Here is a 72089-nt window from a genome sequence, read left to right on the forward strand (position 1 = left end):
CTACGAGGCTAAAGGTGGGTAATCCTTTTTTTAATTCTCTCATTGTAAATTCACTTCTTTGAGTCTGACGGTAAATATAGCGTACCAAACATAATCTAACCGAGTGAAAAATATTACGACCCCAAAATTACATAGTTATTAAAAATGTGTTTGCCTGAATCCCTGGTATTGCTGTTGTCCCTGGCCGTTAGGTCGTTTGCCTTCAGAGGCGAAAAAATATGTAAATCATTTCTCTGCCAACTCTTAATGCACCACTACTACCACTGTGCTGGCCGCCAAGCGCGGCATCACTACCGCATAAAATAAAAAAGGACGTACGGTATTATAGTCGTTCATAGTTATCTCATTTATTTCCGAAATATTAACATCATCCCTTGGCGCGATGCGATGGATTGCGATCCCTAGATGGCAATTTCCTAAGCGCGGCACCCTAACCGCAAATCGTTAACCACAGGCCTGCAACGTGAAAGCCACAAGTAATGTTTTTGTTATTATTAATCTATAAATTATATATACCTACATAAATTATGAAATTAACTGACAATAGTTCTGCCTGCAATTAACGACTGCGATTTAAGGTGATGATGTATAAATTAAAAAATATGTAGACCTGCACTTTTTTTAATTTTCCATACATACAAGTTTATTTTGTGGCATTAAGACGTGTGAAATTAAAATGACTTTTGATTGATATTTTTCTTTGGACCATACGTCTTTTTATTTTACATGTACGGTTTGAGTAACATATTATAAAGATTTTTTTCAAGAATTTGAGTATGTGATTTTCAATTAATATCGTAATGAAAAAATTACCCTGTATGGACGTAGATAACAAAATTCACACACATTCTTTCCTGACGATCCTGGAAATTAAGTTCAGAATATTAGAAATTTTGAAATCTAAATCATTACATAAAGAAAATAGCCGAAAGCCACCGAAAGTAACAAAAATATGAATATAATATGTATCTAATATAATCTACGTCGGTTTACGATTTTTTGGTTTATGGGTAATTAACGTACTAAGATATGCAACTTTAGTGTCCGGTTTATGTCTATATGTTCAAAAATTTTTAAAATTAAAAAATCTATGCACGATTATGAAGGACTAAATTAATTAATTAAGTAGAACCTGCCGCAGCTTTGTAAGAGTAGCACTAACTATCTATAGCCAGATGGCTTCAGGTGGTCCGATTGCTACCAAACTTCAGCCAGTGTAACAATTGGACATAATAAGACAACATATTATCATGTCTCAGGGTGGTGAGCGCAGTGGAATACCAAACAATATTTTGTAATTCAAGGTATTGGATGGTGTTTCTACTGTTTATGGGCGATCGTATCGCTTACCATCAGGCGAACGGGAAGGTCGTCTCATCATCCAAGCAATAATAAAAAAAAATCTTCACATGATCACATGCTGGGTTAAACGAACGATTGCGTAAAAATTTCTAATATCGCTCCAGCCGTGTTGGAGCTTAAGAAACATATAAACACACATTTTGTACACAATTTGCACTAATTGAATAGTCACGTGTGACATCCTAATAAATTCTACAACTTTAGCATGAAGACTAAGAATTAGACTAATGTCTATTAATATCCAAACATCTTCTCATATTGCTAATACAATACTATGATATGCTCACGACTCCGCCCTTATGAAAAAAACCGGTATAAAAGTTCCGGAATATATAATTATAGGGAATATAGCCCAGAAAAGTTTGTGGGCTATATTAAAGTACCTAGTCGATTCGTTAATCTCGAGCATGTCTATTCAAGTGTCATATTTTATTCAAATCCGTTTAGCATTTTCTGTTTATCTTCGTAAAAACATCCAAACTTCTAAATATCCACACCAATTAACGCATTTACAATAATATACTAGAAAAAATCTGTGTTTCAAAAATACTCATTGGTCTATAAAGACACTGCAAAATTTTATATAGTTTGAAATCATATACAGATTACACAATAAAAATAGCTTAACATTAATGCATGCTGTTTTATTTTCTGCTAGTTTTAACTCGGGGCTGCGCCTCCGCATTGTTTGTTTCGTGGAAAGTAGTGTTTGAAAATATAGAATCGCAGACAGTTTCGAAGACAGGCGCGTTCAACAATCAATATAATCATTTTTTATAAAATATTATATATTTAAAATATCGATAGACTTCGTAAGTAAGAAAACAAATAAAAATACTATACATGCTACTGCTGCTTTACATAAATTTGTATGTTAATGTTATCTAGTGTTACTATATCAACCAAATTCAATGGATTACGTTTGGAAACGAATTCTTATTCCTATATTGTTTTAAATATATTGCGTGTGTAAAATAAAACTAACGGATACTGCGTTTATTTTATACCTGAGAGCATAGGCGCCGAAGTCCGTACATTAAAATTATAAACTATGCTCAAAAACCACCATATAGAGAGCACCTTGTGATGGTCATGTGGATTTATATAGATATATTCCAAAGCAAAGCATATTACAGAATAATACATATACATAAAACATTATTAAACTGTGTTATAAATCGATGGAAGTCTTCGGAACGGTCCACGTGACCATCGCAGTGTTAAGTAACTGACGCCTTCCTTGTCAGATCGTTCCGGCGAGTCGCGTTCCGTGGAAAGCGGCCAACTTATCCCTTGAAACACCTAAGTATAGAAGGGCGTTACTCTGGCGATTGTCAAGGGTTGCAGCGTCCCTTGTGTTGAAGGTTTTATATATAATATCAATTTAGCAGGCTGATACTGCAGTGTAGAGATAAAAAAGTTTTCATGGATTTTGAGCTACTAAATCTTACAAGAATTAGGATTATAATATAAATAATATTTACACATTAATCTTGGATGGTGTTTCAAAAACAAAACGTTTATAAATACTGATTTATTATTCAAAAACGGAATTTAGATGATACATAATAAAGTTCACCAACACGATGAATTTGTAAATATAATCGAAGTTTTAAGCTTATAAATATCTATTTAACGAATCTTCTAAGGTCAGAACAGAGATTAATTCTTTAAAACCAGTCGCACATAAAACTATATAATTGCGTAAGCTATTGATGGATGAGCTTAGCGCAACAGCGTGGGTTCACTTGCCTTCAGGCGGAACACTATGACACCTATAAAAACCAAGGACGATTGTCATTATTCGATAGCTATTTTAAAGTTTCATTCGTTAAATTCGCAACCAAATCGCCAACTGGTTGATATTTAACATAGAATGTTATCCTAATCAACGGTTTTTCTATATTCCCTAGAGATTTTTTATATAATTTGAAAAGCTTTTATCATAAAAATTGGGTCACATAATTGCATTTAAATAACATTTAGCTAGCCGAAAGTAATTTTATACTTATATAATTCATAAAAATAACGTTATAAAAACTATTGTATGCATTATTTTATTAATAAACATTAATTTAATCTATAAAATCCTTGACGTAATACGAAAATTATGAGAAGCTGCGAGCCGTGTAATGTGTAACTACAAAATAATCCTAAATGGCATTGATATTGACGAATAGCTTCTGTAGCGAATAAGAATAAATTGATCTTTAATTTAAATTTATAATAGACGTATCTATTTTTGATTTGATTATAAATTAATTATTTATTGCTTTGTCTAAACGTATTTAAATTCAGGATATTTTTTAATTCCACATCCATTTTTTATGGGCTTCCGTGACTCAAATAAAAAAAAAACTTTGTACCATATTTTTGAAGTATTTGTGAAATATTTGGTATAGTACTTTCTTGCAGTTACACAAATATTATGTATATCTACGGCATAATTAAATATAGGTTTGTGTGGTTTATGTTAAAAATTGATATCTTTTTCGTAACTATCTCTTGCGTATATTTGAATCGAAGTCTTCTGTAATTACCTATCAATAAATCTACAGGGTAGTAAAATACTAAAAGATCCGCTTTTTGATAATAACCATATGTATTTATAATATATTATGGGAAATCAATTTAGAAGCAGCTAAAGTTCGACGTTTCTTTTAATTGGTCATAAAATTGCAGATTTATTGATCCTCAATTTGGCTAAAATTCTACCGAAACGTAAACTTTTTGAATATCTCACATTTGCGTTACACCAAAAAACTTATTTTTATTACTGGATAATAATTAATAATACAAAATTGTATTCTAAAACGGTATTTTATTTACAATTGCACATAAACATTCTTCATAAAAATATGGGCACTGTATGACATATCACATTTTATATTGTATCCATTTTACAAACAATACTAGTCTCATTAATTTAAATGTTGGTGGTATACCTATTAATTTAGTTTTCTTGCAAATCAGATTGTTAACTGTTTAAGCCTTGGCGACGTGGTATTTGGCGGTGTACTCAAGGGCGCGGGCGATCTGGGGGGGCAGGGGAGGGGGAGAGGGGAGAGCGTTTCCCTGAAAAAAAAAATTAGTACATTACACACAATATATTGATGAAATGTTTACAGCACCGTCTCACGCATTTTACGAGCGCGCCTTGAATTTATATCGACGTATTTTAACGTTTGATAAATCACGGTCATGTTACAAAAGATGTGATAAAAATCAATCTAAAACGTTCGTTTGTAATTTATGCCATCAGCCTAATTCAATATACATTTAAAATTTCTACAGCATGCAATTTTATAAATACAAAATGTTCACACTCGTGTATATTTGCATCTATTTTTACGCACCGACTATAATCTAAATGTTATGTATTCTTGATGTATTTAAAAGTATAATTGTGTTACAATACTTACAGAGGGCTGGTAACCGTTCTCGTCGGCGACGTAGCTGATGGCAATGGGGATGCCCTCAGGGGAAGTCCAGGAGAAAGATCCCTGGGCGACGTCGGGGGACACTGGGGGGTTACCACCGAAGGAACGAGGAGAACCCTGTTCTTGGGCGGCGATTCCGTTGTCAGTCTCGTAGCTGGTGGAAAGAAATAATTCCTTATATCAGAAAAAGTTTTCACATAATATAACGGTAGACCGAAAAAGATTAAGTAGGAGAAATTTTAATAATGTAGATATCATGTAAAACCACTCATAAAATATCATCGTGGACTCTATATGAAAAATTCATGTTTCAGAGTTTTAGAAAAAAGTGGTATATTTTACTACACTAATAGCGAAAGTTTCGGCCCAAGAAAAATCACTGGCACCGCCTGTGGCTGGTTATTAGTATACTGCGTGGCCATGGAAATCGTTATACCATCATGCATGTCAATATTCATCAATGTTCACAGTGCCTCCATCACTACCAAAATATCAATACATTAAAAATCCATATTTACTTACTAGTAGCTGTAGCTGCCGTCAGGGTTGACTTCGTTTCCGTATTTCAAGATGGAAGCAGAGCGAGCGTCAGAGACGGCCTTGATGACGGGCACGGGAGCGACAGGGACAGGGGAGACAGGAACAACCGGGACCACCTCAGGAGCGACGGTGGTGGGGGCAACAGTGCTGAATGGCCGGTAAGGAGAGGGAGTGCTGTATTTGTATTGTTGATATTGGTTCCTCTTGTAGAAACCGAAAGGATCGTAAACGTCGCGGTTGTACTTGTTGTATTGTCCGGGGTTGTAGAATCCTGGGTTGTACCGTCCAGTGTTGAACTGGGCGCTGGCAACGGCCAGGACGCACACGAATACTACTGCCTGTAATCCCAACATTTCGATTATTATAATTGTGTTTGGTACGACAGCTAATGTTAACAAAATGTGTTGATTATTTTATATATTTATCGACACATTTTTATTTGATTTTACTTACCGCAAATTTCATTTTAATATTCAAAGCTAGGCTAGCTTCGTTGAACTAGTTCGAATGCGGGTCAAAAAAATCCGCGCAGGCTTATATATCACTCAAGGAACCACCCACTTTAGAGCGTGAACTGCAATAACATTTAAATAAATTTGACGCGAGACTAGAATAACGCTCTATGGAACGTTTGGTCCATCCTTCAATGATCGCCATAAAATTTCGGCAGATCATTATGGGCTATGGAGATCACTATTAGGTATTTTAATAGTAATATTTGTTAATTAAACTGTGGAAGAAAGCTAATTTAATAAGTGTTAGGACCAATCACAGAGGCTTAAACTATAAATATATATTTTTTTATATTTGTGTAAATATACTAACAAAAGTCGTTATGATTTAATTCCTTAGAAAAAAAAAGTATAAACTAAAATATTTAAAAAAAATACATAATAACAATACATAACCTTGTATTTTCAATCAATATATGTATATTACTACATCTAATAATCATAGAATAAAAGATTCAAATTTTATTATCAAACTGATTTAATATTATGTTTGTAATTTGTATTGTTTAAGAATAATGAAGACATTTAACATAATTTCTTTTAAAGGTTACATGTTCGTATAAAATGAATTCATATGAAAATATAATATTATCAAATCTGTTTCTTGTTATACTCTTCAGGTTCATAATAGTAGAAATTTAAAAGAATAATCTGGCTACGGTTCATAATTGTTCATGAGAATATGATAGTTATAGTCCTGTGCTTATGCCAATTGGATTTTAAAAACCGACGTCTCCAAGAACCTTTCTTCTGGACTTCCTTGGCATATAACGCCTTATTAGAATTCGTAAGACGGGTATAATTTTTTATAATTTAAATCAGTTACGATTATAAAATGTTTATGAAATTTGTATACAATGTTTTCTAAAATACTCATAATTTTCCTAAATCCCAGATTGTAATCAATAATTTACAATTTTAAGTCGACACGGTACGATTATCTATTGGTAAGTATGAATTAATGCATTTTAAATCGCTTTAATTTTTAAAGGTTTTTTGGTTTCGACTACATGTATCTTGGTTTTATTATAAAATTAACATAGAATCCTTTTTATTGAATTGGTCTTAGACTAATTTCATGATATATTCAGAGTTTCTATGAATCCGATCATTGTCGTCTGCAAAATCGTATATAATAGAATTAAATAATAGGTACTATTTAAAACTATAAGGATTTCTAAAATAATGTGAAATTATCGAGATGAAATTTATTCATCTAAGAGAAAACGACTTTTTAGGTAGTTTGTAATTACTGGGTTACATAAACTAATATCGTTCTTATTAAGAATTCTAAAGAAAACATTATGTTTAGTGATACTACTCAAACTCATGGCACAGGCAATTCAATGTCTGAATAATTTTATTACTCAAAATAACGTTTTTATACTGCCTTGATAGTCGGATCATTTACCACCAAGCAAACAACTTAACTAACTTATATCATATGTTTTAAACATTTCTGTTTATGTATTTTTTTGTGTTAACGTAAAACTATGGAATTGTCTATCTACTCTATTCGTACTCTCCTACTATGACGATCCAAACATTTCTTATCTCAAAATTTCCTCAAAATTTAAACTTTTCATGTTTTCCAGGAGTTTAAAGGCCACACTGCCAAGTGTTAGCATATATAAAAATACCATTAAAATCAAACCAATTATCATCATTATTTATATTAAATAATACGTTCAAAACATATTTTTTCCTTCTATCTAATATATTGATTTTGACATTTAGAAGGTAGGTTTTGATGATTGGCCGTGATCGTAGTGATATAATTAACAAAATATTTTGATTACTTCACCAAAAAAAGGAGTTGAACGTAGGTATTAAGTTAAACATTCAAACCAAATATCTAGCTAAGTTGAAAACGATACATATACCCTATATACACAGCCCTAGCTGGCAAGAATGACATTCTTTCCTACGGCAGTGGTTGCTCCAGAAATACCCTTAAATATTACGCTTTTAGTAATTTCTGGAATTGAAGGTGTTTATCATACTTGCTGATGTTTTAAAATATCATCAGATTTTAAAAAGTGCGAGAGGTGTGTAGGTCTGTAAAGTGCTTTGTAATTAAAATTGTTTTCTACACTGTCTGTAATTTATAAAGTAATTGTTTATTGGTAGACAAATCACTGAACAGTAAGCAAAGGAGCTGCATATCTTATTATTTTTATTTTTTTACGGGCACGTTAATGTGACTCCACTGCACCTGCTGGTGAGTGGAGTGGGGTCCGATAGAATATCAGCTGACGAAACATGATTGCCTTTCAACAGTCGAAACAAGTATGCCGGCCTGTTGGAACGGCATGTACACAGGGTGATCCCGGAACGCGACACACTTACGTGGGCCAATATGGCGGGTTTTAACATCTTCATCAACAGTGGTTGCTATCCGGGCATACATAAAATATATCCTGCCACCAGTTTTAAACAGTTGTAAAGATCTCACAATCTAATAAAATCCATCCAATACAATCGCTTTGGGTTTAGTTGCAATTGTTTTACGATTTTTTAATAACGTATCATAATCGCAATGCTATAGTGATTGACTTAGTAAAATATTTATTTCTCTTTTAAATTACCATTGAAGAACACCCGTCTTGTACCTACATACTTCTTCAATCTAGGTAGAAAAACTATAAAGGATTTAGACGGACACATTTGGGATCTCTATGCTAATAATATTCGGCACATGGATATTACTCCTTCTCTCCTTTAATACGATTGCCTTGAAAAAAACCTCGTTAAGTTGTAGTGCTCTAGAAGCAGGTTTTCTATTTTCCTGGTAGCTGAACACAACATATTTCATGCCTGTAATGAGACTGAACTATGAACACTCAGGGCCCTGAACGCTCAACAAGGAATGGTAAACTCTAATTCTTACATAACAATAATGTCGTCAACAATAATGTGACTGATTTGCCTTTAGTAATTGTAATCCCGAATGGCATATTAATTGTAGAGAAAACGACGCCAAGGCCTGTCAAGGGATCAGTTATGGTATCCCCAAGTGGTGAAGAAGGAATCTTCTCACCGAAACCTAAAAAAATATCATAGTGCGAGCTAATGGATAGCCATAGATTAAAGTAAAGAAATTCATGATTATATTTTATACAACGACAAATAAACATTTCTCCTGAAATATTTTCTTCCTTAAGAAGTGAGGCAAAGATTGCTCGTAGCGATGAGATCCGCTAAGTGGCATGAAAATATAACTTTCTGAGTATCTATATATTGTTATGGACAGGCAAAAGGTCGCTCGGGTGACATCATTTCCGATTAGCTTAACGTTCTATCGTGCGATAAGTGAACAAAACATAACTACTAATACTCCCCTAATACTTTCCGGTCGCCATAGACTCGTTTTCTCACAAAAAGAAATATTTATATCTCGGATCGGGCAAAGTGATATTGGGTTTTTCTACTCAGTTTCAGCCCGGAGTCAGTAATTTGTGCCCGATATAGCGATAGGCCCGCCCCCTATCACGTAATGAATGGAACGGCACATCTTCTTCTACTTCTCTTCTTCTTCAAGCTATAAATTCACTCAATGCTGAGTGTAGGTCTCTTGTAATGCACGCCAAGTTGTTTTGCCCCGGGCAGTCCTCATCTAGCTTCGTCCCGCCTCGGAATATATAGGGCGGAAAATGGTTGCACCAGTTGCTCCTCTGCCTACCTATTCGGAAATAAAACGTGTGAGTGTATGTATCAAGTAGTAAAACGTGCTTAGTATAAAATTACATTTTCATGATGGAAATTAATTAAGTAAATAAACGATCTATTTTGCTAATATAAATTAATCAAAGAAGCTTAGTATACCATAACATGTGTGAACGATATACATATTTTAATCACAATTAATTAGTAATAGCATGCTGGAGTTATTTTCTATCAAATTTACGTCTCCTATCAATATAATTGCTAATAATACAGTGAAATTTTATAAATAGAATCAGACTCATGCGTAAATTACCTCTCGTAATTATTCAGAAAATCAAGTTTTCTCATTTGTATGAAAAGATAAATGTTAATATTGACAGCTTCTTTCATTTTTATATCCTGTTTTGCCGAAAACATGATATTTACTATATTATGACATGATGTCATGTTCGTCGTAACTTTTTATTTCCCAGATTGTATAAATGTTATCTATAACAAATATCAATGTAAACTGGCTTAATACTGCTATACAGTGGCTTAGCCGGTTATAAAATAAAAAGTTTTGCATAAATAACTGAGAGCATACTATTTACTTTTAGAAAGTTTTGGTACCAAACTGTTACTTGTACTAGGCTTAATTAAATAGTATTATGAATTATGATAGGTACTTACTTATTAGTAAATTTTTTTTTATTGCTTTGAATGGCCAAGACGAGCTTGCCATTCGCCTGATGGTAAGCGATACGACCGCCCATAAACAGTAGGAACACCATTTAACACCTTGAATTATATAGTATTGTTTGGTATTCCACTGCGCTCCCCATCTTGAGACATGAAATGTCAAGTCTTATTGTGTACAGTAGTTACACTGGCTACAAGGTCCTTCAAACCGGCACACAACAATGAATACACACTGCTGCTTGGCGGTAGAAATAGACATTGCGGTGGTACCTACTCAGGTGAACTCTCACACATGAGAGACCTACCACCAGTATATTATTATAATTTATAATTATTGCCCTTGATCTAAACTCGATGTAATAATACACTTTAGTTGGAACAAAAGCAACATACATTGAACACAGATTAAAAAACTGAATTGAATATTATAAGTACAATAATATCGGCTCTACAAAAGCATAGTTGGTTAATGTTAAAGAGATCTATGTATCTCTTATCCTAGAATAGGTTATTGATTTGACTCACGTTAAAGCGAATTAATTTTTGGGTACTTCCTCAATACAATTTCATGGACTATTTATTTCTAGCTTGGTTATGTAGTTTTTAAAATAAAATCTAGGGAGAAATAGACAATCGTAATTAACCTATTGAATCAAGTTTCTTCTAGATATCGGTTAAGCTCATAATCTCATTAAAGACTATATATTAGAGACATACGTATAATATTTACAAAGCAGTCGATGAATTATTTTTTAAAACCTTAAAGCTAAGTTAACTAGAATATTCAAATATTCCCAGGGGAGTCCGCTATAGTGGTAGTCAGCCACTATAGCGGAGCGCCATGTCGACGGTAGCGGGGCCGACCATCTTTACTTGGCTTTTGGTACTACGGAACGGCCACCGCACCACGTTTGCGACGAATCGCTACAAAACGTGTTAAGCAGTGTATCAGTGTTATAATGAGTTCAGATGAAGGCCCTCCTGCGCTTTCATATCCTATAAATTCCTATTGGATAAAAAGACTTGAACCATTCAAGATTTAACTAACGTCTTAAGGCATCTGTAGAACTAACACTTACACTCAGGCGCAGCCACGGGTATAGGCTTATTATATCAACAATTCATTAAAGCATCTATAATTGTATTATAATTATGACTACCAAAATCCGCGCCGCGCCATCCTCTTATTAAAGATTAGACGAATGTTGCGCGGAGGTCGACGACTAATTTTACAGTTCACGCCCTCTACCAGTCAAGCAAATTGTTTCCAATACATTTACATAAAAATCTATAGAAATTAAATTCTGTGAATACGCATATCTTAATATGATTTGGAAGGTTTGCGTACATAAAATATATTTTTGTAAATTATGAAAGTATATTATGTATGAGAAATGGGCCTTGAGTAGATAATAAAGTAACATGTAATATAAAATATTTATTAGAATATAAATAACTAAGCCGTACTGTTATTTCAAAATTATTAAATTTTCTGCAAAACTAAAATCACATTCATAAATCAAATCTAAATTAAAAATAAAAATATCTTGTTCTAATTACAATTCAAATAAATCTGACCTTACCAAAGGTCAAAAGGCATTATAATGTATCCGCATTTCAGGTGCGTCAAATGCTCAAATTTAATAGAAAGATAATTGATAAATGTTGTAATATTTTACTTAAAGATATGCTATCTACATTTCTATGTCAGCATAACTATGTTAATCAGAGTAAATACTGTGTGATTTGTAAATACCTAAAGTTTTTATATTAACTGGAAATTATTTACTACCTGTTCGATACAGTTCCGCTATGTATTTTCACGGAATAAGTAGCCTAATATGACCTTTTCAGGAACTCACAATATTTCTATACCAAATTTCATTAAAATTGATTCAGTGGCCATAATAGTGTAACAGACTGACACAGACATTCTTTCGCATTTACGTATAAGTATGGATATGTTTATGGATTAACGAAAAGACAATAGGTATCTAGACTTTGATCCGATATTGTATCCAAAACATTGCTATAATTACTATTTACTTAATTTTAACTTTAATATTTAAATTCAAGGTTTTTAGTGCCTTATAATACGTTTTAATAAATGCCTATAATTAATTTTACACTTCGCTTTGATGTATACAAATCTCTATCTTATTTTTCCGAAAGAAAGTTATTCAAGCATGGCTATCAAATTTTACCGGTCTTTTTCGCCTGTTCCTTGTATAATATTACACATTTATTAATATAATAGAATGTATATCATGTAAGCGTCATACATAGTCATAAAACTATTCTATACGTTAATGATTGACAATTTGACCTCTGTGCGGTCATACATCGGAGTTTTTTTAACTACGGATTCGCGACTATGATTTACCGTAGCGCGTGGGCATGCGTGATTTTCTTTATTTTTGTGTCAGCACAATAAATAATGTAATAATTCAAACTTTGTTTTTTAGTTCTCGAATTTTCCTTTATTATAAAACTCACATTACTAGGCTCGTATTATCTAGATAAATAAGGTCCAAACATCTATATGTTCAATTTATATGTTTTATATCAGTATTTGTTTAAAGGGATTGTTCTTCTTGTCCTTTAAGTATATAATAAAGACTCGGAAGCTCGTACTTTTGCTGAACCGTTAAGCTGCGGAACAGTTTGTCGAGAAACTGGAGGAGAGGATGATCCATGTTAGTTTTCTTTCTTCACTCGGGGCGTGAAGAAGCAATGAGACAGGCAAGTATAATTTTGCCAACCATGAAGACATACTTTCATCTTTTGCCGTTAGAAATTTTCTTTTGTGCTTCACTTCCCTTAAATCAGGCGCAGTTAAGAAATTTTGCGGTAGGTATAATCTAAGTACATTTACTAAAAATATAATTTATCGTTTAGTTCTTTTTTCTTAGAAGAATATGCTTCTAATAGTAAAAATAAGATAATAAATAAGTATGTATTTTAAAAATGTTCGCACAATACTTGGATATTTTAACACTTTAGGTATTCAATACCGAAAGCAAATTAAAGCATATAAAATTTTAATAAGATAATAATGTACTTCGTGAGAAAAGTTGTCTAGTGTACCTGCGTCATTAGTTTTCATGAATATTTTTGTCATATAACTCTTCTAAACATATATAGTATAAACGTAAATAGTCCAATTCTATTCAATTTATCATCTAACTAAGTTTATGTCAAAATGTGGTCCACATGAACAAAAACATCATAAATATTCACAAAAGTATTTCAAAACTCCATAAGAAGGACGTACGTATAAACACAATTCCGACATTCAACATAAATGTATTCATCATTCTTTAAATCAAGGAAACCGTCTTGATCATCTTGTTTTTATAATGTTTTTTATGTACAATGTTGAATAGATATTAATATCCAATATCCTGGACACATTATAACTAGTTTAAAGGAGTTAATAATTACAAAGATTTACGTCTTTGATGTATGTTTATTTAAATATATTAGTTTGATTTATATACATTTTCATTTGCAGTCCTTTGATTTACCAAATAATAATGACTTAAAATTTTTGACTATCTAGAACAAGTTGTTATTCTATGTTCACTTCTTCTTCTGTTGGGGTGGGTTCCTGCTGATGTAGTCAAGAGCCTTCAGGATGGCTTCCGGGATTGGGTGAGGAGTCGGGATAGCATCACCCTAGAAAAAAAAGTTAATTCCAGTAAGTATCCGTTGCATAAAATGCCAAATTAGCAGACATATATAAACATGAGTAACATAAATTATAAATTGTATTTTGCGTCATAATCAGAGACGCTCTTTGAAACATCAACGAATTGGAAATTGTGTAAGAAAATTATTTTTTTAATATCACATAATATTATCGGTTTTACTGATTGCAAGTAATTCCGTATATTGTGATTCGCTTTCATTTACAATATATTCAAGAATTCCATTGATGGATTCAATACATAAATTTATTGCGCATACTATAGAAATATATTTACCGAGGGCTGGTAACCGTTCTCATCAGCGATGTAGCTTATCGCAATGGGTACTCCCTCGGGAGAAGTCCAAGCGAAGGAGCCTTGAGCAACGTCAGGCCTGACTGGTGGGTTGCCACCGAAGTCACGGGGAACTCCTTCTTCTTGGGCTGCGATGCCATTGTCAGTCTCGTACCTAAAAGCGTATTATAAATAAGAAACATAGTTCTACTCTTAAGTTGAGAAATAATCAGCTATACTACGATTGGCAGTTATTTTCATTTTCGTATTTATGCTAAATATAAGTAATTAGATGGTCATAACCATTTACTTGACACATTTGATTTATGGTTTCAATTTATATTCGAGACGCCATTAAACAAAATCGGTCTAAAACGTACTGCCGCCACATTCCAATGTTGGTAGTCATTAACTTTAGGCAGTGTTTTTATGGCTTTAACGCCATATATGAAAAGTTGGACGAGCAATCAAATTAATTAATATTCGTCCGGCTCAACACAATTTACGATTTAATCTATATCATTGAAATCGGATACTTACGCATAGTTGTAGCGACCGTCGGGGTAGATCTCGTTCTCATAACGGATAATGTTGGCATTCTGGTCGCTGTTGGAGACGCGGCTCACGCTGATCGAGGCGGGGGAGGGGCGCGGGGGAGGTGGTGGAGGGATCGTGGGGCGGACATATCGCGGGATGTTGAGAGGACCGAATCCCGGGAACTGGGCGGCAGCCACAGCCAATACAGCGGCGAAAGTAATCTAAAACAAATTCACACGTGTTTAATAATATATTTTACCCAATTTTGAACGGTGAAATATTATTGCTAAAATTTCACTCACGATAAGCTTCATTATTGCTAGAGAAGACGAGTTTGCTGACTGATGTTGTTTGATGTGAATTTTTTCACTTTTATACGGTTTCATCGAGTAATTTTACGCAAGATGGCATTGATATTGTCATTCAGCGTTTGCATATGTTTATTAATTATATCTGTAGAGAACGGTGACGATTATTATAATTAGAGAATGTCATATTGGTGAAATTGCAAAAATAAATTTTGAGATAAAATAGACAAGATAGGGCTTGTCATGTCTTGCTCATAACAAAAGTGATTAATTAGTATTAATCAGTCATGACTTTAGTTGATTCATTCCAACCCTTGAGAATTGAAAGAAAACATATTTGCATCATATATAAAATTTGCAAACAATTATTTACATCTCTGGATACAATAAATACAATGACAGATAAACTATACGTACTCCATACTTCTTCTTTAAAATAATGTAAAGCCTATTAGTTATTTTCCATTTTAAATAAAAAATTGCATGTATGTTAGTCCAGAAATCGGTGTACCTAGTCTTGCCATAAATATTGTAATAAAGAAAAAAGAAAATTGTTAACTGCAAATAACATTTATTACTTTTACAGTGTGTCAGTTTAATACATAAATATAAAACAATTAAAAATATAAAAAGCTTATTCGAAGTGGTCTCCATTGGCTGCAATACAGTCCTTTAAACGATGAGGCCAGTTATCAATAGAAGCACGCACTCTTTCCATGGGAAAATTCTTCACTGCCAATCGTATAGATTGTTTTAGGGACTCCAAATTATCATGGCGTTTAGAGCAAGCTGTACTCTCTAAAACTGACCACAAATCATAATCCAGCGGATTAAGATCGGGACTAGACGACGGCCAGTCTTCAGCTCTGATGAAGTCCGAAACGTTCGATTCCAACCAAGACTGCGTGGACCGAGCTTTATGACCCGGCGCCGAGTCTTGCTGGAAGGACCATACTTGGTTATTGAACATGGTGATGTTAAGGGGCTTAACTACCTTCTCAAGAATGGTATCTTGATACACTTGTGCCGATGTTTTGATACCTTTTTCACAAAAATATGGCTCAGTCACTCCTTCATAGCTAACACCCCACCAAACCATCACTGAAGTCGGATAATGTCCACGTTGCACTCTGTCGACTAATTGGGAAGCTTCCTTAGAGCTTTGAGCATAAATACGGTCATTTTGTTTGTTAAAATGTTGCTCAATTGTAAAAATTTTCTCATCCGTAAACAAAATTTTTCTGTGACCTCCCTTTGCGTACCGCTTCAGTAGTTGTTTCGATTTTACCACCCTATTCTTCTTTAAATTATCAGTTAAGAAATGGCCAGTGCGTCTCTTATAGGCTGCAAGTCCTAAGTCATCTTTTAAAATACGCGACATGGTTCTAGGTGCTATCTTCATTTCCCGAGATAAAATCTTTTGCTTTCGGACAGGATTTCTTCGAATTCTTTCCCTTACTGCTTTGACCACCTTTTTCGTACGAACACTACGTGGACGGCCAGATCTTTTTCTGTCACAAACAGAGGAGGTCTCATTGTACCTATTAATAGCCCGGTACACAAACATTTTACTAATACCAAGTGTATGGAGAGTTTTAAAAATTGCATTTGGCTCCATACCTACTTTGTGTAATGCTATCACAGCGATTCGGTTCTCTTTATCACCCCACACCATTTTAATATCGCAAAATATTTTACAATGTATTGGCGCCAAAATGAGAAAACACAATGAACAATCGTATAAAAATGACAGATTCGAAATTCAAATGTAATATTTTTTTATAATTAAGTGTAACAGTATTTATGGCCAGACTAAGTATATGTGAATTAGATTTCATCTGTTTATTCTCGATGGAACTTAATTTACTGATTTCCGGAATGGTGTGTTATAATTTAATAATATACAATATTAAATATAAAAGAGATTAAAAAAATTATGACTACATGAAGTAGGTATATTTCACATTACAGAAAAAATCTGACTTTGCCGATTATTGTACTTTTTTATTTTACTTTCTAAATGACACATAATTGTTTTATATATTTTACCAACTACGCATGTTTCGGAAAAAACAGTGAAATAAATTCAACCGTATAAAGAATCTATGTAAGCATTGATTTTCAATCAACAGATCAAAATGATAAATGTTTATTAAAATAGAGCATATTTTAATAGAAAGTGCCACTATAATATATGTTCTCTGGATAAAAAAATATATCTCTATAAGTACTTAAGAATGTTCTTAGCAATAATAGCAGCATGAAGCCAATCACCTACATTGTATTTCATCTGAGGGGTCGCATAATATCCTACACATATTAGAAAACAAAGTCCCCCGCCGCGTCATTTATTTTAACGCGACCAACTTAAAAACTACCGGCGAAAATTCAAGGAAATTGCTATGGAGATAGTTTGAGAATCTGTTCAAGATATAAGCTACTTTTTAACTCGGAGAAATTCCTCCAGATCAGCGGAACCGCGAGCAAAACCTAATAATACTTACGATAATATCCGCCACAGTTGTGTTTACTTGTTATGCGTAAATATTTTATACTAGCTTTAGCAATCTCCGCTTCCGAATAAAAGTATTTTTCCGAATTATATTACCATAGACAATTTTATTTACACGGCCACAGCAAAGTGACCCTCCTGCACTTGATGGTAAATGGAGTGAGGTTCAATAGAAAGTCGACTGACCACTGATTATTTCCCTAATTTCCCCAAGATAAAATTTACTTACTTTTAACAGCACTTTCTCTATCTGTGTACTTAAAAGTATCATTATATCCATTCTCATTTAGGCTGGTTGATTCTCCTGTGTGCTCATCACGTACTTTGGGAGTGTAGCCTCTGGCATGAAGAGCGCAACATCATGTTAAACAGTATGCAAATAACATCTGGTTGAGACTAGACGGAATTTCCGTGCTTTCCGATGTTTTTGCCACGCCTATTGTAATCAAATCTAACAGCTCATGTAATAGGACCCTTTCTTTTAATTTTAACCTTGGTGCTTTATTATTAGCTTATCTAGTTGTAAACGTTCCTATCCTTGAGGTTAAAACGCCTCCTTAGTTCATGATTTTGTCACCCGCGTTGCTATGGAGGGAAATGGACAATTAATATTTCCTACTCCTCCCTATAATATGTCTATTTGATTAATTTCGTTGCGGGATAATGACATAGTAGTTTTCCCTGAGACTCGGCGAGCTTCACTGCTCGGTGTCATAAAATGCGTGCCACTGCTGATTCTGGCTTACAGGAGTTGTAGTGGTGGGTGTGAGGGCGGGAAAGTCTTGAGAAATCCGGCAAAGATTGCCTTACTTACAAACATCCAAACAAAATAACAAGCTTACATGTTCATGGCACGTTATTTGATATCGAAAAAATACTTACAGCCATAACAAAAGCCGAAACTAATTAACATGTGGAATAGAGGTCATATAAAAATATTCTTTATAATAATTTTTTTTTCGTCTATCGTGAATTTAGCTTCGATGGAGACAAAAACTTTTCGAATTTAGCCAACGTTATATAACTTCCATCCGTGTAATCAAAATATATTTAAATGTTTATACCCTTATGGGTTGTACATGTACTTCTGTTGTCAAATTTATAATAAAACTGTAGTTTCCTCCTATATTTTTAGTCCACGTGCGGATTGCTCGTACGTAAAGTTAAAATATTTTGCCATTCAAAAGGACACATAAAAATAAACAGTGATTTCAAATATTAATAATTTTAATTTTATTCTTAGAGTTCTTCCAAAAAGACAATATTAAATGCGTGGAAAAAGATTTTAAGTGTGATATTTGATTCGCAAACATCTAAGGGTACGAATAAATGATAGAACATGTCAAAATTTTATTACAACAATCACATAAAATATGGTTACAAAATTTCGATTTCATGGTCAGTCTAGCATGTTGACTAACAAACGGGTTAAAAAACGTTTTTTAATAAATCTTGTATTCGAGACATACAAGCGTTTCGCATGAATCACGTTGCATATCGTATTCAGACATTAATTAAATTACTTTATTTTTAGGGATCAAAAAAGAAAATTATCGACCCCTTCACGAAATTATCGATAATCGTTTATAACTACTACTTAAGGTCACTGTCGTTTCTCGATTATAGTACAAAAGGCTCGTTTTATTACACGCGGTTACTAAATCACACCAACAACTCCAACACACTCATTGAAGAAGTTCGAATACACCACGTTTAATATATTAGCAGTGTTTAAAATATTAGCAGTCCAGGGGTTCCGTATTCAGTTCTGAGGTATATGAGCGCCAACAGGCCTGAAGCCATTTTCGTCGGCGGTGTAGTCAACTCTATATTTTACGCCGTCGGGCCCAATGTACTCATAGAAGCCCCTCACTCTTGTTCCTGAACCCCTAACCGAAGGGTCTACACTTCCTGACTCCGCAGCTGCGATACCATTGTCGGTTTCATATGCGAAATTATACGAATTAGCCTCTATGTCATTTTCTTGCTTTACGATATGTGCTGAACGATCATCGACGTATTGAATTCTATAATCATGTGGTTTGGCTGTAGTTGAATAAACCAGAGGTCGGTACGTTGACACCACTGGAGTGTATGGGGTCGAATACACGGATCTCAAAGTAGTCGCCAAGGCAGCTGGGTCTTCACTAAAAACATAATTGTTCAATATTATCTTGCTGAAAAAATTTACTGGTTTTTGATTAAAGCCAGACGTTGTATTATACAACGTCTGGCTATGTATTGTTATGGTAAGGCATGTAAATATTTTTTTAAACCTAATATTTATTTATAAACTAATAATAAATAGTCTAGTACACGAGTTTTCAAATAGATTTTTTTTTTCTATTTCTAGAATTTTTCTCTATTTACTATATTTAAAATACCATTTTATTTAATTTTTTATGGACTTTATAATACAAAATTATACTGTATGTATTTATTAAGTAGAGCCACATAAATGTGGCTTAGTAATAATGTATAACACATTAACAAACATACTATAAAAACGGTGGCTAAATATTTAATTTCATTAAAATAAATACATAATAATGCATTTACCATGATGGCCGAAACAACGCTTTTCATCACAAGAGGCTTTTATCCGTTTCGAAACCGTAATGTCCGAATTATTTAAATTAAATCAATTCTTACCCGTCTCCATATTTGACGAAAGGCGCTAATAGTTCTTGATTTAGTGCCTTTGCGTTTCTCGGTTGGAAATCGTAGATAGAACCAAATTTGCCATTCTGATCGGTCAGGCTCTTGTACGCTCCGTTCAGAGGACTGTAATATTGAGCTTGGCGTCTGGGCTTGTATTTTTCTGGGTGATAACTTCCATCATCCCCTGCTATGTTATTGATCACAGTAGCCAAGGCTATAAATGATATCTGTATGAACAAAATATGACAGTTTAATGATCGTTAATCCTTATTAAACTGTACTATTTTCAATACTATTTAAGTAGTTGATGTTATGTAGAAATTATACACAAATCTTGAAGCGCCTACCAGTCATGAATAATGGAAATTGCTTATTTAATTTGTTAAGTAACCTTAATTCGCCAAATTTGGTAGTATTCAGATTCTTTACAACTCGCGTACACAAGTTCCTAACGTATTAGTATATTTTATCAAAAAAACACTTCCTAACTTACCAGGAGCACCCTCATTTTAAGTTCAACCTTCCAGGCTATGCGAAGCAATAATAGGCTAAGGCGCCTAACAATTCTTTATATACAATCATCAAATTCGTAAATGGAGTATTTATTGCATCAAGACATCGATCTTAATAGCGAAAATGTTAATTTTGTTTCTTGGACTGGCATTCAAGACGACTTATTTGGGACGCTTCGTAATATATTGGACAACTGGTCGCGCCCATACAAAGCACTCCGTTTTTGTGCCGCCTACTTAACATTGTTTATAGGATATAATAAATTTTGTATTGTTTTCGTAAGATGAGAAGGCTTATTTTTGTACGTTATGCAAGCTTAAAGCAACGCGCAAAAGTGGTGAAGGTTTATCTTTATTTTTTAAAGTATGCGTCGATAATTGGTACAAAGCGATGTAGATATAAAAATACGCTTCGAGTCCTGTAATGATTTCAGTCATTTTTATAACGTAGTTTGGGTAAAAGTAGAAAGAAGCTATCATACAGTAGAAATCACACTGATTGAAAAATAGTCATACTAACTATACATCTAGTTGTTAGTCGGTAAATTACAGAGCCCCTTTGCCACATCAGTCCTCGGACACAACAGGATGGACTGAAAAAATTCTATATACTTAGTTCCTTTTTGTCCACACATTGAGAGCCTTATAATAATAATATAATAATCTCAGCCCTGTATTATATACTGTCCCACTGCTGCGCACGGGCCTCCTCTACTACTGAGAGCGATTAGGCCTTAGTCCTGGTGGTCTACCAATCCGCACTAGGCCAGCGTGGTACGCTGGCCTAGTGCGGATTAGTAGAGTTCACACACCTTCGAAATTCCTAAAGAGAACTTCTCAGATGTGCAGGTTTCCTCACGATGTTTTCCTTCACCGTTAAAGCGAACGATAATTCACAAAGAATACACACATGATTTTAGAAAAGTCAGAGGTGTGTGCCCTTGGGATTTGAACCTGCAGACATTCATCTTCGCAGTCCGTTCCACACCCAACTAGGCTATCGCCGCTGTGAAAGCCTTGCTGAGGTAGAAAGCATTGCCTCTTTACAAGAGTCTGGCCGGTTCGATAGAAACAGTGTGTGTTGCTATTACTGTTCTCAAAATGTTTATTTATACTTAGTCCACGAAATATTGAAACAGGAGTAAATACGTACTTTGTCAATTGTAAATTAAAAGTAATATTTTGTTCCAAGCGTCCTCGCCTTGAGGGATTGATAGACAAGTATTTTCATCCCTCCGGTCTCGGGTTCAGTTCCCGACGCGAGGAGTTACAATGCCACAGTCACTTACAGAGATACAAACCATAAACATATAATTTAAAATAACACTCGACTTTTTGCGACGGGAGTTAAATACCTCAAGTATTTTTATTATAAACAGGACAACATTGGAATGTTTTCCATCAGACACAGGTACTGGCTGGCCACGGGTGTTTCAGCTCGTTTTTGTGTCGAATCGGAAAAGAAGAGTCCGTTGTGTGTCACCATTGTGGCAACGGTGAGGATAAGGTTCATCACACTTTCGAGACGTGACCAGCTTTCGAATCTTCAACGCAGCGCTGTTAGAACAGTCGTCGAAGGAGAGCTTTCATGTTCATTCCAAAAAATGATTATACCTACAGATTAACTTCAAACAAAATTTTAATTTTTCTTTATCTAAAATAAAGTAAACCCTCTTGAAGTTTATTTTTGTGAAGAAAAAACGATTAGTCTTACGAAGGCAAAAGTTTGATGGTGATTTTAAATTTTGGATTCGTTCAGATGCTTTTGTGACTGACTGTACATGCTGCTTGGCGGTACAATTAAACATGACTACCGCCTGAGTAGATCATAAGCCGGCGTCTCGCAAACGAACTACCACCAATTTTTATTTGTATTAATTATATTTTTAGTCCGTTTTTATGAAATAGTTAAACCGTATCCATGTGTTCAATACCGTATCCGTAACGCCGTATTTTCTTTCATTATACATTTTTGTTTGATAGATTACCATGCAAGGCTACAAGCTGCCTGACCTCCACAAAATACAATTTGAGAAATAAAGTCCACGATTATCATGTCCACGGTTTCGCAGAGAGTACCTATCGCGTGCAAACAGCTTACCTTAAAATATGGACGCTCCACTTGACAGTATCATAATATAATACGCTATAACGCTAGCAACTACTACTAAAAAATCAGTTTTTTTTTTTAAACTGTCAATTTTTAGGTTAAAGCCGACATGCAAGTAATCACACAAATAGAGGAAAAAGTTGCTATTTTGACGTCACAAACAAACTTTATTGTATTATTAACTAGCTTTTGCTCGCGGCTTCGCCCGCGTGAAGGTGTTTTCCAGGATAAAATTCCACTGTTTGATAAAAGTCTTGCTACATATTTTCCCGGTACTTATAGGTTCAAACTAATTTTATCCCCAATCTATAATTTCAGTTCAATCAGTCGAAAATCTAAGAACATTTATACAAACTTTCATCCCCTATTTTATTCCCTTAAGGGTAGAATTTATCAAAATCCTTTCTTAGGGGATGCCTACGTCATAGTAGCTTTATGCATGTAAAGTCTTAGCCCGATCCGTCCAATTGTTTGGGCTGTTCCTTGATATATCACTGTCAGTCACCTTTGAGTTATATATTATATTAACAACTGAAGTTAGCTAAAATTGAGTTTCTCGAAGCCGACCACTATTTATGTACTATGTATTTTGAGACTATGCAATTTTGTCGCGTTCGCGATTCACTTTCACTTTTGTTGAGTTTCAGAACGCGATATTAGATCCTCCAACGCGCACGCGAATTTGAACTTTATGCAGCGGTAATAAATTACAAATTGACTCTCCATTTTATTTAGAAAACGTTTGTATGGGAAATAGAAAAATGCTGTATTGAGGATTTTCCCGGCAATTATTCGAATTTTTCTCACCTTTTAAACCTTCCCTAGACCTCCACGAATAATTCAAGACCAAGATAAGATAAATCCGTTCAGCCGTTCTCGAGTTTTAGCGAGACTAACGAACAGCAATTCATTTATATATATATAGATTATAATTATAAGTATGGTTAAGATTTTACTATTTCGACTTCCTCGGTGGCGAAGCTGTAACGTGTACGCGGTATGAGTACGACTATCGCGCTGAGGTCCTGGGTTCGTATGCCGGGTCGAGCTAAAAATAATTGTGACCGGATTTTTACATGTCAAAAATTATTCGGTCTCAGACGGGAATTAAGAAGATGATTAATAATACCCATGTCTCGGAAAGCTCGTAAAGGTGATTCTGCATTTGATTTCTCTGCAGCCATGTCGATTTGCCTTACTGGAGTATGACAATGAAGGAACAGAGAGTGCACCCATGAATTACGCACACACTTGTGCATTATAATGTCTCCTGCGTACCTGGTTAATCTGCATAGAGAAATTGGGCTAGGCGGAATTCGTTAACAATTTTGAAAATAGTCTGATATAATACCAGAATATTATATGATATTTTATATTATTCTTCGATACACATGACATATTTAATACATAGGTCTCAGGATAAAGTTGTTCTTTTTATTTTGCACCTGTTTTCATTTGAAGTGATCTGATTTTAATATATCACGTGCATCCAAATCGTACAAAATTACCATTTATAATACTATGCGGATATACATTTCGATGTAGAAAAAAGGTAATATAAGATAATTAAAGGTCAGCTAGATTCACATTCGCTGTTTCCGATACGATAGAATTAGAGGATTCGATCCCGGACCTTCTTTCTAATCCCAAGATTATACAATGTGCAATTTGGTTATGGACTCCTTTTTCCGCACTTAGCCCGTAAAGTAGTCGAGCCATTATGCGTGACACACACACACATACACACATAATATACAATGTGCAATTTTGTGAGTTTTTTTCTATTTTTCTTTTTATAACATTTATTTTGTAATACATACCGTACATTTTCAATACAAAGGTATTCAGTATAAGAGCGTATGATTACCTTTTGAAGGTATCTACAGCCTACATAAAGTTATAAATCGACATAAAAATATTATTTTCAGAGTAATTATTGTGACCAAAAAAAAAGACTACTACAAATAAATAATTCAAAAGGTTATAAGGTTTATAAGGCTATTAAAGAATTAAGCCGGATCTTTACTGGTCATCGAAAGATGTTTAGCTGGACAATCGCACCGTGCGGTATGGAATGAGTCATGCCTGTCTCAGTTGAAGTAACTTCAATGTCACCTGAGTCAGTCCGATACAACCACGTACATTGTCACCTTCTTTTTTTTAAATAAGGAGATAAAATTCCCAAAAGGGTTGCGTACTAATTACTGAATAAATATATATGATTTGATTTAATATGCTCGAGACCGAGGTGGTTGATGCTCACTTGAGGAGGCCTGCGTCCAGCAGTGGACGGCGACAGGTTGATTTGGTTTTACGAGCGATATTTGCTTTCCACCTTCATTACAATCGTAATAAATATGGCCCTAAATTTAGTCAATCATTTACTTACAATTTCTGAATCCTAAACCTATCAAATTTTATATTATCTTAAACCATTCTTTGCGTTTTATTAGTCACTAGCTATTGCCTGCGGCCCCGATCATGTGATTTTTTTTCCGGGATAAAAGTAGCTATATAGCACTCAGGAGTAATATAAGTGAAATTCAAAATAGGTTCATTAGTTCCTGAGATTTGCGTATTTAAACAAACATATATAACATCCGGCTTTATAACATTAGTAAAGATTTAGAACAATATAAAGCATTTCTTGTCATAGCTTCAAATAAAAATATAAAACAAAAAACAACCGTGTCTGTTTGACCTAAGTTAGAACTATCCACATTACATCAATAAAAAAGTTGTGCTATGCAGCTCGATTGTGTTTATTTATATTATTTGTGGTTCATTGAACAGTATGCTATGTTCTATGATAAATGATTTTACTGTCTTATCGCGTAGAATTTAATGCTTGTAACATATTTCATTAAAGTTTTTGTTAACCGATAAATAACAAAGATGATGCTCACAAGATAAACAAGATTTATATTACTGATCAATAAACTTCACTGTAAGTTATATTTTAGTAGTGCTATATATTTGTATATGAAAGGAAAGGATTAAGGAAAAACCCAAAGGTGTGTTGATGACGGGGTCAGTCATTACACCCGAACATGCGTTCTTCTGCTACATAACTATAAACGTTTTATTCCAACATATTTTAAACGACCAATATTTATTTAGACATTTACTTAAAATATACAATTTAGCCTTTACAACATATCGAAAATGTATGAACTAAAATTTTATCCATATTTACAAATGAAACATTTTTTCATCATTAAACTTTATTCGTTTAGAATGCAATTAGCCGCTGCGTTGTTTTGTTGTTAAGATGTTCAGATTATTCAGCTACTTCATCCACTACTCTGACAAAAACTTCGTATTCCAATTTCAACTTATTTTTCAAAGAATTGGTCACGGTGTTCAGAATTTTCGTACCTCTAAAACTGTAGTAAGAGCCGAACTTCTCGCCATCAGGAACATTCAGAGTCGGTGGATATCTGAAATGAGAAATATAAATTATTATGTTAAATGTGTAACGTTCATGGCTCGTAGTTATTGAGCTGATAAGGACCTAACATCTTAATAATTCGTTTTTATGCTTATGGGACGGGGACAACCCGTAGCAAATCTCACCAACATGAATTTGTTCGTCTTGGACGATAGATCAATGCATTATAAAACCATATACAGTTTACACGTTTGCATTTAATTTTTTATTTGATTACTGAATTTAATCTGAAACTACAAAATTAATGGCAAAGCTTCATCGATAAAATCCATTTTTGATATGTATCTATACCTATAGAAAAAAATATAATGAACTCATGATATTATACTGAACTCCAAAATGAAATGTCATTAAGCAGTTCTTGGAGAAGTGTTGCGTTGGAGACAATCCCAAACATTCCGTTTCGTTCATTTTGCCTTTTGGTATTTACCTGAACCGGTCCATTTGATCTATATGCATATATTAAGTAACTCATAAAATAAAGATGTTTGACATTTGCATAATAAAATGTTATAAATTTCTTATAGATTTTTGTACGATATACAAAAAATTTGGTATGTAATTAAATTGAAGATGCTATTAACATTTTTTATTCCATCTATTCCCGTGAAATATTAATTTAATTATTTTTTTATGCATAATTAACTTATAATTAAGTATCAACTAAAGTGAAGAATGTTGTAAAGATGATGTTCAATAATATTAGACCATAGACACATTTGCATAAAGAAAAAAATAGTTATCAGAAGTTTTTTGGTAAACATATTCGCCATTACAATATTTTATGAGATTTCAAGTGCGGACATCGCCTTCTGGGTTGGGGCTTCATATAGCGAACTTATTGTTAATGTAACGGACATATACAAAAAATTAATTCATAATCATAAATAAACATAAAACTTCGAACAAAAAGCTGTATTTTTAATATATATTTCGACAAATTAAGTCATATCATGTAATTTCCATAAATAAATCCGGCTCAAATTATAATTGAATGAAGATACGGAAAATAATATGTAAAATATGTCCAATCTTGAAACAACATCGCAATATAATATTTGTCTCTTGTAGATCACAGTGGGTTATTATTCAAATATTTGAAAGTAGAGTTTGGGTAAACATGGAACAGTAAATTAAGTAGTTATAATCACTTACCAAATTTTCTCTATCAAGTAACACATTTTTTTTTTTGCAACCGAAAAGAAATCATCAAAGTGCTATGGAAGATCCAGAGATGCAAAGCTACATACAAAAAATATACGTACTGTGTAGTGAACTCGGATGTCTCATTCACTTTGAAGCTGGGAGTCAAATACTTGCACTTGACGGCGATTTCCTTGTCTGCATATATTTTCTTGTAATGGTGATCGCTAGCTTCATATTCATTGCCAAAGTGGAGGCTGTCGCCTGATACATATTTTTCGATCAAAGCTGTAATTACTTTATATATGTAAGGATATCTGCTGGCGTATATTCTTTTACCAGTGTAGCTGTTTGACCTCTCCTGGAAGAGGCCGTCGGGTCCGAATGGGCCTCCAGGACCGTTTGGTCCGCCGGGACCGCCAGGACCACCGGGCCCGTTAGGTCCGCCAGGGCCATTTGGACCAAATCCGCCATTACCCCCAAATCCTCCGTTACCCCCATAGCCACCGTTTCCGCCATTACCACCATATCCCCCATTTCCTCCATAGCCGCCGTCGGGCCCTACCTGGTGGACATATCTGTAATCTCCGTCATCATCCGGGTAGAGACCTTGTCGGTAAATGTAGGTGTAACGTCCTTCATCTCCCGGTATATATTTGCCCTCGTCTAAGGGTCTATAATATTTTCCGTCGTCGTATATGTTGTATGTGTATTGATATTTCTCGGGTCTGTATCTTCCATCGTCCCACGGTGAGCATTGAATCACAGTCCATAACGATAACACTAAGAACTGCAAAAATATTTCGAATGTAAGTCATTTCTCACCAATCTATCTTATTCGTCAAAGGTAAAGGCTATTTTGAGAAAATTTAAATATTAATTAAAAATCACGAAATGTTTTATAGCTGATCATCAAATCAATCTAATGACATCATGGGTGTTAGCTTATTTTCAAATGTGTCACAAGGAAAACCGCATATTCTTCAAATAATCATTTCTAATGCATTAGAATAGTAATGTTTAATTGAATGTGCATTTGGCTCAACATTGTACCTATTCAGTATTAAAATCATCGTAATCATATATAAAACTCACTGTGATATGTGTCCTTGTATACGTATGATTATTAAAATACTTACATTACGATAGGCCAACAGAACACTAACTACAAACTTATTATAATTTATAAAACAAAAAAAAGTAAAGCGTTTAACACCCCGAAAATATATTTATTTAATAATGAATTGTAGAAAAGTATAACTGGCACATCACTTTCAAATAGAAATTCCGAATTTACATCACTACAAATAGCTACCCTCCATTCAAACAATCTCACAAACGAATACTGTCATTGTTTAAAAATATTCACATCCGTAGATATTTCAAGAAAATCTAAACCTGAAATAGATGCCTAATCAAGTTTTGTATAATAAATAGGAGTTGATTAGCATACTAATTCAATTTAATAGAACGTGTACTCACTAATTTAGAAGCGCGGATCATGTTGATTGATGGATGTCTCCGCTGCAATTATTGTATTAGCACCTCGTCCGTACAGCCTGTTGACGCCACAAATTATGACCGCTGTCTGAAACTAGATCACATAACGTGTCATACGTATAAGCAGTGTTTAGGAAACCAATACAGACTGTCAAAATTGTCTCATTTTTCATTGACATTTAATTAACATTTAGATGAATAATAAATTTTATTTAAAACATACCAAAATGTGGAACAGAATCCTTAAATCAAGGTGTGACAAGGTCAGGCAGATGATATAAAATTATAATAGTTCCGTTGTGACTATATTACGTGTTGTTAATCACTCACGTTTGCACTTTAGCTTTGTTGTTTATAAATAATTTATAAATGTACCCGGTGTAATGCCGTATTTACGAGACGACCGGCTTGTAAGAGAGCCGTAATTTTCTTATGGAATGTTTGTGGATCCACTTCACACATCGATTTGCATAAAACAAAAATGATTAAAATACAACAATATAGCCCACTGCATTCTGAAGATCTTAATCCGTTTACATGTTCACCATTGACTCAGATGACTTAGTTGACATACAAATCTAGTCCTCCGACAGTGGGTAGATGTCATTATACCTATTTGTGGTCAAATAATATTATCATCTACTAAATATCCAATAGACGTGAACAAATGCCGATGTTTCGATGTTTTTATTTTCATACTTAATATTTCGTTACCTAAATGAAACTGCATTGGATTTTACCAACGTATTTATTAGATTTTGTCAATATATTATTTTTGAAGATAACCTTTCTCATCATTGCAATGTGTCATAATATGAATCACTTAAATTTAAACGGTGACTTTTAAATAATGCAGTTTTAGTTAACATAATATGTAAAAATAAATATTTCAAACGTTTTAATATCAAGTTTCGAATAAATTTCATAATATCAATGCTACCTACATTACAAATGTAACCCGAGTAGCCATAAACTTCATTTATTCGGAAATGTAAATAACATTTTGTATTTATTGTATTTATTAATTGTTGAAATAATGTAACAAATATGGACATCTTTACAAATTTATCTGGGGCTCTATTGTTGTAAATCAAAATCAATAGGTTATTGATTATGCGAAACATGTTTCCATAAAAGCGGAATCCTTCTTAAAATAAGATCCTCTTAAAAAAGTTATGCGTGGGTTGATACAAACTCACAAGATTTGAGCGTTTATTCCTGAGGAATAAGATCTAAATTACGACTACGTGACAAATTTTACAAAGCCCGTGTTTTACAAGTTGCATCTTCACTTTTAGGTTACACTACGTCATACCTACATTTATAAAAACTTTTGTGGATTGAATAATCGAGTCGGATTTGGCCTTTAAACTGCAATGAATCACCAAGGTTGTAGAGAACTAGTTTTCTGGTATACCAACGCGGTTATTAATCCCGAAAACGATAACCACTTGCGGTGTTTCTATCGAACTGATCGAGCTTTCGACCGGCGACGACCTCATCATCTCCCCTACCTCACGGGTGTCCTCGATGCATCATCGATGATACACTTTATAGCACTTTGCTCATGTGGTTGACCCAACTGACGTCTGAAGGCCTGTTTTTAATGTCAATGTTCAAGAACAAATTAATCATGCTTAAAATATTCGCGGAACATGATATATTGATTGTTCTAGTCTCACTAGAAAAAAAATATGCTATATTATGACTACATAGGTCACTATAATAGAATAAATATGCATCTCTCGGCTGTTAAATGTATATTGTTAACACAACATCGAAATAGTACTTCGAATAATAATTGATTATTTTCATGTAAATGTCCTCGTTCTCGTGTAGTATTTTTGTAAGTTATCGTAAATTTTTTAATAAATATTATCACATACACACGCTCACGCCCTCTATTCCCAAAGGGGCAGGTACAAAAACCCAATATCACCTGCCCTATCCGGAAATCGAACCTAGAACCGCAATACACTAGTCGGATCTAGGGTCGGCATAATCTGCTATTCTTATGATTAACTAGATGTTACTCGCAGCATCGACCATGTGAAGAGCCTATCCGTAGTTAACGATGTATTTTATAATACATATTTTTATATAGATATATAAATTGATGTGATAAAAATAGATTTTAATAAGTACCACATAGTTTTCGCTGCATCTTTCTGGGTGTTACGAAAAAATATCTATGAATTCCTTACTAATTAGGAAATCCAGGCAATCCAAAACGAATTTCAACCTTACACATAACAAAAACACTTGTTAATTATCCATCGGTATTTATTCAAATCAAACTAGGAACTCCTGTAGCGACAATAGTCCCTTAATTACTGTAGAGATCAGTGGCGAAGCGTCCATAGAACTCCATTCCTACCGGCTTCTCTTTAAGGTTTATTTATGTTTGTCTTAGTTATTATTTTCTGTTAAATTGGCCACCATGTTTTAACTTAGGCAATTTTTTCTGCCTCGGGTTTACCTTATGAAAAACTTAACGCTTCGCTACTGGTAGAGATCCATTACGTAAAGAGTTACCACCTTTTTTACCAGCGCAAACTATTTAAAAACAAAACAATTTCAAAATCATGTATTTCACTAACTCACGCCTTTTATCTCCGAAAGCGTACCCAGTGCATTCACTTATTGACCAGTGTATGTGATAGCCTGTCCACACATCAGGCGTAAAGCAAAATCTTTATTTACCTACGGATAAAATTACCGAAATAAATTAGGCACGACTGCAAAATAACATTTCGTATACATCAAATTGTTTTTGTATTAATAATTGCTTATCCCAATGAAAAAGAAGGGTGTAAAAAGTGTATTTCTGAGTGTGACATCGTAGCTTCTAAACGAATGGACCGATTTCGATCCTTTTTTGCTAGAAAGCTGATGTCATTAAGATTGTTCTTTGCTATCATTTATTAAAATCTATTCATGAGTTTGAAGATCATCAGCTCATTTGCTACTTTCACAGATCCGACTCATTTGGCATTTAATATATTATGTCTTGTCATGTCTTGGAATCAGTTCGGAAGTATTTCGAGATACTTCCGAATAATTCTGTAGGTTAACTCTACCGATGCCGGTCCCAAGCCCGGATGTGAAAAGAGGAGGGTTGAGTGGAGCCCGACATACCCACCGTAAAACAGTCAACGCCAAGCATCGGGCGGCGGTCAAATAACCTGATCCAGCCAGGCTACAGGGGCCCTGAGGGACTAAATGCCCTCTAAAACAACTGCCGTGGAAGGACGCGGGAACCCACCACGAGTATTCTCCCAAGAACACCTTTATGAATGAACACAAAGACTCAAAATATGGCGACGTTGGACAATCCGATTAACAACCGGCGCCGTTCGGTACCCGGGCTGGACGGTGTGAAATATACTACCGAAGCTCCCGTTGGGATGCCCCGCCAGGCTCCCGCGGAGAGTAATACTTTTGGCAATGCTCCATACACCAAGAATGAGCAATTACCGATTCGAGTCGAACACAGAATCGGATCATGGAACGTCCGTGGACTGCTAATGGCTGGCAAACTTACCATGGTGGATAATGAGCTGGAAAGGCACCGCATCTCGATACTTGGCCTCAGTGAAACTCACATGCGTGGCCAAGGTAACTTCAACACAGCTAGCGGCAACACGATGTACTTCTCGGGATGCGAAAACAAAAGTGAAAGGGGTTTCGCAATACTACTCCCTAGACACATGAACAAGTATGTTCTCGGCTACAACCCCATATCTGACAGGATCATTGCAATGAGGATTAATGCCAAACCTAACGTGCTTAACATCGTTCAAGTGTACGCACCCACGGAAAGAGCAGACGACCAGGAAATACATGGTTTCTACAACACCCTAGTAACCACGTTAAGCAAACTCTCAAAGAGGGAAATAACTATAATTATCGGGGATTGGAACGCTAAGATCGGAAATACCTCCAGTGACGATCATATCCGCAACATAGTGGGCAGTTTCGGGATGGGAATCAGGAATGACCGTGGCCAAAGATTCATCGAGTTTTGCATTAAAAACAACTTATGCATTACTAATACACATTTCCAACAACACCCAAGACGTTTATATACATGGACATCGCCAGGGGCGAGGTATAGAAATCAAATTGATTATATACTCGTCAACACGCGCTGGAAAACGTCTGTTAGGAATGTGAAAACCTACCCGGGTGCTGAATGCGGTTCCGACCACAACCTACTCGTCGCTAGATTTGCGCTACGTCTGAAAGTTGCTAGGAAACCGGCCAAGCCAAAACTTAGAAACCTATCACAGCCCGAACAGATACGCTTTAAGTCGCTCACCGAAGAAAAACTCTCAGAAGTCCAAATGCCAACTGGTGACGCAAATTCCTGCTGGCAACACCTGAAACAGCAGATATACGAGACTCTAGATGTAATTAAGTGTACTAGGAGTGACAACAGCGCTTCACGCAAATCCAAGTCATGGCTAGCCGAGAACACCTGGCAGCTCATACAAAAATGCAAGGGGCGCAAGAATAAGAGGTTTGAATCAAAGCAGTGTCAGGCTGCAACACTCTGGACTATGGAAAGAAGTGAAGAAGAAGTGCCGCAGGGACAAGAACAACTTCCTAGCGAACATATGCACCGATATCGAGACCCACTTCATGAAATTTCAGACCTCTGATCTGTTCAAAAAAGTACGCCTCATCTCCAAGCAATTCAAGCCCAAATCATGGGTGATTGAAGACGAGGATGGCAACGCAATCCACAACCTAGAAGCCATAGCGGAGAGATGGCGCGCGCACTGTGAAAAGCTATACAATCACCCGTCCTCCGCAGCAAGCAGTGCACTTCCTGACTGGACCGCTATAGAACTGGAACCCTCCATATTACGATCCGAGGTAACGGCAGCGATTGCTTCACTTAAGACCAGGCACTAAAGCCCCAGGGCCAGACCAGATAACGGCTGAAGTGCTCAAGAGCTTGGGCGACAAAGGCGTTGCCGCACTACACTACATCTGTAATTGCGTCTGGCAAACAGGCTAGTGGCCAACAGACTGGACTGAATCCGTCATACTGCCTTTACACAAGAAAGGATCCACCAGAAGTTGTGGCAACTACCGCACCCTCGCCCTTATATCCCATAGCAGCAAGGTCCTCCTCCATATTATTAACAATCGCATAAGGCACTTCCTCGACTGGCAAATCCCCCAAGAGCAGGCTGGCTTTGTCAAAGGCAGGGGCACACGGGAGCAGATACTTAACATCCGCCAAATCATCAAGAAGTCATATGAGTTTAACACCTCCTTCATTATGTGCTTCATTGAGTACAGTAAGGCTTTTGACTGTGTCGACTGGCAGTGCTTATGGAAAATACTCACTGAGCTTGGAGTGCCGGAACATCTAGTGTCGCTTCTTCAGTCATTGTACACTGACAACCAAGGGCTAGTCAAAATTGATAATGCACTCTCGCAGCCCTTCCCATTCAAAAAGGGAGTCAGACAAGGCTGTATTCTCTCTCCTGTACTCTTCAACATTTACGGAGAGTACATTATGAGACAGGTGTGCAGTGACTGGGAGGGCGGGGTATCGATTGGCGGAGCCAAAATTACAAACTTGCGCTATGCGGACGACACTACCCTCTTTGCGACCAGCGAAAAAGAAATGTCTCAATTACTAGACAGATTGGAACGAGTCAGTAAAGAAATGGGGCTTCTTATAAATAGGGCCAAAACCAAAGTAAAGGTGGTGGATCGGAGTAAGACAATCAGTGTAACTGGTATAATGAATTTAGAAGTGGTTGACAACTTTGTATACTTAGGTTCTATTGTGACAAACAACGGGTCATGTGAGCCGGATGTGAGAAGAAGAATTGGCATGGCAAAAAACGCTATGACCCAACTGAAACACATCTGGGCTGACAGGAACATCTCACGTAAGACAAAAAAACAACTAGTCACCACGCTTGTCTTCTCCATCTTCTTGTACGGCGCGGAAACCTGGACCCTCAAAAAAGCTGACCGGCTTCGTATTGACACGTTTGAGATGTGGTGCTGGAGAAAACTGCTCGGCACTCACTGGACGTAGCATAGGACAAACGCATCCATCATCGCGGAATTCAAAGTCCCCTTGAGACTCACTACCATCTGCCTACGGAGAAGTTTCGAATACTTCGGCCACATTGCCAGGAAAAGTGGAGACAATTTTGAAAAATTGCTGCTGACTGGCAAGGTGGCTGGCAAACGACCCCGGGGCAGAAACCCAATGCTTTGGTCTGACCAGTTCCGGTCCACGTTAGACACCACAGTTTGCGAAGCCTTTCGCGCCGCCGAAGATAGGACAAGGTGGCGAAACATAGTCTGAACAAAAGTTCTTCAGCAAGGTCACGACCCTCAGCATTGAGGTTAATCGACGCAAGGAGGAGGAGGAATTCTGTAGGTTAACTAACTCCTCAGGAACTTACAGCAGATATAGCGTATTTGGGCTCTTAATAATTATCTCAATGATTAGTTACATACTTGAAAATGATCGAGGCCCTACAATATAAAAAAATATGTTATTTAAAAAAAACAACAACCCTCAACTAAAAAATATCCTTTAAAAAGTAACAAAAATAAAACGTGTTTGTCCTTTAATTTTATCATAAGAACTAACCTAATAATATTATCACCCAAGGGTCCTAGCGTCAAAGAAGTAAGTTCATCTCAGTCCCGGGTTCCGTCCCTCGGTTAATCTAGGTCGAGGTTCACAATCATTCCCATTATAATTTGAGTAACTATATACATTCTAGTGGTCGCCTAATAGTCGAAATACAGCCGTCCAATTTAATATATCTTTAATACATATTTTTCCACATAAGTTTTATTTTTCTGTACTATGTATGAACTCATGCTAAATCTCACGAACATTATTGCGTGTAATGTGACTAAAAAGCATTACAAAGCTTTTCTTAACGTATTAATATATAGATAAGTTACGATTATCAGGGAATACACAAAAAAAAATCTATATTATCCCATATACAATAAATTGAATTATTAAGCAGGGAGATAATCGGTTACGTTTCTGGAACGCTTTAATGAATACGTTAATGGAGCACCATTATGAAAATAATACTTTACTATGACTTAATAAAGAGAATATAAAAATAAATAAGAATTTTATCTGAAAATGTCATTTCAAATGATACATTTATACGTATAATGTAGGAAACTAAACATAATTAGTCATATAAAGTCGCATTTTATGCACAAGCGAAGATTTACCGGAACAATTTGACTACCTTAAAATTAATAATTCATTGTGGCCTCAGATTTAATTATCTTGAAATAGAAATATCAACAGGTTAAATGGTATCACATTATACAGTGGTAACTTTAAAATGAACTTAAACAAGTTCTTACATAAGAACATGACGTCATAACGAGAAATAACAAATTCCAGGAACAACTTCTTTATTTATTTATCTTATTTCCATAATAAGGTACACTTTGCAGTTCGGTGACACATATTGTCACGAGTAATTTAACAGACTATTATTATCATATAAATTACTGTGACAAGACTAGATTTACTTAGGGATATGGTCTCCCACTGGAACGAATCCGTTTTCGTCGGCCGTATAGTCCACCCTGTATTTGATTCCATTAGGAGCTATGTACTCGTAGAATCCTTTAACTCTCATTCCTTCATTTTGGGCATCGATTTTCTCAATTTTTCCAGATTCTTCGTGAAGGATCGTGTTCTTGGTTTCATATAAGTAATGGTATCCGTCTTCCGGGTCGATTTTGTTGTCGTAACGAATGAGACCATGTTCGTAAACGTAGTTGCCTTCTGTCACTTTGGGGGCAAAAGTAGGAGCTGCAGTGACAATGACTGGAGCAGCGGTAACAACAGGTTTTGGCTTGTTTGCAGAACTGGAAAAGCATTAATTTTATAATAATAACCTTATTTGCATGCTATTAACAAAAAATATATAGGGAATGGGTTTACTGAGACTCACCCAGATCCACCGCTGTTGTCGGGCTTGTATTTGGGAATTTTGTCACGGTTAGGATCGTAGCCGTCACCCAGGCTGCCGGGACCGCCGGGACCGCCAGGACCGCCAGGGCCGCCACGGTCGCTGGAGCCAGTGTAAAAACCGCCCGCCAAACCGCGGTCACCTCGATCGCCACTGTCACATTAAATTATGTTAAGGTTATTGCGTTAATAACTGATATAAATAAAATAATCAAAATCTTTATAGACCACGTAAATTTATAAATGGCAATGATGAAATGTTAATCCGCGAAAAACGTATTCTTCTCCTGTCTATTTATTTTATTTATATGACAAAGAATCTTTTGTGAGGCCAGCAAGACCGCATACAAAGTACTGTATGTAAAAGATGAAATCGGAACGGTGAAAATCTAAAAAAAGATATGAACCAAAAAGACGGTGAGTGGTAAATAAATTGCAAAAATACGAACGGGAATCAGAAAATGAGACAAGAAAAAAATGAGAATGAGAGGGTATAAGGGGTGGTAATCTTTAGAGGAGGACCATGTTCAGCAGTGAACTGGTGTTTTTGATACGCATGCTCCCTATATGTTATTAACACCCAAATTTGTGCGTAAAAGTTAATGACTTTATCGCTTTTAGTTGCGGTATGCGTTTCAAGTACATCATTATCGGCATGTACAAATTCGTCCTCTACTACATAAGCTTTAAGCCTGAATCGAACAGAGACGATTAGAATCTGAACCAAAAAAGCACAAATACCCGTAGTTTCTATTTACATACTACTGGATCTGTTTTTATTTTAATTTAAAAACACATCGCAATACATAAATTGGACTACAAAACGTAAGACATATAATTATTCAATTAAAGATTATAATTAAAGAGCCATCTCAAATTAGTATAAATCATATCCCACAGTTCGTATCTAAACTACCACAAATATATAGCATATTCACACCAGTGCAGATAAACGTGGCAGTCCCGTGCAAGAGCACTCCCAACTACGCACTGCAGCCTAATCTACACCGCGTATGCGTGCCGCATTCATATAAAATGTATGTGTAGTACATTTACATATATTAGGGCTTAGCTGTGCTCTTAGCATTGCTGACGTCCATGGGAAAAATCTTTCCATCAGATGGGCCGTTAGCTTCTCTACCATCGGAGGCGATAAAAAAACCACAAACTTAGATCGGGTCTGTGTGAACAAACCTATAATAATTAGCTGACATCATATTTTGTGATATAAACGGAACTTGGTTTTAAGTTAATAAGAATAAAATATGATGAGTGCCCGTAGCGATTTCACTTCAGGCTAATGAGTTATACCACCAAAACTGTAAATGAAACTACGTTATAGGCCTGCGCTTGTAGCGCAAGGGTTAGGCAGAGACGTAACGACGACGTTAGAGTATAATGTTAATAATTAATAATTAACGTATTAATCTGAAAATTATATTATAATATAGATTTAATAGAATATTATTATATGGTTTTCAGGACCTAAACCAGTTCTTTGTAAAAACGTCGAATTTCACACACATATATCTTCTAATAAACAAATTTGCTCTTATATTTAACTGATTTATATTCTTACTTACGATTGAATTATAAACTTCTATTGTATGTCATCCCTGAGCTATATAGCGAAAAAACTAAATTCTATATTGTTGGTCGTTACTTTTTAATTACTTTACAGGTGAAGTTTAAGGTTTTGTTTTATTAATTTATAAAAACGCAGCTAGTTCTCAGAATACACGCATCTTTAGTATTTACATGCAACAGAGGTAATAACAATTTAACTTGACTCATAGCCAAATTATTTGACACATAGACTTATATTATTCTCAGAAAACCGTATAAGGAGAGGGATAAATGAAAATGCGGGTCACCGAATGATAAGCAATCACCAGCGCTAATAACGATGTCTAGTCCCAAAGAAGCTATAAAGAATAGCTTGACGTCACTTCAGGTAAAGCGGGTTCTTTTCTTGTAGTTTCCTAGACATACAAAGGCATAAAAGGGCTTCATAACATGTGAATTATCAGAACATTCATCCCAAAACCAACCAACGCCTAGCCATGTCTCATGCGAGTGCAGCGTTAGCATGCTCCTGATTAAATATTTATAGCACATATGACCAATCTTAGGCGATGCGTAATACTGTCAACTTTGCTAGACAAACGACATAAAATTGCGGCAAAATATTATCAATATATCGATCTAATTTTTTATTTTCTTTAAAAGTACACTCTACGGACATGCTTTAGCGTGTTACAGTATAAGGTTATAAGAAGTCGTAGACTCTAATGCTTATTGAAGGTTATCCACTTATATTATAGCGTAGCTCTAAAAAGTAAATAGTATTCAACAATTAAGCCACAGACTAATTTGGTATTAAATAAAATCATTATATGAATTACACTTTTCAATATTTCGAAGCAATGCTACCTAAGTCTCTACGCTATATTTTTGCTATAGCTTTTTTGAAAGGTAAATATAATTTATGCAATGATTAATTAATTTAATTATATTTCGAGCACTTTGAGAATATTACCTTAAGGAAATATACATAATTAAGCACAGCGGACTCGTGGGATATTAAAACTACCTAATTAATTAATAATATTGAAGTGGATACCTGCTTTTATTATGTATCCAAAAAGAGAGACACACGACAGTATGGACGTTAAAATGCGCGAAATGAAGTGTCAACAGGAAGCCGAATGTTATATTTACAAGAACTTACTTTATTTTAGTTGCCTCCATAACTGAAAACCTTATTTGATCTACACATAATATGATGAACTTGAAGAAATAACACTAGTTACAAAAAATATACATACCTACTACTTAAATACTAATATAAATAAATTAAATTACATATTGAAATATTTAAGTATAAAAATAAATAATATATATAAAACATTGGCAGCATATATCTGCTGGACATAGGCTTCTCCTAAAGATTTTTCTATACGGACCTGTCAAAAGCTGCCTGCACCTACCATGTCCCTACTACATATATTAAGACTTAATAAATATCGTAACAGCGCTTGCCAGACAATGCAAGCAGTGGACTTCGTATGGCTGATGATGACGACATATTTGTAATAGTTTTCGGTGCACAAACGCATCGAAATTTTCTACTTATACTCAAAGAATAAATTCGTTACATAAAAACATGCCATTTCGCACAATTGATTACTAAACAACATAACAAATTTTCTAAAACTGACGAAGAGTATCGTGCCAGACAATATCTATGATTTAAATTAGTTTAAAATAACTTGGTATCCATTTAGATCTTACTTCTTTATCAGTCCAACCGTTAACAGAATATATTTTTAAATCTTTTGCTGCGAACATTGGACTTTTTCCCACATTTATGTTTTTTGTTGGGATTATACTATCACTGTATGCTTTAATCAAAGATATAAAATATAAATGTATATAACTATAATATTCTTTAAATGAATGCCTATAAGGCTGCTAGTCGCTTCAGAGACATTGAAGATAATTTAAAAGTGGGTAGATGGTATAAGGAGATAATTTCATCATAAACTTCATTATAATACACCTAAATATGCATTATTATGACCATGTCCATATTCAACATGACTAGAATATTGTAAATGCCATCCCATCGCTATTTTAAATTGCGTTTCATATTATTCGTACAACGAAGTTATTAGTTGTACGTATACTATGTCGCAGTTAGGGGAATAAAAAAAAAACAGTATAAAAATATGATTACCTATTAACTACTTTCGCCGATCTAAATCCATATTCAAAACAATTTTATAAATAACGAGAGATTGTTATGTTGTATCGTACTAAATATTAAATTGCATGAGGAAATAACACTAAAATACTTTGAAGGAAAGTTAATTGACTATATTTATGTAAAGATACGATAAGGATCTAAGGAAATTTAACTTTTATACGACAGTTACACTTACCATCCAGCAATACATTTAATGAATCACGCTATGACAAGTCACTGCACTTATGAATAAAAAGGTAATAATAGTCAAAATTCAATTCAATTCAAGCATCAATGGAGATTAATTATATTTAGCACGGGCTTTTGCACGCGGATTCGCCGTGAAAGGGTTTTCCCGGGATAAACAATAGCCTTCCTTCCCAAGGTCTCATGCTATCTCTATACCATTTCTTCGAAATTCGTTAAGCAGGTTTTGAGTTATCCGCGTTAAAACACAGAGGCAGACATGGTGAGGAACTTTGTTTTATAACGTATGAGAATTGATAGCATTGAATTTAAGGGTAAAACATGAAAAATCTCGGAAAAAACAAAACTCATTGCAATACATAAGCACCCTAAAAAAGTGCCGTGTGGATTGGGACCACCTAAATAATTTTACCACTGTATCAGATGCCTCTTTAAAATGGCGATTAAATGAGGCTTTGTGGAGGTCGTGGGTGAACAAGGGAGGGCTGCTAGCTCATGTATTCCAATGAGGCGACCCCGAAAAAGAAGACAACTCCAGTACTTGGCTCTCCGTTGACTTAGACATCAAGTCTTTCGGAATTTGAAAGCTCCTTTAGCCCCTTACTAAATGACAAGGGCTGCAAAGTGGCATCGCGCAGATAGGGCGCTACGCACCTATCTTTGTGCATCAGGTTATCAGGCTGTGGGGACGATATAGTGTCAAAAACTCAGTTTAATGGTCGCTCGGACGTTGCTGTACTTCTGAATGTAGATATTGAGTCGTAAAACCGATGAAACCTACATAACCGTTTCACTCATCCTTCCAACGGTGGAACAGTTAACACGTTTTTTCCCAGCCATAAATAAAATGAAACGTACCTTTAAAACAAATATTTTACCGACAATGATCCTGTGAGAAATTTAATAAATTGGAATTTAGTCCTTTATATTTTCAAGGCTAAGAGGAATGAAAGTAACCAGATCATAATTTTAGAAGAATAGGTCAACATTGAAATAAACAAGTTTTAGAATGGATTCAGTGTGTTGATTTAAAAGCGGTCGGTCAGCTTTGTCGTTAGCGGATGTCCCACACTATGCAAATACAAAATGCATATGCATGCAATGACGACTTGCAGAAGGCATTTTACAAATTGGGCGAGGTAGAAGGAAAAACGAAATTAATACTGCATTTTTAAATTAACTTAATGAAGCGGCTCTTTTTTAATAAACTAAGGCTACTGAAAGTTGGGCAGAGCACTATCCATGTATTAAGCCAGTTTTGTTTCCGTCGTAATATGTGATCTTGGTTCTTCCGGAGAGAAAAATTTAAAGAATTGCCTGAATTAGTCTAAAAATAACACTTTTATATATTCCCATGCAAAAGTTTCGTAATAATACTTAAAAGTCAATTGGAACTTTAATACCATTCCATAAAGTTTAAGTTTTAGTGGAGGGGTTCCGGGAACGCAAAACAATTGAATGACGTTACTATCGTATAAATATTGTCAATATGTCGACTGTTAGGCAATACGAAGTTCGCCGGGTCAGCTAGTTATTGATAATTACTGAAATTTTATTAGCACAAGGAGGTAAATGTACAATCTTACAATCTTACAATCCCAGTTACTTACTTGTATTTACCAGAGTCGTCAGGGATATACTTTCCCTGGCTGTTGTACTTGTCGGGATCATAGCGGCCGGGGTCGTAACGGCCAGTGTCGTAACGGCCAGGCTCATAATCACCGGGGTTGTAACGGCCGTCTTTAAACCAGGCGGATCCGTATCCTCCCGGTGGTTTTGTGGTTTCATAATCAGGTGCAACTGGATTGTACCTGGTATAACAATAAATAAATTGTTATGACATTGTTTTGCTATCAGTTTTGTGTAATCAAATCAACATATTGCCGTCCAGTGCTGAACGGAGGCCTCTATAAGTGAGTGTTAACCATCTTCTTGCGCAGCCCGCATCAATGTTATAACGTAACATGAATGGAAACATTTGACTGGGTTCACTTTTTTCTCCATTTTCACTATATTTAAAATTTATTATATCAAAATTATATTCTCTTGTAATTCTGATAAAAACTTTTTCTGATACTTATAGCGATTCTACTACGTCCTTTAGTAAGACAGCATTTCGTCTTCATAACAAAAATATAACTTTGCTATTATTATCCTTCACAAATCTAATACAAGGTAATAAATGAATGTTACTAATTAGGACGTACCTTATTAAGTTTGGTAACTTTCAAATCGATCATAATAAACGGTTTTTACTAATTAAATCAAAAACCGTTTATTATGATTGATTTGAACGTTATTAGCTATTGCCATGTAACAAAAGGAAGACATGATTTAACGAGCTTTGTCGTGCACAGTTTTTACATTTAATCGTCTGCCACGAGAAAGTATTGATAAAATCATTTATGTTTAGTTTAAAACTGTTATGCAAATTGTTTGTATTTCGATTTTGTCACTCCGCCATCATTAAATGAAGTATAACGTGTAGGTTAATCTTTTTATGAGACAAATAAAACATTTCTATTATTCCAAAGCGATTTTGTCTCACATTAAAACTGCAAGTTAAATATAAACTACTGTATTTATAAAAATATTGCCTAATGAAATGATCTATGTGGTATTCATTAATAACATGATATATATATATATTTTATAATTCTTATCAACATAAATTGGCTATTATCGGTGTGACAGTTAGCCTTTGTATCTATATTTAATTCAGGCCAAAATGGAATAAGAATTTTCGACAATAACTTGAAGACCTACTGAAGCAAAATTGAATGTATAACTATTTTAAATAGGAATGAATCAATTGATTTATAAAATATACACTATATATTACTTCATTCAGTATAAATTAAGATTTTTTACAAAAAAATAATATTCTGTGGAAAAAAGGAACACTATTTTTACGGATACTTATCAAAAACATCATAAAAGACTAAAGTATAGGTATTTACCTTGCGGGTTCGGCCGCGAGGGCCACCCCTACTGTAACACATAGCGCCTGAAACAAATTATATATATTATTGACACTGCTTATACTTATTCTTAGAAAAATAATACGTGGCTGTAAAATAATGCAAAAGCTATCTGACTAAAAAAACAACTGACATTTTATTATTCACTATACTAAATATATGACAACAAATACGCCGCGTAGCTCAAAATATCAATATTGTTTTTACATTTAATAATTCACGATATTATTAACTTCACAAGTAAACAAAAAGTCTAACAAAAAACGTTACACAATCACAAAGATATGTTTGAATGTATTCGCGTTAAAAAAATTATCGTTGCACTGACAAGCCATAATTTTTAATTATTTTACTATCCGAAGCACTGCAGCAGCGCGCACTGAACAACATTTGCGACTTACCAAAAAGACGCGCATTTCTGTTCTCATCAAGCAAACTTAACTACCTGAATGTGGTCTACAGAAGACCTGGCCTATTTATACCTTTCTTTATCTAATTGTGTTATGTCCGTCAGTCCGGTTCATCTCATATTTTATAATGTGTTGTTTAATGCTAATTCAGCGGTGCACCGCTTCTCAACCTCGCAGACGTTTTGCATAATATTTTTCTGGTGACGAAAATGAAGAGTGATCTTTATTTTAATACGAAATATTACATATTTTTATTTAAGAAAGGAAAAGGGGATCTTTGGGCCTGGATATAATAAGGTGAGGTTTGGTTAAACAAAGGACGTTTTTATTAAAAAAAAATATATAATCTGGAAAATAAAAAATACAAATATTATATTACGTAATATCCGTTAAATTGTAATCGATTATTAGACAGATCCATTCACCAGATGGAACCACCATTTTAATTCACTGATAAAATATTTAAATCCGTGCGGATAACTCACATTGACAGGTACAGATTTCTACTGAGAATAATAATAGTTTTAGTTATTAGTCTAAAGATCTCTTACTGTTATGCTGACGAGCAACTCGCGATGTCAATTCATTCTCTGTCATTCTCTTTTTGTATTGTATAGTGCTTTTGCGTTTTGTTTGTGTGTCCAAGTTATATAATACTTATATACTCGTTTACTACTTTTTATCTACAGATTTCCAACCTTTTAAGATCTTTGCTACTGTAGCGGACACGGAGAATCTAGTATACATGTCGTACTACTAATACATGATATGAAGCATCATATTTTGTTGGGCTTCGAGTCGCCCTTGCAGAGTAAGTGTTAAAAGTAATAAACCAGGTTTTCCGTTGAATAGGAACTTATATTTTCAATAGAGTGAACACATTAGACAACCGTATTAGACTAGCACACATTGCTTAGTAACAGTACATTGTTATTTCATTCCAAATACAATAATTCAAAAGATACATACTGTTACACGGCCAGTTTACATAACATTATTAAAAAGGCTTTGTATTTGGCTATGCAAACCTCAACACGCCCCCTCAAATACAAAGTCTTCAATTAAAATTAAATGAAACAAATAAATAAATCCTGCAAGTATAAAAATCTTAACAAGACTTAAGACCTATACCGTCTATACATTTATAATGTTTAATGCTAGGCAGCGGTTTTGTTAATACATCTGCTATCATATCGGTAGTGGCTACATGTCCCAAACTTATACTTTTATTATCTTTTAGAACCCTCCTAACAAAATGATATTTAATATCGATGTGTTTGCTCCTAGCATGAAACACAGGATCTTGGGCAAGGAAAATCGCAGATCTACTATCGGCATTAAGGGATATGGACGCATACCTTTCAAGCCCCAATTCGTTGAGTAAACTTTGTAGGTACAATCCTTCCTTAACAGCTTCCGCAAGACTGACATACTCCGCCTCGCAGCTGGATGTAGCAACAGTTCGTTGTTTACGCGACATCCACGTGATGCCAGCACCAGCTAAAGTAAAAACATATCCCGAAAATGACCGTCTGTCTATAGAACAACTCCCCAATCTGCATCGCAGTATCCTTTCACGAACTCACCAGTTTTCTTATACACCAGTCCGTAGTTTATTGTTCCTTTCAAATAGCGTAAAATGCGTTTTTGCCGCTTTCCAGTCTTCTTGCTTAGGATTGTTACAGAATTGTGCCAGTTTTACCACAGAATTTGTGATATCAGGCCTCGTTGCAACACTTAGGTACATCAATGAGCCTATCAATTCTCGATATGGCCAATTCTTAGCCTTTTCATCATCACATCGTTCTATTTTACTACCATTACTAATTTCCATAGGTGTTTTAATATTATTCGCATCTTGCATATTATATTTTGTTAATAATTGTTTACAATATTCTTCTTGCGACAATGTAATGACGTTGTCAGTTCGTCGGATGTCAATTCCTAAAAATATTTTGCTTGACCATAATCTTTTAATTCAAACTCCTTCCTTAGTTCATTTTTAACACGAGTTATGCGCTCTTCTTTTTCCGACGCTATAAGAATATCATCTGTAAACACAAGTACAAATAAATGTTCGTTACCTTGTTTTCTAAAATATAAACAGGGTTCATTTAGACTTTGTGTTAAACCCATTTCCTTTAACTTCTTATCGAGTCTTATATTCCATTGCCGACCAGCTTGTTTTAATCCGTATAAGGATTTTTAGCAAGCATACGTCGCCACCAGTGTTCAAACTTTCAAGCATTTCTTTAGCTCGTTTAATTACAAAAGGTTTCTCGCCCTCATTGTATATCAGTTTCATTAACGATTCCTTCAACAATTTTGGAACTTGCATATAAATTTCTTCGTCTAGATATCCATTTAAGTAAGCCGTATTAATGTCTACCTGATGAATCTCAAGATTCATCTCAACAGATAAAGCCATCAATAGTCTAATGGTATCCAACCTTGCTACGGGCGCAAACGTTTTATCGTAATCAACTCCGAATCGTTGACTGAATCCTTGAGCAACTAGTCTTGCCTTTTTCACAGTTGATTTATCCACATTTGTCTTGGTTGTCAAAACGTATCGACAGCCAACAATATTTCTATTTGACGGTCTACTAACGACATCCCAGGTGTCTTTTTGTATCAGACTCCTTATTTCAGATAGAATCGCGTCTTTCCAAGCTGACCGTTCATCTCCCTTGAAGAGCCCTCTTTTAGCGATATTTCCACAGAACCTGCAAAATCCATGCAGTCTCCAAAAGCCTCTTCAGCTTCATTTTCTATTGACTGTTCTGGTTCTTCTACATGTATTGGCTCCGTTTCCACAATACTTTCCGGCTGTTCTATTTGCACCGATTGATAAACTTTTCTGGGACGGCCTACTCGGCCAGTACGTAGCACTTTGGATCTCCCGGGACCTCTGTTCAGTACTACACCTCTTGTTTGAGTATCACATTCAAGCGTTTTCGAGCTTATACCTATTTCTTCTGGATCTCCTTCCTCAATTGACTCTAGTCTTTCGGTGACCATTTCCGGTTCCATAGATATTCTTGTTTCGGGCATTGCAAAGATTTCCGTACTTTCTTTTGCCTCAGACTTTCGATCAAATAGAATATCAATGAATTTCTTGTCATTATAGTCCATATTTTTAATATCATTAGTGATATTTGATCCATCTTGTAGCATTTCATTTTCAATTTCTTCAGTCTCATAGAATTTTATATCTCTAGAAATCATGAACTTTCTCTGTTCCGGTATCCACACCCTAAATCCTTTTGATGTCTTAGAATACCCTACAAACATTCCTCATATTCCGCGAGAAGCGAACTTATCCTTACTTGGATTCTTATCAAGTACATATAATTTTGCACCAAACTTACGTAGATAATGAATTTTGACTGGTTTGTTTAACCACTTTTCATAAGGGATTTCACCACCTAAACTCCTAGTGGGGCAGCGGTTCCTTATGTAACATGCTGTATCTACGGCTTCAGCCCAAAAGCTCATAGGTAACTTGCAATCGAGAAGCATGCATCTAGCCATCTCGACCAGCGTTCGGTTCAACCTTTCAGCAACTCCATTTTGCTGTGGTGTCCGAGCTACAGTTAATCTCCTCATGATTCCTTCTGATTGTAGAAACTCTTCAAATTCGGCGTTACAGTATTCACCGCCGTTATCGGATTGAAAATATTTAATCTTCGATCCTGTTAAATTTTCAATATAACTCTTGTACAGTTTGAATGCATCTAGAGCTTTATTTTTAGATTTCAGAATATATATCTCGCACCAGCGGGTACTATCGTCGATAAAAGTTATAAAATATTTACCACCCGTCTTTGATTCACATCTCATTGGGCCTACAATGTCAGAGTAAACGATTCGCAATTTTTCGTTGCATGAACCATTAGATTCACCAAATGGTAATGCAGACATTTTACCTTTAGCACAAATCCCGCAGTTACGTATCATGCCAATGTCGTCTACATTCACATTTTCACCTAATTTTCCTAATAGTTTGACAACATCCTTTCCATTCAGATGTCCCAAACGTTTATGCCAAGATTGTAGATTTACATTGCGCTCAATTATGGCATTAGCAGCTTCAAATTCTTCAAGACAATATAAGTTACCCTGACGGTATGCCGTCAACTTAACTTGACCCATTTTATCAATTACCCACGCTAAGTCGCGAGTGAATTTGACATCGTAACCATTATCAGTAATTTTGGCTACAGACACCAAATTGGTTCTTAAATCCGGAACATAGAGTGTGTCCTTAAACTCGATTGTGCCTACGGAATTGTCACTTAATGCCGATAGTCTAACTACGCCCTTACCTCGGACTTCGGCGCTCAAATTAGTAGCTAGCTTCAATTTACCTCTGCTTTCTAGTAAGTTACCACCAAATTTGTGTACATCATTGCATAAGTGGGACGTGCAACCAGAGTCCAATACCCATCGCTGCTTTTGAGAATCAACAACATTACATTCATCTAAATCTGAAACATTTAAAGATGTTAGTTCCTCATCTACATTATAACTAAAATGTTGTGGTTTTGATTGACATTCCGAAGCTTTATGCCCTGGACGATTACAACGATAACAGCACAATACTCTCCTTTCATTTTCCTTTGTTTTATATTTTATAGACGTATTTGTTATGTTACTCCTTTCATTCGATCTGCCACTTGTGGTCGGCTTAACAGACTTTACACTTCTTTTATTCCTTTGAGTATACATAACGCTGTCCTGTATCTGATGATTTGTACTTCTACATATTCCTCCAGAATCTTGACTTTGAGTATCTCGGGCTTTGGTAGCTCATCTCTAGTCTCAATCGCACAACGAAAATTATCGAAACTTGCTGGTAAACTATATAATAAAATAATAGCCAACAAATCGTCATGGATTTTGACATCCATACCATCTAGTTTATCTACTGCATCGAAAAATTTGCCCATTTCTTCTCGGATATCTCCCGAATCACTCATCTTATGAGTTAACCGACTCTAGTCGTAACCATACTTCTCTAGAAGTATTGCAACCTCGAATATGTCGCAATTCTGATGCGCTTATCGCAAGAATGATGTCTGCCTTCGCTCTTGCATCTTCGGCCTCCCATTTAAATAAGTCAGCCTCATCAGTGGGCTTTGTTAGCTTACCGCTTACGAATTTCCATCCGTCACTCTTTATCAAAATAGCTTCAACCTGAATTCGCCAACTCTCATAATTGTCCTTGTTTAAGGGCTCGATGCGGATTGCCGAGACATTATTCATTTTTATTTTACTTGAATAATTCGTATGACACTAGAAATGTCAGACAAAATTTTCACTCCCTAGTTACTGGTTTTCTGGGTGAACAGGGCCCATAACCATTGTTGGGCTTCGAGTCGCCCTTGCAGAGTAAGTGTTAAAAGTAAACCAGGTTTTCCGTTGAATAGGAACTTATATTTTCAATAGAGTGAACACATTAGACAACCGTATTAGACTAGCACACATTGCTTAGTAACAGTACATTGTTATTTCATTCCAAATACAATAATTCAAAAGAAACATACTGTTACACGGCCAGTTTACATAAGATTATTAAAAAGGCTTTGTATTTGGCTATGCAAACCTCAACATATTTTGCAGCTTTCTGTGATTTTGAAATAAAAGAGCCGAAGTTTTGTTTTGAAGTTTGTTCGCATTTACAAAATTAGTAAGAGTAATTTAGAATTTAAAAAATTAAAAGAAAAATTATATAGAAAATATAAGATACAAAATGAAAACGATCATGTCAATACAGCTGAAATTCCGAAGCAAAAAATTAAGGGACTCGCTGGTAGAACTAAGAGATATGAAAACATAGACGCCAAGAAAGACCAAAATAAGTTATTTAATGAAAACCAACACAAAGTTTACAGAAGTTTAGGGAACAATAGTTACAGGGGTAAGCAATATACCAATTAAAGAAAGTATAGAGCAGTTTTGGACAGATTTATGTTGTCTAATCCGAAGCAGTACAATAAAGATGCTAGATGGATAGAAGAGATAGATGATTTATCACAGAGAGTTAGAACAATACAAACAGATGAGATAACAGGGTCAAGTCAAATTAGCTATTAGGAAACTACACAATTGGAAATCGCCAGGGATATATAAGTTACAAAATTACTATTTAAAATATTTATCTAACTTACATAAATATTTTGCAGCAATATTCACAAAAATAGTCCAAGGTAAACAGAATCTTGAAGAATGGTTTATTACAGTTCAGGTAATACTGATTCCAAAATATAACGAAACATTAAACCCAAAAAATTGGCGACCCTTAGCATGCTTACCTAGCATGTACAAACTATTAACCTCCGTTTTGGCCACTATAACAGGGAGACTGAATCACCGCTTCCCTGAATGTATCAGGGCGGATCGTCAATAAACCCCAACAAAACAGCTCGAGTCAGAGAAACTACTGAAAGATGAAAAATTAGTAAGAGTAAGAAATAAATGACTAATATATGTAAAAGAAGAGAGCTTATGACGGTTCTAATACCAATGTAATAAAATCTTAATAAATACTGCCATGACATCATAGACAAAACGTTTCGAGTTCTATATACTTTATGTACTACATATGTAACTAACGTACTATAACATATTTAATACATAACATCATTACTATATTTTTTGAAATTTTAAATAAATAACAAAGCTTTAGAAGCACTGCGCGCATATATTTTATGACGGTATTTTAAAAAATGACATTGAAACTCCACAGTCGTATGAAAGGAAGGATAGAACAAACTAGATCATCAGAAATTATATTCATGGATATGCCATTTATAGCTTTTTTACCATTCTTATAGCGAACACTACACAAAGCTGACAGACTACAATGGTAAGTTTAATAATAATGTACTTATTCACAACACAATAATTACATTTACATTTTTTTTATATAGGGTCACTTTCACATTTCGTTAATAAATTAAACCATATACTCGTCATTATCTCTGCTAACATCTCCCAAAAATAATGTATGAATAACAAATATATTCACCGATAATCCCAGTTTTCTGATTTTTTTTTTATCATTTTGTAGTTTAGTGCGAAAATGGCGTGTAAGTGAGTGTATTTCTGACTGAAAGTGTGATATTGCCGTTGCGACGAATTCTCTTAGAGTAGTAGTAGTAGCATAAGGGCGTGTAAAAATAAAGTTATTTTTTATTGATATTTATTTTGTACGAAACATACACTTTTTTTTTACATCTACGATTTCAGTAACATATTTTAAAGTGTTATTTTCAAGAAGATAAGTATGTGATTTCCATCGGTGGTTTCATTTAGTAATGCAATGTAAAAATGACCAACTGTAAGTAACTGCTATAAAACTAGATACACTATATTGTATAAATGTTGAAACAAACATCTTAAAAGTCACCACTGACTTACTAATGGAAGAGGATCTGAAGTATTTGTTATGCAGAGCAAATTAACAAGTTTTTTTTTTATTGTTAGCAAATATCTCGGATCGTTTACATACTTGTATTATATGAAAAATATTTGCATTATTTTATTGATTTTCTTTTCTCCCTGATTCTGATTTCATTTAATAGTGTAATTTTAGCCATTGGTATTATTTATTCACTTACACTTTCAAGCATTTTACAGAAGTTCCGTCCTCATATACTATAATCATTATATTATTACCAATTTATTTATTTCCTGTCACATAACTGATATTAGGAATAAGAAAAGTGTGTATACTTATTCACCGTTTTATACTAATCTGTTCAAAATAACTTTCATCAGTGCAATCAATGTGAACAAGAAATTGCCATAGGATTAATACCAGTACGTGATAATTAATATATATTCTGTCATCGATCTGTCGTCGCTTTGAGTTTGAACTCCATTAATCAATACAATATGCATGATTATTAAAATATGATGGTAGTAAATCTCATCGGTCACAGTAGCTCGCCCACGTCATTATTATTCTAATGATTATAAAATTAAACAATGTAACATTTAACTTCCTGCCTCAAATATTTTTAATAGTTTTCGATTAACATAAGTGTACTAAGTTTCGATCTACCTATTTAAAATATGAAGTAATTTTTCACACTTTTGTCTACACCTGCATCGAAGTTGATATTTTGAATCTGCTGCATTCATACTTTTTAAAAATCTTAACTTCGTGGAATTAACTACACAATACCTAATAATCTCCACTTTAAAACTTTATCTTTAGGTACTTGCTTTTATAGCTTGATATAATTCACTTTAATAAACATCTAGAAAAATATCTTCATAATCTTATACATTTTATATTATGTGTAAGAGAATAGGAATTATTAGTAGGAATGGGGTAGTAGGATTGTAATATTGGTAGAAATTGTGATGTAGAAACAATTTATCAAGGATTTTACAATCCATGGAAATAAAAGTAGTTTTCGGATTTCATCGCAGATTTTATTTTTTATTTTTTCCTTTTCTTATACCTCTGTCAGAGTTCAAGACACTGTGAGCTCATTCTACGTAGATTAAACCGTTAACAGATAAAATTTGAAAAAAGGGATAATTGTAAATTATGGGTAGATATTGTAACTCTGACTTAACTGAAGGCTGCAAATTCTTCAAAGCGTCGGGAGAATATTAATATTTAAAAAAAACCGCGATAAAATCCAAAACTAGTCTTATTCCGATATCTAATGTTCACGTAAACATAACAAATCACATACAATTTATTTTATAATGATTGTATATACAAATTTGACTTATGTGCTGAGAAATAAATGTAGATGCCAGCCGCAGTTGATCTAAATGTGGCAGCTGTTGACTAATTAGATTTATGAGTAACCGCCCACATTAATGCTTTGACCTTTGACTTCATGATTAATATATTGATTGACTTTTACATAGTGTCACATTGTTATTTTATTCACTATACTTTCTGTTTTATAAAATATCAAGAAATATCTGTCTATATTTGAATATTATTGAGTAATTCAAAATGCATCTTTTTGGATACATAATATTGAAAATAAATTAAACAGTTATGTTCGCTATGTAAGATATTACGTGAAAAGAAAATGTTATTCCCATTTTTAAGCACAATGCTCGTGCGGAGTAGTTTGAGGTTCGGTATAATTTAAGTGCATAGAAAAGGAGGACAGGAAATAAAATGTATGTATATCATGTGTAACGAATATATATTCGATGGTCAAATTTCGGCAATTCGACGACCACCAGTTTTAATAATTACGTTTAATATAATCACTTAAATGGAAGTTAAATGGTGTGGTCGGAATTTTTTATGGTGTTGTGTGTCAATACGATGTCGTAAATGACCTCTAAGTCAAACAAAATGGGAGTTAAATTCAAATTTAAGTACGATGAAGACATTTATTAGTTAATCTTTTCTACTTATAAATTTCTGATCGTCACTCGTTTTTTACCTATAATGTTTTGGTGAAACTCATAATAAATAACAAAATCATGTCAATGGCAATACCCTTAAATACGTGTTTTTAATAGAAATCTAAGAAAAATGTGTCGTTAGGTACAGGCTATATATTTTAACTGAAGATCACTTGTATTTATACAATAGATATTAAGATAAAAACTGACCTCGAATATAATATAAATACATTGAAATATTTTTACCTTGAATAATTTAAAGATAAGGTACAAGGCAGCGGATCGTTTATATTGTCGTACTGTCACAGAATTGTGCAGTATAATAGGAATAAAAGCATCAACACCTTGAAAATTTTAGCCTCATTCGATTGATAAAGGAGAATCCCAGTTAGGCATATTAGGAGCCGTAAGCAAATAAGGCGCGAGAAGTATATACAGCGTTAGAAGTATATAAACCGGGTGATGTATAATATACTATGCTTTTGTATATTCCTTTTTGCACTCCTGCTTCTTTGCTTCTACTGGCGTGCAAAATAAATTTCTATGTTTTTATAATTAAACTATTTTTCGGATTTTATCGCGGTTTCAATCACCACCTCAGTCCCCCCCGTGACCATGAAGGCTGCAACGTCTTTGAAACGACGGGAGAAAACTAAAATAATTAAAACCGCGATAAAATCCGAAAAATAATTTAATTTCTATGTTTTTCCAATTGAAACTATAGTAATAAGATGTAAAGTGGTGTTAACATTTTGTTAGTTTAATACGATTTTTATAAAGTGCTTGGCGATAAAAATATCTATTTCTACCGGCCTAATAAATCCGAGACCTTGTTCTTTTGCAGACCTCAAAATACGCCATTTTGATGTCCCTATTATGTTATTTATAATGGCTGGAAACGCTCGTATTGGTGTCAACTATGACTGCAATATTTCTTTCGGGTTACGTCCTTTCAGCTTGATTTCATAATTCCTAACTTCGCTTGTTATAAGCATTACAAGAGGATTATCCGATCTACGGGATCTCTCTATTATTTTTCTTTATGTGTTTAGTTTTTCTTTTCTTTTATTTTACATGTTATACTGTTATTGTCCCAATATAATAAATCTTTTCTTTATTTCTTTTTTTTACGGAGAACCGATATATCAAACGGGCCAAAACATAAAAATATTTAATACATTTATTAGATTGTTGATCGTCCTTGCATTTTCATGGCTTCACGTTGTTATACCCGCTTAGTCCGTATGTAATGCCTCCGTTTATTTTGGAAACGTGAATGCCTTAGATAGTGCCTGTATCTTAGTCATTAAATAGATATTAAGGAGCTAAATTGTGAATGCGCCGAAAGCTCTTTGTAAGGTTTAACGGAGATTAAAACAGATATCAAGACGCGAAATTGTGAATGCGCACAAACATTAGTTTTCATTGTCATTGTCATTGATTTAGAACAAGGATCGATTTATGCTGAAAATGCGAGTCCACCCACAAAGCATGCATACCCTGCGATCTCCGGAATTAGGTATGGGATGTAATTCCACGATTCTTTGATGCTTTCGCGTCTCTACAGACGCCCTAGGCGTCTACAGCAGTACCAGACGAATCACTAGCACTATCATCCATTCCAGCTTTACATAATTTAAGAAATGTATGAAGTCGCATCTGCGGCTGTACCATATTATAGGTCTTGCGTAAACAAGACTTCGTTCCACCGCAATGTCTTTCTGCTGCCAAGAAACATTATACCACCACTTTAGTAACTTAATTACCGAGCATTAAGAGGGTTAAGATGTAATGTTTCAAGGTGATGAACGAAGTGCAATACCACGCAGTGGTTTGTAATTCAAAATTTTAGTGTTGTTACGATTCTTGGATAGTTGTGTTACATTCCAATGTGTGTGTTTATTGGCGGTAGGGACGATTAAAAACCCATATGTATTTTTGCCTGTTATGCTATAAAAAATATAATAACTTAAACGATAAATATTCTTTGTATGTTAAAAAAGAACACTGCATTATAAAATTATTTTATTATAAAAAAGGCATTGGTATTAAATAAAACCTTGAACAGAATTATACTTATTCTGATTTTAATATGAATTTTACGGCAATTTACTCGCAATAAAGCACCAAATTTCCTCTTCTTTGTTAAACTCAGATATATTCAGATTTATTCATTAACTTATTTATCACCAAAATCAATCAACTCTATACATTCTTTACTTTGGTAGTGTGTTGAGATAAATATGCGATTATATTTGATACTCGCTTCTGCCCGCGACTCTGCCGCGTTTAATAGTTTGAACGGTATAAATATTTTCCCGGCATAAAAAGTGGCCCATAATAGCTCTCAGAAGAAATATAGCTTCCTATTGGTGAATAAAATTTCTAAATAGGTTTACAAGTTACTGATTTTAGCGCGTTCAAGCAAACAAACTCTTCAGCTGTATACATTTCCTAGGGGTAGGACGTATATTATATCCGCCCAGATAGCGATCACCGTACAAATGTATTACTAATACTAAACTAAATTAATGCTGCTTGATTTTCTTAGCAAAACTGACATCACTCTACCATGATTATATCGTAGATACTGATGTCTTTGGGATATCTCCCTTTTTTGTATGACACATTTCTCCGTGCTTATCATCACACTGACGGCTGTAATGATGTAGTCAATTTGAAGTTTACTTCGAATATCAAGGCGGTTGCAGAGTAAGAGTACTTGTGTCACGTTCCGGGATCAGCCTGTGTATATCCGGTTTTAACAGGTAGTCATAATTGTGTCGACGGCCGGGGGTAATCATATATCGTCAGTCGACATTCTATTGGACCCCATTCCACATACCATTCAGTGCCGGTGGTCACTTTTTCGTTCACGTATTAAAAAAAGTATATATATTATATTAGTATAAATAAAGATGTAGGCTAGATATTTATCCGCCGACGCCAGAGATGTGTTTTTATGTTCTATGTCTTCTTCTGTCTATATGCATGCATATCTATAGCATTGCATCTAATAGTGTACATACGGATTTGTTTACTATTTTCTAGCTACTGGTATAATAAAGTAATTAAGTAACTTCATAAGAATTTCTAATAAGAATTAATTTTGAGCATTATTTTTATTTCATTCTATTTATTCCTTGATACACCAACAGCATATATATTATATTAACAAATTTTAAACTTCTAAAGACATACCAATCATTAATGGCTGACATATATGTCTCTTACAGGTATACACATTACACAACTATATCTAAATTACAAGCTAACTTAAATGCCTAAAATAAAAAAAAAACAATTACTCACTAAAATGGATTAAATTATGTAATTGATATAATATAATTTGTTTTGAAAATTTTAAAATTTATGATTAAAGATAAAAAACCTTTTTTTTTGCCAAAGATGTCATTGTACTTGTTACACAAGCGTGTAACAAGATTTTGTAACCCAAGGTTGATACGTAATGGAACCGTGTGAAAAATTTTACTGATGTGATATCTGTGATAGTGATAAGAAACCGATAATGAAAAATGGCCTAAGAATTCTGTGCTTTCATAATTACCATTATTATATTTATTAAGTCATTATTACCATTATTAAGTCATTATTACCATTAACCATTTCGTCCAGTGGTTTCCGTCTATCACGAAGGGAGGTCATACAAAATTTGTGTAGACGCATGCTATATGGAGTTCTGTGGGAAAAATTGAGGAAAACATAGATTTCCTACATCCGAAATATTCCACGAATTATTTTTATCTTGAATGTGATTTACGTCTAATATCCATTTGTTTTTATTGTATTTATTTACATGCAGACGCACCTTCATACATAGTAATAATTTATTAGTATTATCTAACACATAAACTGTGTTATTTGAAAAGGTCATGAACAGTGATTCGTAAAGAAGCTTAAAGAGATTCAATGACATCTGTTCCATTTAAATCTTAACTAATATCGCTTAGAGAAATTATTAGATTTCTTTTTGTTTGTAATCGTTAAAGTCGATATAACAAAAATAAAATACACGTTCAATTGAGATCCTTCACATTTTTTAAAATCGCATAAAAACCCACTAATTTTGAAAATACTTTCACCAATAAGAAGCTACATTACCAGTAAGAGCTATAGGCTACATTAGCTGGTTTATATCTCAGGACTATTCCTGAGATATAAAGTAGTCTATAGCCCTTCCGCGTTAATGCCTATGCGATAACGCGGGCAGTGACACGAGCAAAAGTTATCATGTATGGATTGGTGTTATTTTTTTAAATTTCCATTACAAAGATTTAGTTTGCAGTCGCTATCCATGTTAAACTTTTCCATCGGTATTCCTATTTTTGACAAAATGCGTTATGTTAGTTAATTTGTCTAACTGCCCCACAGCAATATATCATTTAGTAAATAATATTTCAATACTTGTGTATTCAATTTAAAATATAGTATAACGCTGAAGAATTTGTTTGTTCGAAGGCGTTAATCTCAGGAACCATTGAACCAATTTTGACTTTTTTTTCACTAATAGGAAAGTACATCACTAGTGAATGCTACAGGTAACTTTTTAACACGCAAAAATACTATTCTCGCGGGCGGAGCTGCAGGCAAAAGCTAGTATATTATCTAATAATATTTTTCCTGAAAAATATACAATAGTAAAAACCTCATCTAAGTCGGATAAGTAGTTTCTGAGAAAATTTACTTTACAAATATATGCGAGTCGAATACAGAACTTCTTGTAAATGACAATGCAAAATTCACACGATTTAAATATTCAACTAGACAGAATCTAATAAAATAATTATCTTTTCCAAAGAAAATAAAAATGTGCGAATCGTTACATGTTTATAGGTCAGCCAATTTTGTAATTTACATATCTACTGACATTTTGTGTCACTTTCAGATAATTAGGAATTCGTTAAAAAAACGACGCCTTCAAATCCACCAAGAGACCGGTTTCATCGCATTTTCCCACAATTAGCTATATGAAGGAAGGATTTTTTATACTCCTATTAACATCACTATTTATGATGAGAAACATTAATTTTATAAGGTAGATATATTTTTTTCTCTTAAAGATATTATACAGCTCAAAGAGAGTCTTTACATCTTTTTGTCTGTTATCTTTAGAACAATCAGAACCACAACATGTCTTAAACATTTGTTGATTTGCAAATATTGGTGGATATAACGTTGTTAACTAACTAACTTGTAACCAGAGGCATTCGCGTATTACAACTGAAAGCCAATTACTATGTATTATATCAAAATTAACTCCTAACGTAATGAAATGCATGAATGAAATAAAATAATTTACACCAAATAAAAAATTAACCAATTAATCTTAACCAAATTGAGTTTAACAATATATAAGATAATTTTAGTAATCATAATATTTTTTAACCCTTTATAAATTTAGAGGTATTTTTTAAAATATTAGACATAAGTAAATAATATTAGTAAAAAAAATATATTATAAAATAAAGTCCCCCGCCGCATCTGTCTATCTGAACGCGTTAAACTAAAAAACTATCCAATGGATTTAGATGAAATTTAGTATGGAGATAGTTTAAGAACCTGAGAAGAACATAGGTTCCCGGGAAAATATATAGCGTGACTTTTATAATGGAAAAACTTAATCATGCGGGTGGAGCCGCGGCCAAAAGCTAGTTTAAACATAAAGCGGAAATTATATTTTTGAGTTAGATACTAGAGTATACTCATAAATAACACCTAATTGAAATCTATGTAGTTGATTAAACTATAACTCCTAGTACGTTAAACTTTGAAATAATATTTGTCACTAGCCACTTAATTGTAAAAATTTCATAAAATCGTTTCACGGTAAAATAATCACGGTAAAAACCTTTAATTAAGTTATAATATTATATAACAATGTATTATAAAATTAAATAATTAAGGAATTTAAAAACATCGTAGTGTGTTTTTGCATTACAACACAAAAATATACAAAAACATGAATAGTGGGCTTGTTAGGAACCGGGCTTTCTTCAGACACATTACGTTATTTATATATACTACACTAGTGCCTTGGTTTTGAATTGTTTTGTGTTAAATAAGTTTACTTTGATTTTATTATATTAAGATGAGTCACCATATCACATATTATTTACACACTTAGTAATATCGGAATGACTTAGGTACCTTAACATTAATAATTCATGATGTGCGCAGATTTTATTATCTTGAAATAGAAATATCAACTGGCTAAATGGCACTAGATGCCACTTGACACATACATGTCTCCATTTTCCAACCTGAATGATATCGCTTACTGCCTATTACGAGGTTCGATGTTAACTTTTAGTATGTTCCTTTTTTTTATTGCTTTGAATGACGAGACGAGCTTGCCATTCGCCTGATGGTAAGCGATACGACCGCCCATAAACAGAAGAAATACCATCCAACACCTTAGATTACAAAGTATGTTTTGGTATTCCACTGCGCTCGCTATCCTTAGACATGAGATGTTAAGTCTTATTACGTCCAGTAATTACACCGGCTACAATGTCCTTCGAACCAGAATACAACAGTGACTACACACTGCTGCTTAGCAGCAGAAATAGACATCGTGTTGGTACCTATCCAGGCGGACATTCACATATTAGAGACCTGCCACCAGTAAATTATGTTAGAAAAATGAAATTAAATTTTTTCATATACGTAAAAATTTGAGTTATGACAAAAAAAGGACACAGAATTATGTAATATATATAACTGCATTTGTGAAAAAAATATAACATAGAACCTTGTCGTTGTGAGCCAGCGAAATGTTTATCAACAGTTACCTGTAATAATGGAGGTAATTAACGTTTTTCAGATATAAAACTATTTTATAAACAGCGAGTACGACAATTTTATAGAATCTAACAAATATTGACAGAGCTTCTAGGCTATAGGCATAAAACATCTGATTTCATTATATTCATAAATAATAAACCATTTGCACCATAATATTATGAAAACTTTAATACTGGGGCTTATTCTGATTAGGCAAATATTTTTAAAGTGTCATATTTCTATGTAAAATTTTAATGTGGTTATGAGTGTCATAGTTACAAATTCGAATGTCTCTATTCAGCACTATTAAATTCATTTTAATGTCAATGTCGTAATGAAGATTCTTGTTGTATTTTTTATTATATATATATATATATATATATATATATATATATATATACTCTTAACCTCACGTGATTAACCAAGTAATAGAAATATAAATCCTTTATTGCAGAATGTAGGTACTTAATATATAGTTGATTTATAAATATGAAAATATCCCAATACATTCTATCAGGACAGGTAACGTTGTGCAATACTACTATAATACACTGTGCTATTATTACATATATATGGTTCACATTAATTTTCTTATACATTTACGATATTCTATGCAGAACGGAAGTCGACTTACATATATTCATATATTATAATTTGCAAAACTTTAAAATGACAAATTTATTTATATTTAAGGCATTCCTTGATTTTATAAAAACAATTTGATAAAAGCCAGTTATAAATTTTGTTTTTAAATGATGTCAAGGAATCAATATCTTTTATCTCGGATGCCAATTTATTATTATTTTTTATTGCCATACCAGACATGTTGTTGCTAAGCATTACAGACTTGCATTTGGGATAGTATAAAATATTCTATGTCTGATCTCTCTGACACACACTGTCGTAAAAAGATAAAAAAATCCTTAGGTATAAACAGGGCAAGGAAAGCACTTTGTGTTTCCTAAAATGGTTTGTAACTTTTCAAGAACCACAGTCCACAGACAGCTTGAATACGTTCTTGGAAAAGCCCTGTCTAAGTTCGCTGGATTTCCTCATATTGGTAGACTGTATAAGAAAATGGAAAATATAAAGCCATGGTAAGCTGTGAGGGCTGCCTTCTGATCACAGAATCAACTGTTCTCTTAAGACTTTTAAGAGCATAAACAAATCTATTTTAATTATTACAGACATTATCTATATGTGCCTTCCGATTGAAGTGTTGATCAATTTTTATTCCCAAGACGAACTTTGATTAAATACATTTCCACAGACATTGTTTGATATTTTATATTTAAGGTTACTGATGCCATATTATAGTTTTAAAAGTCACTTTTTTTTTAATATTTATTATTAATATATTTTCATTCAATTAGAAGTTGCATTACTTATGTCTGTTTTAAAACTATTTCTATCAGCATATTTAATTATCACGATTGTATCATTTGCAAATAAAAGACTTTCATATTTAGTAGCATTAGGCAGGTTAGTTACATATAACAGGAAAAGGAGATATCCTAACATCTCCCCTGTGGAACATCAGTGTTCACGGAACTCGGAACGTTACAGTTTTGTATTATGTAGGTACATTTCGAAATACGCTGACTAAATGAGCTACTTCTGTACATTGCATTCTCCAACAATAGATAACTTTTATCCAATTGTAAACTACACATCTAATTCAATTTTTCTATTTTACTAAGTAGCATCTTGGCATTCATTAATTTAAAATGTACAAAATAGAAGCCGATCCGTTAGCCAATCCCAGCTTGTTTCTTGTTGACAGTAATAAAATTTAGGTGTTAATCTAAGTTTCACATAGGGTTTTCGCAACTGGACAATTCTCCTTGCCCCTTATCATTCAATTAATATTTTTCGTAGTTTCCAAAAAGAACATTTAATCAACACCTACTACGATTCTGATATAGACAGTATTATTACTACAAGCACGTATAGGTAAGTTTGCTATTCGGTTATTAGCAGGCGTTTATGAGTAATAATGAAGTCGATAATCTATATACTATTATATAAAGCTGAAGAGTTTGTTTGTTTGTTTGTTTGTGTGTTTGAACGCGCTAATCTCAGGAACTACCGGTCCAAACTGAAAAATTCTTTTTGCGTTGGATAGCCCTTTGTTCGTGGAGTGCTATATGCTATATATCATCACGCTATACCCAACAGGAGCGGAGCAGTAATGGCTAATCTCAGGAACTACCAGTTTGAACTGAAAAATTCGTTTTGTGTTGGATAGCCCTTTATTTATGGAGCGCTATAGGCTATATATCATCACGCTATGGCCAATAGGAGCGGAGCAGTAATGGCTAATCTCAGGAACTACCGGTTTGAAATGAAAAAATAATTTTGTGTTGAATAGCCCTTTGATCCCGGAGTGCTATAGGCTATATATCATCACGCTATGACGGGATTGTTCCTCTTAAAAAGTTCTAAAAAATATATTATAAAACAAAGTCCCCCGCTGCATCTGTCTGCCTGAACGAGTTAAACTCAAAAACTATCCAACGTATTAAGATGAAATTTGGTATGGAGACAGTTTGAGACCCTGGGAAGTACATAAGCTCCCGGGAAACTACTACTTTTATAACGGAAAACTTTAGCCTGAAAAACTTTATAACGCGGGCGGAGCCGCGGGCAAAAGCTAGTATTTCATATGCAAGAATCATGACTTCAAAGATGCAAAATTCTTGAATAGAGAATATAAGATTATTCTAGAACTTCAATAAATATCTTTGGTTTAAAATAATTTGAATAAATTTATTTATTTACATGCTTAGCCACAAAAATAAAAGAGAAAAATACATAAATATCCAAAGCTCATTCTTAAGGTTTAATCAAATATGAGAATCAGCTGTCTCTCAAACTAAGCATAAGCTTGTATCTTGAGAGACATAAAATTTTAAACTTATTCATGTCACAGCCCGTGAAGAATCAATTAATTCAATTCTAAGTAACAATATGCATTAAACTTACAATAAGATAAATTTGTATATGATTTACATAAAAAGAAAATACAAAAAGTATAAATTTGTGTCTGTGTATGAGTGTGTGTTACGTGTGTTTCGAAAACGATCTTTAGTAGATCACTAAGACAAGAGCTCTTCCGTAGCATTGTAATCGAAACCTAATTAGGTCCACGTTTTAATGGAATTAGTATCGTAGTCTTTCTTTAAATTTAATATCGGTAAATAAGCTACACCAAAAAAATCAAGATAAAATCTACCCACGTGTGCAAATTATTATTGAAATAATATTGATGGACTTTATTTTTGTCATATTTATTAAATAATTTGATTATGTCATTAACAAGTTTCTGGCATTAAGCGCGCATGATAGGTGGCTAGATTTTTAATTTATTAAGAAGTGTGAATATTATATACCTAATGGTAATCTAATGTGGGTTTTTATTGACAGCGGATTCTGTCACTTTCAAATTTACATAATATGTTAGTAATACATACTATACTTACCTACATGAAATTTGTAAAAACATTCTGATATTTGTAAAAGATAAACACAGCGCACGTTGAAAGGAGACAGTTAAAAATATATATATTCATAGACCAAGACCTGTATAATAGATAGGTTACTTTTTATCCCGGTAGAGTGTAAACAGCACAATGAGACTTTTAAGCATTTTGACGCAAGACTTTCTCATAGGCAAAGCCGCTAGCAAAAACATGTATAAAATGCATGTAGTACACGTGGCATTAAGTATTTTTTAAACAAATTTATAAATACTATAAATAAAATAAAATGTTTTATTCATAATGTAGGAGCACATAGTTGCACTTATGATAAGTCAAGTTACATGAGAATATTTAATTATTATTTAAATAAAGTCGCTTATATAACACAAGAATTTTTATATTGGACATAAATGAAAGAATAAATAAACAAAGAAGCAAGCTCGGGCTGGCAGGAACGAAGTAATAAAAAGCATATTTATAATCTTAATAAAGATAATGCGTATTCCAGCTATATGGCTATATGGCTAGCTAACCATCCAGCCTTTCACTAGCCACCTAAGTGATGACTACGTTAAGAAGTAAGGCAGGAAAAAACTCCGAGATTTTTTGTCATCAATTATCCATTGAATCTTTTGTATTTATTTTTCCAAATCTTTTGTATACAAAGTCTGATTTATTATCTAAACTAATGCATGCACATCACACATTAAAGTGGGGAGAAAATTAAAAGGATTTAACAAATACTAAACCATTAACAGAAAAATAAACAATAATAGTAGAAGAACACCATAAATAACTATGAATGCTGTACAGCGTGCATACACCTACATTTACAAACATATTTTTTTTTTTTAGTGCAGTTACTATAGTTAGCGGCGATTATGGGAAGGACTGCCGAGACGAAAGTCCGCAGGTTAAAAACCAAAGGGCACACATGTATGACTTTTCCAAAAATTATGAGTGTATTGTTTGTGATTGATTGCTTGCTTTAACAGTGAAGGAAAACATCGCAAGGAAACATAAAAAACCTGGAACAGAGGCCATAGTCAAGATACCTTTCTATGATCATTAACGCTAGTAGACAATAAAAAAGTATGAGCATAACATTTCCTATCGATAAGTCTATGGCTTGGATATGTTATTCCTTAATATCACGAGAGAGGCATGTTGGCCGCGGCCCGAGGTTTTTGTATACAAATGGGCAAACAAGGTTTGATCTCCGAAGGGGTAGTTAGTGTAAAATTTTTACGTCGTGCGTATTCCGTCCCATAATGTCGCTATATCGGGCACAAATTCCAGAAAACGAGCTGATACTAAATTGAGACCCCAATATCACTTTGCCTGCGAATAAAACCCGATGCCTCAACACTAAATCTGTACCGTAATACAACTACGGGGCAATGGCTGTCACATTTACATAAGTCTATATCTATAGCACTTATTGGTGGTAGGTCTCTTATATTATGTGAGAGACTACTTGCGTAGATACCACCGCAGTCTCTATTTCTAGATTTCTTTCGGCTTTGCACATGGCTATACGAGTATATTCATTCCTTTAAGATTTACTTTTCATATAAAATCGTATTTAATTCACGGAAGTATAGTCCTTGGAACGACTTTGCTGCTCAAATATAAATTAAATATTCATTATCTGTTTTTAATCTTGAAACAGTATGCCAACTGGTTCATCCGAAATTTATTCATAGGTATTTACAAGGTAGATGAGCTTGTGGTGCGACACATAACGTCACAATAAGAAATAAAACTTCAGGAACAAACTATTTATTTATCTTATATACATAGTAAGGTACAGTTGAAACGTCGGTGACATATTTTTCCAAATTAGTACAACGTTTACCATCACATACACACCATAAACAAGAACTTCTCACTGGGGAATGTGAGCGCCCAGTGGTTTGAATCCGTTTTCATCGGCTGTGTAGTCTACTCTGTAGGTGACGCCGTCAGGGCCGACGTACTCGTAGAATCCCTTCACTCTAATTCCATCATTCTCGTTGTCAATTCTCTCAACCTTACCAGCTTCTTCGGCGAGAATCTTGTTCTCAGTTTCGTACAGGTAATGATAACCATCAGGAACGACATCGTTGTCGTAGCGGATGATACCGAACTTATATTGGTAGTCACCATAGTTGGCGGGCACTTTGACTACAGGGGCGGGAACGCGAGAGACGGGAGCGACGAATGGCGCGCTGGTGACAGGAACGAAGGTGGTAGGGGCGAAGGTGTTAGGGGCGAAGGTGCTGACGTAGGGTGTCGCTGTTACGGGAGCAGCAGTAGACGCAACCTTCTCGCTGCCGGAGTCGGCATCACTGCCAGATCCCGAACCGCTGCTGGCATCAGGCACGTACGCACCACCGGCAGAGCCGCGGTCACCGCTGTGTAATACACAAATGCATAAATTCAAAACCTATTTTTGGTATGCCAATAAATTTCGACTTTTCCCAGAACATACTAAACTCCTGTATGGTTCTACATTTATTAGTAGTTTTAGACATCAATACCATAATATGAAGGGTGCTTATCAACGTATTGTATTGTGAGGTAAAGTAGTTAAAAATTCAATATTTCCCAATAAAGGCAGTTTTTTAGATCTACGTCGATTGTAATATCTATTCCTATATATTTTAATTAATTTATAATTATGATTTATACGATTGTATCAATAGAATACATTAATATATAGGTTTTAACCCAACGACTCGGTCTCAAGTATATTTATTTAATTAAGGAGGTGAGATACTAACTCGAAAGCACCGCTGTTGTCAGGCTTGTACTTTCCGGAGTCGTCACCAGCGCCAGAGTAACCGTCACCAGCGCCGCCGGGACCTCCTGGGCCGCTGGAGCCGCTGTACGCTCCTCCGGGACCGCCGGCGTCTCCAGAGCCGGAGTAGAATCCGCCGGCCGCACCGCGGTCGCCACGGTCACCACTGTAACCACAGAACACAGGAATATAGTGCTTATTGCAAATAATATGTATTCATAATATCACGCTTGTTCCTTTTTTAAGGGTAGACAGAAGCGCAACAAACAAAATTTCGCCAGCTACGTTTATAATATACCATTTTGGTGGTCTTGGAATTCGCTTATGCTATATTTAAATAAGCTTATTTTCATTCAATAAAACTATAAAACAAACAAATTAAATATCATAGTTGTATGAATAAAATAAGTTAACTTTTTGCCATTTATATTAATTGAGGCTACATATTATTTGAATACCTTTTATCTACTGGTGAAAAAACAATCAGCTCTATCACAAAATAGACCTTAACTGTTAACCTTTACGGATGTGTAGGGTACATAAATATAGTTTTAAAAGTAAAAAAAAAAACTTTAAATCATTCGATGCATGTATTATTTTTATGAGAGATTACCAATGATATTTAATATATTGTTGAAGTGGCAAAACGAACACAATATAACTTATATTTAAAAAAATATTATATGTACACTACGATATTTTTATAACGTTTCATTCCGAATCATATTTTTCAATTTCGTTTACGCACAAATTCTTTAAGTGGCTTGTAACATTTGCAATTATAAGTCTAAAAGCAAGATCAAGTAACCTATGGGCTACGAACATAAATTCAATTAAATATTTTGTCACCAAGGTTCAAAGTAGCCCAAATGAGCTGTTTAGTTACGCTAGTACTTTAAAAGCGTCCATTACCTCAGTGGATCTAATGTAATTGTAAACTTTATTAGTAAAGTTATCTTGTGACAATAATCATATTCTATAATCATGAAATCCTATTAATGTCAATGTCACATCTTAAACTTGCAATTTTATTGTATTTACATGAAACAAATCATTGAAATTTATTACTTACTTGTACGCGCCAGAGTTGTCGGGAACGTAGCGGCCAGAGTTGTCGCGGCCCGGGTTGTAGCGTCCAGAGTTGTCGTAGCGACCAGGGTTGTAGCGGCTAGGGTCGTAACGACCTGGCTCGTACCGGCCAGGGTTGTACACCGAAGCAGATGCGCTAGCTACATTGCTCAAAGGACGGAACTGGTATGGTTTGTACCTGATGGGACAAATATTAGTATGTTTATAACGAGCTTAATTGTTAATAACAATGATAAAACATTGGGCACAATGATTATTTCTGTATTTCTATTGCACATCAAAATATCACTTCTTCTTACTATTCCGATGCGTTACCAGAATAAAACGTAATAGCTCACTGTTAGACGCAATTATTGTCAAATATGGATAGGTAAGATAAATTTCCCTTGCCCCTCCCTAATCTCGCCTTTAAACGGAAAGTCATTGAACATTAAAAAATATATATATAATTTTACAGACGCCAATACAAAATTTTATTGTTTACCTAAGGATGATAACTTCTTTCATTAATTAATATAAATAAAAGAAGGATGCAATTTTATGATTATACCAAAATAAAAGGATTACTAGATTTTAAGGTAAACTAGTTAATGTCTTGCGTTTTATTGCTTCTGCAAAGGCCTGTAACTCTATCAACCAGCGTGGTTGTTACTAATCCATGACCAAGTAAGACGTATGCGTTATTTTTACTTTTTAAAGCAAACTAACATTTAACCTATGAATAAATGGCGATTATATTACTTTAAATCTTTAAATAGGTGCTGCGATTAACCTCGAAAATAAACGGAAACTGTTATCTTACTATGATCTAGAGCTATAATATTGAAATGAATATTGGAATCGTTTAAAACCGAGACTTAAAATTAACAACACTTAAATTACAAATACACATTGTCCAAATAAGAATTAATAAGGGAACGTTTGATTAAATTTAATAAATCAAGCCTAATTCTAGACCGTTAAATAATTGAATATATTTAAGTAGAAAAAATAATGAAAATCCACTTACTCTCCACTGTCGACTGCAAGAGCCACAGTCACGCACAGACAAATTGCCTGAAACAACCAATCAACCAATTATAGCATGCACTTATGTCACTTTTTACGTTCATAGTTTTAACGAATTAAGTATTATTATTTATTCGTGAAAATTATAATTGCCGTATAATTCATTTAATAATGATAAATATTTAATAACTGCACACTACTGTACAGCGACGCACATAAACAACATCTGTGACTTACCAAAAACACGCGCATTTCTGTTGTCATCAAGCAAACTTAACTACCTGAATGTGACATATAGAAAATCAAAGCCTATTTATACCTTTTTTATCTAATTTTATAATGTTCATTGGTCCTGTTCGTCTCATTTATAATGTGTTCTTTGGCGTTAATTCATCGGAACACAGATTCTCAATCTTGGGGACGTTGGCCGTTATGATTAATTTGTAAGCGTGACATTCGATAGCAATCGATGCCTCAAGCGATATTTCTTAGTGTTTATTAATTTAACCATACTTAGTAAGTGTCATAACATTGTTTGGATATAAATAAATTTTAGAATTTACTGCTAAACACAAACCAAGTCCTAGATTAACTTAGAGGCTTTGCAAATCCATTAGAGGATTTTCTACGTTATTCACATAGTAAAGTTGTAAATGCATTTCAGATTTATATTGATATTTTGTTCTATTTAACTAATAATTAAGACCAAAAGGGTTGTACAGCGAATTTACAACCACTGTGTAAACTCAGTAAGAATTCATTATCGTTATATCGCGACCTTTACAAATACTGTTTTTAAACTTTTTGATTATACGTTTGATAGAAAGCTCCTTAAGTATCCATAAACAGACATTTGCACCATCAAGCAACTCCATCCATAGTTTATAATTTCAAATTGAAAAGCTCTGCATAACACTCCGCTCAACCTTCTATGATATTATAAGTATGACCATCATGCCTATAGTCGTTCTAACATCCTTCTAAACCAAACATAATATTGCTCGCATTTTCCTTTAACGATTATTTTAAACAAAGCTGTGGTATGTAGTCCATGGGAGATTTTCGCATAATACCTTACAGATAGTAACTAGCTGTTTTAAAATACTACCCTAGAATAAAAAAAAATAAACTTCTTAAGGCTATTTAAATATTAATTAGTGGTACAATATACAATTCGTTCAGTTGTCAAGATATAGTGGTAAATTCTATATTTAAAAAAACTGTTTAAGTAAACTATACAGGGAAAAGCTCGCTATCTTGTTAGATAATAGCACTGTTAGTGCGCGAAACGGAAATGAGCTCTGTAAAGTGTGGGTGCATTAGTTAAGCTTATGCTGTGCCGTTAAGTAGTTTTATTTTAAAAATGAAATTTTTATTTAGGCAATCAAATATTAATATTAGTTCAATTTGTTTATGTTGTATTTTAATTTATGAATAAGTTTTATCTGATGATTTAATAACCCTATTTCTTTTACTAATATAATAAATTACTAAAATTGTGTTACAAATGTTTGGATCCTTATTACACGAAGAGAAATGCGAATTCTGTATAGATGTGGATGAAATTTAGCTCTCGGATGTACCTTGTGCTGGGTTAGGATATAGACTACTATTTACTGGTAATATTTTATTTCATTTATTTTAGGCAAACTTCTAACTAACACAAAAAAGTGGTAAATATAACTAAAGAAAGGTCAATTAAAAGTTTTCACAAATATGCTTCCCTATAATTTTTTAAAATCTGATTTTAAGGAACCTCAAAAGGGATCCTTATGTCATCACTATGTTATCCATCTGTCTGTCAAGACCGTATTTCACAGAAACAGGTAACGGCATCAAATTGAAATTTATATCAACACAACTCAAGTATACGATCTCTTTCACCTGTAAAAAATCAAACTTGTTAGTCAAACTAATCAAAATATATGACTGTTTATGCCGTATATTTCCGCATGATTTGCGATTTCACAAGAAAATCAAAACCTGTAGCGTACTTACCGATGACTTAGAATCATGAAATTTGGCAAGAAACAAAGTCTTACAGCACGTGTGAAGGAGAAAATATCTAACTATACATTACGGGCTATGAATTTAATCCTTCCCATCCTACACCGGCTATAGCCATATCAACGTTCTTATTATAACTCATGATCTTGTCTGAAAATTCATGTTCGTTCGTGACTACAAATATTTTTTTTATTTTTCGTAGTCGAGTAATTTTTACTTACGGATTTCTAAAAAGGTTAGACGCGGCAAGTTAATACAAATAATTTTATTCTGCTTTCGTGTTATTAATAGTTAATAATTAAAATATTACATACAGCTTTAACTGTTAGCTCTGAAAACACAAAAAAATAATACGATTGTCTTGCATATATATCGCAAGTGAGCACTAATAAAATATTTCTGAAAATGTATTCCCTAACTATCGAGCACACAGAGGTAGTTAAAGAATAAAATGTTTCAGAAACATTATTAAAGTAAATTGCCGTCTATATATGTCGTACGAGTATTATGCAGAGAACAACTTCTAACACTTCGTTATTCATTACCCAATTCAAATTGTACTCAAAGGTAATCCAGTGATTATAGGCTTTATTTACATTAACTACCACACCTGTACGCATATTTATTTTTAATTTTAAGTAAAAATAACTCAGAAATATGCTCTAATAATCTAAAAACCTATTAATTGATTATCAAGTTTGAGAAACGTGTTAGTTTATTAATTAATTTTATAGTCTTCATAGCATCGATCTTCGATCTTGTATAATATATAAAACAGTGATGCGTCTACGCCGACTACGTTATAGTATTGTCGTCAAGGCTAATTATATTCAATCAATATTAATAATATATCAAAATTAAATGCCAAATGTTTTAAGTATCCTAAATGACAGATTTATGAGAACAAATTTCGTATCGTCCTCATTAGAATTCAGAAGTAAAAGATCCTTCGGCCTCATAAAGATTCATTTGCCCTTTAAATCAAAAACGTGTTTAGAATATTATTGAATAAAAAATCACAACTTTATGTGGTGATACGCCACTCTGGCCAATTTCCTGTAAAACAGGAAAAAGTACGAACGGGATGGTATCATTGGCTCCCAGAAAACTGCCGTCAAATGCCTTACTTGTGTTTTCTATAGTCATAAGATCAGCAAAACTTTGCTGACCTACCTACCGTGGTAGCTACCACGATACTCTGCCATTAGTGTTGTGGATACTTACAGTGAACGAAGTTTAATTACCATCAGGTAAGTTA

General features: G+C 34.1%; 6 protein-coding genes across 8 annotated transcripts; all 6 read right to left on the reverse strand.

The window, feature by feature from the left end:
- Positions 1-4163: 4163 nt before the first annotated feature.
- LOC115451397 (larval cuticle protein LCP-22) lies at positions 4164-5906 on the reverse strand. The gene is made up of 4 exons (XM_030179693.2): positions 5796-5906; positions 5325-5680; positions 4785-4956; positions 4164-4437 (listed from the first exon to the last, which is right to left on the reverse strand). Exons 1-4 carry the CDS (start codon positions 5805-5807, stop codon positions 4348-4350), a joined length of 630 nt encoding a protein of 209 aa, XP_030035553.1. The 5' UTR covers positions 5808-5906; the 3' UTR covers positions 4164-4347.
- A 7744-nt stretch (positions 5907-13650) lies between these two features.
- Positions 13651-15095, reverse strand: LOC115454358 (larval cuticle protein LCP-22-like). The gene is made up of 4 exons (XM_037443135.1): positions 15024-15095; positions 14725-14942; positions 14188-14359; positions 13651-13879 (listed from the first exon to the last, which is right to left on the reverse strand). Exons 1-4 carry the CDS (start codon positions 15033-15035, stop codon positions 13784-13786), a joined length of 498 nt encoding a protein of 165 aa, XP_037299032.1. The 5' UTR covers positions 15036-15095; the 3' UTR covers positions 13651-13783.
- A 3698-nt stretch (positions 15096-18793) lies between these two features.
- On the reverse strand, positions 18794-20766 carry LOC115454489 (larval cuticle protein LCP-30). Its single transcript, XM_030183218.2, has 3 exons — positions 20696-20766; positions 20194-20429; positions 18794-19688 (listed from the first exon to the last, which is right to left on the reverse strand). Exons 1-3 carry the CDS (start codon positions 20708-20710, stop codon positions 19304-19306), a joined length of 636 nt encoding a protein of 211 aa, XP_030039078.1. The 5' UTR covers positions 20711-20766; the 3' UTR covers positions 18794-19303.
- Positions 20767-25917: 5151 nt separating this feature from the next.
- LOC115444679 (keratin, type I cytoskeletal 10) lies at positions 25918-30401 on the reverse strand. Of its 3 annotated transcripts, none has more exons than XM_030170548.2 (4): positions 30238-30401; positions 28901-29012; positions 27541-28208; positions 25918-26264 (listed from the first exon to the last, which is right to left on the reverse strand). In XM_030170548.2, exons 2-4 carry the CDS (start codon positions 28919-28921, stop codon positions 26105-26107), a joined length of 849 nt encoding a protein of 282 aa, XP_030026408.1. In that variant the 5' UTR covers positions 28922-29012; positions 30238-30401; the 3' UTR covers positions 25918-26104. The 3 variants fall into 3 exon arrangements, with proteins under 3 accessions (XP_030026408.1, XP_037299033.1, XP_030026406.1); XM_037443136.1 differs by lacking the exon at positions 30238-30401 and adding an exon at positions 29294-29476; XM_030170546.2 differs by lacking the exon at positions 30238-30401 and adding an exon at positions 29142-29475.
- Positions 30402-36194: 5793 nt separating this feature from the next.
- On the reverse strand, positions 36195-44358 carry LOC115444668 (larval cuticle protein LCP-30). Its single transcript, XM_030170536.2, has 5 exons — positions 44255-44358; positions 43833-43879; positions 42483-42683; positions 36901-37071; positions 36195-36814 (listed from the first exon to the last, which is right to left on the reverse strand). Exons 1-5 carry the CDS (start codon positions 44279-44281, stop codon positions 36469-36471), a joined length of 792 nt encoding a protein of 263 aa, XP_030026396.1. The 5' UTR covers positions 44282-44358; the 3' UTR covers positions 36195-36468.
- A 21353-nt stretch (positions 44359-65711) lies between these two features.
- Positions 65712-69165, reverse strand: LOC115444667 (larval cuticle protein LCP-30). Its single transcript, XM_030170535.1, has 5 exons — positions 69062-69165; positions 68826-68872; positions 67800-67994; positions 66711-66893; positions 65712-66341 (listed from the first exon to the last, which is right to left on the reverse strand). The coding sequence occupies exons 1-5, from the start codon at positions 69086-69088 to the stop codon at positions 65834-65836; spliced, it is 960 nt and encodes a 319-aa protein (XP_030026395.1). The 5' UTR covers positions 69089-69165; the 3' UTR covers positions 65712-65833.
- Between the last annotated feature and the right edge of the window lie 2924 nt (positions 69166-72089).

The sequence above is a fragment of the Manduca sexta genome, chromosome 26 (assembly GCF_014839805.1).
Source record: "Manduca sexta isolate Smith_Timp_Sample1 chromosome 26, JHU_Msex_v1.0, whole genome shotgun sequence".
In the NCBI taxonomy this organism is placed as follows: Eukaryota; Metazoa; Arthropoda; class Insecta; order Lepidoptera; family Sphingidae; genus Manduca; species Manduca sexta.

Excerpts from the sequence above, each read along its gene's own strand:
- LOC115451397 (XM_030179693.2), bottom strand. Across the intron at positions 4,957-5,324 it reads GACGGCAGCTACAGCTACTA|CTACGAGACTGACAACGGAA; the intron begins GTAAGTAAATAT and ends TCTTTCCACCAG. Across the intron at positions 4,438-4,784 it reads AGAACGGTTACCAGCCCTCT|GGAAACGCTCTCCCCTCTCC; the intron begins GTAAGTATTGTA and ends TTTTTTTTTCAG.
- LOC115454358 (XM_037443135.1), bottom strand. Across the intron at positions 14,360-14,724 it reads GACGGTCGCTACAACTATGC|GTACGAGACTGACAATGGCA; the intron begins GTAAGTATCCGA and ends ATACGCTTTTAG. Across the intron at positions 13,880-14,187 it reads AGAACGGTTACCAGCCCTCG|GGTGATGCTATCCCGACTCC; the intron begins GTAAATATATTT and ends TTTTTTTTCTAG.
- LOC115454489 (XM_030183218.2), bottom strand. Across the intron at positions 19,689-20,193 it reads TTCGTCAAATATGGAGACGG|TGAAGACCCAGCTGCCTTGG; the intron begins GTAAGAATTGAT and ends TTATGTTTTTAG.
- LOC115444679 (XM_030170548.2), bottom strand. The coding sequence starts at position 28,921 with ATGATCCGCGCTTCTAAATTA. Across the intron at positions 28,209-28,900 it reads TGATCCGCGCTTCTAAATTA|TTCTTAGTGTTATCGTTATG; the intron begins GTGAGTACACGT and ends ATATTTTTGCAG. Across the intron at positions 26,265-27,540 it reads ACATCCGAGTTCACTACACA|ATATCCACCGACTCTGAATG; the intron begins GTACGTATATTT and ends TTCTCATTTCAG.
- LOC115444668 (XM_030170536.2), bottom strand. The coding sequence starts at position 44,281 with ATGAGAACAGAAATGCGCGTCTTTTTG. Across the intron at positions 37,072-42,482 it reads GACGACTCTGGTAAATACAA|TGGCGATCGAGGTGACCGCG; the intron begins GTAAGTAACTGG and ends TTAATGTGACAG. Across the intron at positions 36,815-36,900 it reads GACAACAGCGGTGGATCTGG|TTCTGCAAACAAGCCAAAAC; the intron begins GTGAGTCTCAGT and ends ATGCTTTTCCAG.
- LOC115444667 (XM_030170535.1), bottom strand. The coding sequence starts at position 69,088 with ATGACAACAGAAATGCGCGTGTTTTTG. Across the intron at positions 68,873-69,061 it reads CAGAAATGCGCGTGTTTTTG|GCAATTTGTCTGTGCGTGAC; the intron begins GTAAGTCACAGA and ends TGGTTGTTTCAG. Across the intron at positions 66,342-66,710 it reads GACAACAGCGGTGCTTTCGA|CGGTGACCGCGGCTCTGCCG; the intron begins GTTAGTATCTCA and ends TGTATTACACAG.